The sequence below is a fragment of the Salmo salar genome, chromosome ssa22 (genome assembly GCF_905237065.1).
Source record: "Salmo salar chromosome ssa22, Ssal_v3.1, whole genome shotgun sequence".
NCBI classification, from domain to species: Eukaryota; Metazoa; Chordata; class Actinopteri; order Salmoniformes; family Salmonidae; genus Salmo; species Salmo salar.
The window spans coordinates 16,313,284-16,382,945 of NC_059463.1; the positions used below are offsets into that span (position 1 = coordinate 16,313,284).

General features: G+C 43.2%; 6 protein-coding genes across 16 annotated transcripts in view; 3 read left to right on the forward strand and 3 right to left on the reverse strand.

The window, feature by feature from the left end:
* LOC106582878 (host cell factor 1) overlaps window positions 1-8,316 on the forward strand; it is a 13,863-nt gene extending 5,547 nt beyond the window's left edge. The window contains exons 13-28 of one of the 6 annotated variants that reach the window (XM_014166459.2): window positions 339-446; window positions 553-769; window positions 857-987; window positions 1,369-1,507; window positions 1,642-1,853; window positions 2,010-2,159; window positions 2,250-3,009; window positions 3,097-3,233; window positions 3,466-3,727; window positions 3,880-4,215; window positions 4,319-4,407; window positions 4,519-4,653; window positions 4,735-4,920; window positions 5,072-5,369; window positions 5,494-5,557; window positions 5,692-8,316. In XM_014166459.2, coding sequence (XP_014021934.1) covers window positions 339-446; window positions 553-769; window positions 857-987; window positions 1,369-1,507; window positions 1,642-1,853; window positions 2,010-2,159; window positions 2,250-3,009; window positions 3,097-3,233; window positions 3,466-3,727; window positions 3,880-4,215; window positions 4,319-4,407; window positions 4,519-4,653; window positions 4,735-4,920; window positions 5,072-5,369; window positions 5,494-5,557; window positions 5,692-5,731 — 3,264 coding nt within the window. In that variant the 3' untranslated portion in view covers window positions 5,732-8,316. Of the gene's footprint in view, window positions 1-338; window positions 447-552; window positions 770-856; window positions 988-1,368; window positions 1,508-1,641; window positions 1,854-2,009; window positions 3,010-3,096; window positions 3,234-3,465; window positions 3,728-3,879; window positions 4,216-4,318; window positions 4,408-4,518; window positions 4,654-4,734; window positions 4,921-5,071; window positions 5,370-5,493; window positions 5,558-5,691 lie in introns of all 6 variants that reach the window. The other 5 variants (XM_014166461.2, XM_014166456.2, XM_014166458.2 and 2 more) reach the window with 5 other exon arrangements.
* Window positions 8,317-13,298: 4,982 nt separating this feature from the next.
* On the forward strand, window positions 13,299-19,164 carry LOC106582882 (GATA-binding factor 2). 3 transcript variants are annotated; one of them, XM_045705489.1, is made up of 7 exons: window positions 13,299-13,539; window positions 14,479-14,601; window positions 16,622-16,856; window positions 17,006-17,509; window positions 17,621-17,766; window positions 17,933-18,058; window positions 18,346-19,164. In XM_045705489.1, exons 3-7 carry the CDS (start codon window positions 16,643-16,645, stop codon window positions 18,631-18,633), a joined length of 1,278 nt encoding a protein of 425 aa, XP_045561445.1. In that variant the 5' UTR covers window positions 13,299-13,539; window positions 14,479-14,601; window positions 16,622-16,642; the 3' UTR covers window positions 18,634-19,164. The 3 variants fall into 3 exon arrangements, with proteins under 3 accessions (XP_045561445.1, XP_045561444.1, XP_014021937.1); XM_045705488.1 differs by lacking the exon at window positions 13,299-13,539 and having other exon boundaries at window positions 13,589-14,601; XM_014166462.2 differs by lacking the exons at window positions 13,299-13,539; window positions 14,479-14,601 and having other exon boundaries at window positions 16,355-16,856.
* A 12,444-nt stretch (window positions 19,165-31,608) lies between these two features.
* LOC106582883 (bcl-2-like protein 1) lies at window positions 31,609-35,634 on the reverse strand. Its single transcript, XM_014166465.2, has 3 exons — window positions 35,433-35,634; window positions 32,618-33,287; window positions 31,609-32,381 (listed from the first exon to the last, which is right to left on the reverse strand). Exons 2-3 carry the CDS (start codon window positions 33,131-33,133, stop codon window positions 32,238-32,240), a joined length of 660 nt encoding a protein of 219 aa, XP_014021940.1. The 5' UTR covers window positions 33,134-33,287; window positions 35,433-35,634; the 3' UTR covers window positions 31,609-32,237.
* A 285-nt stretch (window positions 35,635-35,919) lies between these two features.
* Window positions 35,920-42,946, reverse strand: LOC106582884 (activity-dependent neuroprotector homeobox protein). Of its 2 annotated transcripts, none has more exons than XM_014166468.2 (4): window positions 42,562-42,946; window positions 39,323-39,439; window positions 39,020-39,112; window positions 35,920-38,788 (listed from the first exon to the last, which is right to left on the reverse strand). In XM_014166468.2, the coding sequence occupies exons 2-4, from the start codon at window positions 39,428-39,430 to the stop codon at window positions 36,533-36,535; spliced, it is 2,457 nt and encodes an 818-aa protein (XP_014021943.2). In that variant the 5' UTR covers window positions 39,431-39,439; window positions 42,562-42,946; the 3' UTR covers window positions 35,920-36,532. The 2 variants fall into 2 exon arrangements, with proteins under 2 accessions (XP_014021943.2, XP_014021942.2); XM_014166467.2 differs by having other exon boundaries at window positions 42,894-42,916.
* Window positions 42,947-45,243: 2,297 nt separating this feature from the next.
* si:dkeyp-97e7.9 (DEP domain-containing mTOR-interacting protein) lies at window positions 45,244-49,524 on the reverse strand. Of its 3 annotated transcripts, none has more exons than XM_014166470.2 (9): window positions 48,263-49,524; window positions 47,773-47,951; window positions 47,393-47,516; window positions 46,988-47,166; window positions 46,626-46,838; window positions 46,345-46,482; window positions 46,017-46,087; window positions 45,804-45,908; window positions 45,244-45,709 (listed from the first exon to the last, which is right to left on the reverse strand). In XM_014166470.2, exons 1-9 carry the CDS (start codon window positions 48,346-48,348, stop codon window positions 45,584-45,586), a joined length of 1,221 nt encoding a protein of 406 aa, XP_014021945.1. In that variant the 5' UTR covers window positions 48,349-49,524; the 3' UTR covers window positions 45,244-45,583. The 3 variants fall into 3 exon arrangements, with proteins under 3 accessions (XP_014021945.1, XP_014021944.1, XP_014021946.1); XM_014166469.2 differs by having other exon boundaries at window positions 46,345-46,485; XM_014166471.2 differs by lacking the exon at window positions 46,345-46,482.
* A 29-nt stretch (window positions 49,525-49,553) lies between these two features.
* Window positions 49,554-51,623, forward strand: LOC106582887 (transcription factor MafB). Its single transcript, XM_014166473.2, has one exon. It carries the CDS (start codon window positions 49,849-49,851, stop codon window positions 50,839-50,841), a length of 993 nt encoding a protein of 330 aa, XP_014021948.1. The 5' UTR covers window positions 49,554-49,848; the 3' UTR covers window positions 50,842-51,623.
* Window positions 51,624-69,662: the final 18,039 nt, after the last annotated feature.

The window sequence follows — 69,662 nt, forward strand, 5'->3', positions numbered from 1 at the left end:
AGAAATGTCTCTCCTTATACAAGATCCCACTTAAGAATTTGACATGCATGCTGTGAACTGAGAAATAGTTTTACACTTTGGCTAGTTTTTTGTTGTTGTTGTCCGACACCCGTATCAGATGAATCTTATATGGCCTAGGCATGAACCCGTGGTAGAAGATGTGGCTGTGGAAACCTCCAAGATATGGAACAGCTTGAGTTCATAGATCTGCATGACTGTCAGGGTCTGTTAGATTGGCTGTACTCACAGTTCAGTTGTCCACTAGACACTGATCTCCTGACGCCAAATACTGTGACGTTTTCTGGTGACTCATAAATTGAGTCTCTCTCCTATGTCAGCAGATCTCCAACCTTGGCAAGATGATGTCTGTGGTACAAACCAAGCCAGTGCAGACATCAGCTGTTACAGGCCAGGCTTCCACTAACCCTCTCACACAGCTCATACAGGTCAGCTATCTTCATGAGAGCAGGAAAAGGAGGAAGATAAAACTCCATGGACAGGCTCAGTCTGCTTTCAGTTGATCATGTTCATAATCCACTGTGTCTCCCGTAGACTAAGGGTTCTCTCCCTGCCGGCACCATACTGAAGCTGGTGACCTCAGCGGATGGCAAGCCCACCACCATCATCACCACGTCCCAGGCGGGAGGAACAGGGAACAAACCCACCATCCTGAACATCAGCGGCATGTCGCCCACCACAACCAAACAGGGCACCACCATCATCAAGACCATCCCTATGTCTGCTATTATGACCCAGCCTGGAGCCACAGGTCAGAACCCACTGGCTTCATGTTTCAGGGACAATTCAGCACAATACAAGAGGACCATATGCTGACAGTTTGTTTTGTTGCTAACAGTGACCAGCAGCACAGGGAAGACGCCCTATACTATCATCACCACCAAGATGATGACCACTGGCACTCCAGGCAAAATCATCACCACCATGCCCAAGCTTGGCACTGCAACTGGCCAGCAAGGGCTGACACAGGTACCTCACAGAAATGATGACCCTTACAACCTCTTGTAGAATATGCCTATATGATATGTTTATGCATAATATTTATAGGCTATGTGAAACAATTTGAGATGTTTCAGTTTTGACATTGGTGCCTTTTTTTAGCTTTTAAATGTCACATGGCATTTTATATTTAGTTACATTTGATAAATATCATACGGCGAAGTACAGCAGTGTTTGGAGCAGTTGAAATGCATGCATACCTCTGGGGACTATATTTGAATCTTCTCTTCTGATTAGTGCTACTAATACTGTACATTTGGCTGTATCAAATGTCTTGCCCCAGTGGATGAGTGTAATAGTGCCCCCTAGCCTCTCAATTTTATTATTTTACCTCCCCCTTGGTTTTTGTAGGTGGTTTTGAAGGGAGCTCCTGGCCAACCTGGCACCATTCTGCGCACTGTACCCATGGGTGGAGTCCGACTCGTCACCCCGGTCACAATGTCTTCTGTCAAGCCCAATGTAACTACACTGGTCGTCAAGGGAACAACTGGTATGGATAACATTTTCATAATTACAAACAGGTGCTGTCTGTTCAGTTCATAAGTATGCGGTTACATTTCCTTTTTCAAGCATAGTTCCAGCTGTCTCCCCCTTGTTGAGTTAGTGCTTTGTTCGTTCCCCTAGGTGTCACCACCCTGGGGACTGTCACAGGGACAGTCTCCTCCAGTCTGGCAGGGAGCTTTGTAGCCAGTGCCAATGCCTCTCTGGCAACTCCAATCACCACCCTGGGCACCATTGCCACCCTGTCCAGTCAAGTTATCAACCCCACTGCCATCACTGTGTCAGCAGCCCAGACCAGTCTGACCACAGCTACTACCCTTTCCACTTCCACCATGGTAAGCCGACTGTGCTATTCTTAATACAGATATCTAGCTATAGCTCCGATTATGTTCTTGATAATTGGAACATGAACTGTCATGCTGCACAATGTGGAGAGCTTTTTGATTGGGTTTTCTCCGTCATAATCAATACCTGATGTGCTCTCATTGCAGTCGGCAAACCAGCCAACCCAGGTGACTCTCATCACCACCCCCAGCGGGGTTGAGGCCCAGCCAGTGCAGGACTTGCCTGTGTCCTTCCTGGCCTCCCCCACCTCTGAGCAGCCCTCTTCTACTGAGGTTGGCGATGGCACTGTCACCATGGTCTGCTCCAACCCCCCCTGTGAGACCCACGAGACGGGCACCACCAACACCGCAACCACAGCCTCCTCCGATATAGGTGGGGTGCAGAGGGTCTGCTCCAACCCCCCCTGTGAGACCCACGAGACGGGCACCACCAACACCGCAACCACAGCCTCCTCCGATATAGGTGGGGTGCAGAGGGTCTGCTCCAACCCCCCCTGTGAGACCCACGAGACGGGCACCACCAACACCGCAACGACCGCCTCCACCGACATGGGCGGGGCAATGAGGGTGTGTACAAGCCCTCCATCAGAGACCCACGAGACGGGCACCACTAACACCTCAACCATCGCCCACACCATCATGGGGTCTAACCAACTGGGCACTGTCCAGAGTAGCTCATCCTCTCACCCCCCATCTCTGTCCTCTCCCCCTCAGACGACCACCTCTTCTTCCCCCGGAACCGCCACAGGCAAACAGGGACCAGAGAACCTGAGCACCGGCACCACATTCACCCCCACCACGGCATGCTCCAACATGGGCTCAGCCCAGACCGGAACTGTGCAGAGTCCAAAGCCAGCCATGGGCTCTACGGTGTGCTTAAACCCACCCTGCGAGACACATGAAACAGGCACAACCAACACTGCCACTCAGTCCTTGTCCAGCATGGGTAATGGGCAGACTGGCACTGTGCAGAGGGTGTGCTCAAACCCACCCTGCGAGACCCACGAAACTGGGACCACCAACACCCCGTCCCAGGCCAACTCAAACATGGCCGGGAACCAGACTGGCACTGTGCAGAGGGTGTGTTCCAACCCCCCCTGTGAAACCCACGAGACTGGCACCACCAACACGGCAACTACTGCCACAGGTATACTGTTAGAATAGATACTTGTTGTTTTTAATGGGTTTTATTTGAATGTTTAGGGCTATATTTCATGCCATGTGTGTCCTACAGCAGATGGAGCAGACAGTGCCACCAGCAGTACAGAGACTCCTTCCACCACTGCATCAGAAACAACCCCAGCCACCATCCAGAGCAGAGCCATCACTACTGTGACCCAGTCCACACCAGCCCCGGGGCCCTCAGTACCTGTAAAGAAACACCTAACTGAACTAACAATGCTTTGCCAGTCTATACTCTACTGATAGCATAACAATTGTGGAATTGCTAGTGTAAGAGTTTAGTTCAAAATTACTCACTGGCATGGTTAGGCAAATTATCAGCAACTAATGCCCAAAATCAATAGAATGTATGGAAATAATTAATTAATCTTGTCCATTTTGAGAATTTGCACTCATTAATTTTTACCCTTTTTATCTCCAGTCCATTTTGTCGATCACTGAGGGTGCAGCAGGTTCCACAGAAGAGCCCATGCAGACAGACACGGCCACGGAGGGGGGAGAGACGGCTATGGAGACTGGGCTGTCCCCAGAGCTGTCAGAGGGACAGATGGGGACAGGTCTGTCTGCAGAGGAGCTGGCTGTGACCGCAGCTGCGGAGGCAGCGGCGCAGGCTGCTGCCACAGAGGAGGCCCAGGCCCTGGCCATTCAGGCAGTCCTCCAGGCAGCACAGCAGGCAGTCATGAGTAAGTATGGCCCTCAGATTGGCAGTGTATTACCAGGCAATTGTTGGTAGATGATAATGGATTCATCTCAAATTACTTTAAATGTGTGTGAAGACAACCGCTCCCCAACTGCAACAATCTCACAATCAAACTGCGTTCCCCTGCATGCATAGACGAGGGTGATTCTGGCTCGACCGGACAGCAGGCCATCACACTCCCCATCGTCCTGACCCAGCAGGAGTTGGCAGCCTTGGTCCAGCAGCAGCACCAGCTCCAGGAAGCTCAGGCCCAGGCTCAGGCCCAGGCTCAGGCCCAGGCTCAGGCCCAGGCTCAGGCCCAGGCTCAGGCCCAGGCTCAGCAGCAAGGAAACGCCCAGGCCCTACCCACTGAGGGCCTTGCCCCCGCAGACAGCCTCAACGACCCTGCGTCTGAGAGCAACGGGCACCCCGAGATGGCTGCAGCTGTCTCCAGCGCTGTGGCGTCACTGCTGCCGCGCACATCCACTGAGAGTAAGTATTTCTTTAAATTCTCTTTTAGGAGTATAATTCTTTATTCTTACTAATAGTGTTTCTCCGGGTCTTAAATGGACTTCTCCCTCTTGTCCCCTTGCAGCCCTGGCCCCCTCAAGCACATTTGCTGTTGCCAGTCCAGCCAAGCTGCAAGCTGCTGTAGCAGAGGTGGCCAATGGCATTGAGGGTGGGGTGAGTACCCATAATGTCCTGCTTGTATCCTGCCTGTTTGATCAGAATTTGAAAGCATGTTGTGCCATTCAACATTCCTCTAACTTCCTTTTATGTCGCGGTCATATACAGAAGCTAAACCCTCAACCAGCCCCTATCAAGACTCTTGTAAAAAAAGAGAACCAGTGGTTTGATGTTGGCATTGTCAAGGTGACAAACATGGTGGTTACGCACTTCTTCATCCCAGAGGACGATTCTCAAGTAGAGGTAAGCCTCAAAGCTGGATTCATGCCTTTGATGGCTTCGAGATCAGAGTTCAGTGCAGCACTAACGATGTGTGTGTTGTAGGATGACTCGGGTGCCATCCCAGACTATAACCAGATGAAGAAAATGGAGCTGCAACCTGGCACAGCCTACAAGTTCCGTGTCGCTGGCATCAACGCTTGTGGTCGTGGTTCCTTCTCAGAGATATCTGCTTTTAAGACCTGTTTACCAGGCTTCCCTGGAGCACCTTGTGCCATCAAAATCAGCAAGGTAAAACTGCCAACTATTCACGGAACAATTACTGTTTTAGGGCACCCTTGACAAATAATCAGAGGTTGCAGTTTTTCTAGTCTTGATGGAATGTGGATTGTTTTTCTGCTGCTTTTGCGTTAAAACAACGGTTCCATCTTTTCCCTCTCAGAGCCCAGATGGTGCCCACCTCACCTGGGAGCCTCCCTCGGTGACATCAGGGAAGATCATTGAGTACTCTGTGTACCTGGCCATCCAGAGCACCCAGACAGCTGAGCCCAAGGCCTCCACCCCAGCCCAGCTGGCCTTCATGCGGGTGTACTGTGGGCCCAACCCCTCCTGCTTGGTGCAGTCCTCCAGCCTCTCCAATGCCCACATAGACTACACCACCAAGCCCGCCATCATCTTCCGCATAGCTGCGCGCAACGAGAAGGGCTACGGCCCTGCCACACAAGTCAGATGGCTGCAAGGTGGGTAAACTTTCATTTAAATTCTGCTGTTGAGCAAAATGGAGCAGCGTCTCTATAATTACGGTTGTACTTGTTTTTAAGTGTTTAAATATGGTTTCGCTTCAATGGATTTCCCCCTTTTTAGAGTCCAGCAAAGATGGAACCTTGGCAAAACCTGCCCCAAAAAGACCAGTTTCCTCGCCTGATACGTAAGTACCTGGTTCCATCTAATCTAGCCTACATTCCACACACATTATCAACACTAACTGGTTGTGGATGAATATTTCCTCAACAATGGCAAATTACCTTAAATAAATGTTTTGCTTTCTGTCTGCCCCTGCAGTAAGGCTGCTGGTCAAAAGAAGGCAAGAACAGACCAGTGAGATCGCACAGATGACACCCCCCCGCTGTCCTTTTTGACCAGGAAGACTGATCCCTCCATCCTCATCCTGACTTCACCCCATCCTCAAGTTAACCTACATCCAGCCAGCAACATAAACAAAATGGCAGCAGAAACCCTAGATGGAAGTCAATAAGAGATATGGTTCTGTAGGCAAGACCCCTTTTTCTATTTGTCCCACTATTTCTAGAGCAACACAAATTTAAAAAAGCACATTATAGCTTTTACTTCATAACTTTTTTTTCTCTCTCTCTAGCTACTTTTATTATACTTTTTTTTTGGCTACTTTCAGTAGTTGAGTAATTGTAGAGAAACATTTACAGCTTCACAAGCTGTGAGCCAGCCTAAACTTAATGTTATTTTTTTGATGGGGGGGGGGTGTAAAGAGAGACTTCATGAGCTGATGTACAGTTTGAGGATGTGCTGAACAGGAGGCAGTGGTGGTGTTAGTTTAGATGGGAGGAATTATCAAAATGGGAAAACAAACAAAAGAGGTTATTTTTCCCTCAAGGAGAAATGTGCTTAATTTAAGAAATCAATCGATTCAGATATCATACTGGACTCCAGTCTCCTAGTAATCTCATCAGTGTGCTTTTCCCCTGAGATGAGAACTGAGGGCTGATGCTATGAAGAGGACAACGAATCGAATGACGAAGGAAAACATTTGTAGTGAGAGACCGACTTTTCTAGGACTGAAACTTGCAGCATACACACATCTTGCAAAAATCTTCCCCAGAAATTAGCAAGCACTGATGCAGAAGATATTTGTGTAGTTTATTTTTGTATTTTTTTAAGCTTTTCCTTGTCACTGTGCATTTTTAAAACGTCAACTACTTTTTTCGTTTTGTTTACTATTGTTTGTCTCCATTGTTTTCATGTGTTGGTGGGAAGACGGGTGGCAGTGCTGAAGTAGCCACTATATTTTTAAATCCTGGTTCGATCAGTTGTATGTTGTATCAGGGGGTATGAAAAAGAAAGACTTTTGTATTTGTTTTGACTAGGACCCCAGATGTAATAGGACTGAAGGGAATTTGAAACAGACCCAGGGAGAGGAGTGCTTTTACTTTGTTTACTACATCTTTCAATGCTTGTATCACTGTGTGTATGCCAAACATGGAAAATGAATGAAGAAAAATCTGATCAGTTGTCATATTCCTTCCCTCTTTCCCCGCACATTTATTTTAGAACATGTACCCCTAACTGGCGGCCCACGTTTAGCCCCCCCCCCCCCCCAAAAAGAGTATATTTTTGTTGTTGGACATAACACTGTAAAAACATCAGGAAATCAGCTCCAAGTGATTTTTTTTCATTTAGGAAATCTGTTCCTAAGTATTTCCATGCATAATAGAGATGTGATTGTATACACATGTAAGCAAGGTTTGAAATGGTTGTTTTAGTCATATCTGGTTGGGCTTCTTTCGGTCAATTTGCAGTCTACACATTTTTTTTGTAATTATATTCAAGAAAAAATCAGCCTGCGGCTTAATTGAGTTGGTGATCCCTGTGTTAGACAGAAATGATAGTGGTAGATTTTCTTTCCTTATACTGTTAGGGACCACCAAATCCAATTTACATTTTTTTTTAGGCTCTTATTTTAACAACTATAGAGGTGAGGTGTGCAAGTTAATTGTGAAAAGTATACCTTTAAATTGGGATGTCTTGGTGGGAAGGAAGAAGCATAGCCAGAGTTTGGACTCGCTTGTAAATTAGTTCTTCCAGAGCAAGAATAAAATAACATCTTGGCATTTTTATATAATTACCTGTACCAAAATGTTTTTACATGTTGGTCATCTCTCAATTGCCTTTTTGTTTCTTGACTTGTAAAAAAAACTGTCTCCCTGATTCAATTGCTATGACTTGCATTTATTAAACAGATTTGTAAGTTGGAAACACAGCAAGGTTCATTACCGAAACATTTGTCTTCAGGATAAATCACACAGAGTTTTATAAAGAGGGAAATCTTGGAGTGGACATGACTGTATTCAGTAGTTGGTGAAATAAAGAGTTTTCAGAATGGAAATGACCAGAGAAGAAGTGAAGTCAAGGGAGAATGTGTTACCTCTTGAGATTGTAGTACTTGCACCTTGGTTTAATTTCTTCTCTGGGCATCACCTTAGTCTCCAGATTATCCTGATTAATTTCTATATTGAAACCCCTGTTTCATATACATCCATGATTTTGTACGTGTCAGTGTCTGTTGAGCAAAACTAGACATATGCATGCAGCCAGTGTATTTTAGTAGTAATGCCTTAAGTTTGACCATAAGCTGAAGGATCTAAAAAAATATCTAATAAACATTTAATGACTTTGTTCCTTTCCATGTGGTATACAAATGTGTCCTTTTCTTCCACAGTACCTTTACCGGGTCACTATTTTTGCACAGTGCTGAGGTCTTTCAGAACTTTACCTCCCACACTGGGGCAGGTGCTGGTCTTAGCACTGACACTTGTGAGTTTCTTCCGGCTGTTTGCAGGTTATCTGGAATTGTCCTGTATTTTCCAATGTGTGTTTTTTGTACTGTAGGGAGTAATGTATCTTTTAACATCAAAATAAACATGTTAAACATCACATTTCTAGTCATTGTGGGATAGATTGATACACTAGCACTATAATGCACAGTGATTCAAAGTTGGATACATTTTGTATGCCATAGTTTGGATAATAAACTACTGAATAAACACCCGCCTTAGTGGTTGCAGTCATCATCACTTTCACAACCGCAAGCCCCAAAGAGACCTAACGCTGACTCGCTCACCTGTTGTAAAGCTGTCCTGGCTGCATTTGAAAAGGGCTTTGCCACATCAATGTCCCCCGTGGCTCTTTCCTCACAGTACTGTGCACCTACAGTTGAAGTCAGAAGTTTACATACACCTTAGCCAAATACATTTAAACTCAGTTTTTCACAATTCCTGACATGTAATCCAAGTAAAAATTCCATCTTAAGTCAGTTAGGATCACCACTTTATTTTAAGAATGCGAAATGTCAGAATAATAGTAGAGAATTATTTATTTCAGCTTTTATTTCTTTCATCACATTCCCAGTGGGTCAGAAGTTTACATACACTCAATTAGTATTTGGTAACATTGCCTTTAAATTGTTTAATTTGGGTCAAACGTTTTGGGTAGCCTTCCACAAGCTTCCCACAATAAGTTGGGTGAATTTTGGCCCATTCCTCCTGACAGAGCTGGTGTAACTAAGTCTGGTTTGTAGGCCTCCTTGCTCGCACATGCTTTTTCAGTTCTGCTCACACATTTTCTATAGGATTGAGGTCAGGGCTTTGTGATGGCCACTCCAATACCTTGACTTTGTTGTCCTTAAGCCATTTTGCCACAACTTTGGAAGTATGCTTGGGGTCATTGTCCATTTGGAAGACTCATTTGCGACCAAGCTTTAACTTCCTGACTGATGTCTTGAGATGTTGCTTCAATATATCCACATAATTTTCCTCCCTCATGATGCCACCTATTTTGTGAAGTGCACCAGTCCCTCCTGCAGTAAAGCACCCCCACAACATGATGCTGCCACCCCGTCCTTCACGGTTGGATGGTGTTCTTCAGCTTGCAAGCTTCCCACTTTTTCCTCCAAACATAACAATGGTCATTATGGCCAAACTGTTCTATTTTCGTTTCATCAGACCAGAGGACATTTCTCCAAAAAGTACGAGCTTTGTCCCCATCTGCAGTTGCAAACCGTAGTCTGGATTTTTTTATATGGCGGTTTTGGAGCAGTGGCTTCTTCCTTGCTGAGTGGCCTTTCAGGTTATGTCGATATAGGACTCGTTTTACTGTGGATATAGATACCTTTGTACCTGTTTCCTCCAGCATCCTTACAAGGTCCTTTGCTGTGGTCCTGGGATTGATTTGCACTTTTCGCACCAAAGTATGTTCATCTCTTGGAGACAGAAAGCGTCTCCTTCCTGAGCGGTATGACAGCTGCGTGGTCCCACGGTGTTTATACTTGCGTACTATTGTTTGTACAGATGAATGTGGTACCTTCAGGCATTTGGAAATTGCTCCCAAGGATGAACCAGACTTGTGGAGGTCTATAATTTGGTTTTTGAGGTCTTGGCTGATTTCTTTTGATTTTCCCATGATGTCAAGCAAAGAGGCACTGAGTTCAAACGTAGGCCTTGAAATACATCCACAGGTACACCTCTAATTGACTCAAATGATATCAATTAGCCTATCAGAAGCTTCTAAAGCCATGACATCATTTTCTGGAATTTTTGCCGAGCTGTTTAAAGGCACAGTCAACTTAGTGTATGTAAACTTCTGACCCACTGGAATTGTGATACAGTGAATTATAAGTGAAATAATCTGTCTGTAAACAATTGTTGGAAAAATGACTTGTGTCATGTACAAAGTAGATGTCCTAACAGACTTGCCAAAACTATAGTTTGTTTACAAGAAATTTGTGGAGTGGTTGAAAAACGAGTTTTAATGACTCCAACATTGTCAACCTTCTTCAGTGTGTGTGTGTATAATGAAGGCAAATATCTGGTAGGTTAGCCTTGGGTCAGGGCCTCCGCTACTATGTTTTCACCTATCTTGTGTTTTCAGATCAGTGTCGATACAGGAGTGGAGAAAATGAGGAAAAAACACTGAAAATCATGAAGATGTACCCTAATGTTTAGTGACTAACATCACGTTTGTTGCTCAGCTCAGTCTTGTTACGTATCACAATGAATGGAAAGTCAGTCAGGTCACTCTTTTCTCCAAACCTCCAGAGCAGAGAAAGAAGTCTCTGACGTGATGTTAAACATAGTTAGGCAACAGTGAAAGCCCCTATACAGGGGCTTACCCAGAGACTAGAAACTCTCTGCCGCAGCAGTGTCCCAGATCTGAATGAAGGGAGAGACTAATATGAGTCTGGTTATGAGCTGAGAAAAAGACAGTAGCAGCCACTGTCGACAGCTGTTCAATTATTTAATGTGTTGGGACAGATTGGACATAATTAAGATAATAAGTCCCACAAACAAGTACTCACCTGCAGAATGACTGCACTTCCCCCTAGGCTCACATCTTTGGTGAGAAAGTCAGTCCCAATGATTGCTAGGTACATGTTAGTGAAGCAATAATTTACATACTGTATCTGTTCATGAAGAAGGATTTCCCCATCCTGAGCACACAATGAGTTCCCCTTTCATCTAATTTTGGGACTGTGTCATACACAAAATAGTATGACAGTTCACTTTACACAACAGTGATATGGATGCAATTATCATTGATCAATTACATGTATGATATGAACGTTATTTGATACTGTGCTATCACAAACAATACCTTGTAGAATAACTATGAACTTTATAGTAATTTGACACCGTTTTTATTTTTTGCGTCTCAGAAAAAAGGAGGGGATTCCCAAAGAGAAAGTGATCTACCCTTTCCAGGCTCCTTTCCAGAGAAAAGTCGCATTACATTAAGGGGCACATATGGCAACTATAAATAATGACAAACGTACATTGGCCAGCATTGTCTAATATTATTTTTCGGACTTATACAGAATTTCCCGAGGTTTAGGTTTTCCCAATTCCGTCATGAGTTCAGAAGTGTCGTAGCCGATCTGATCTGAAAACAGACTGCGTGCACCTTTTCCCTGTCTTCAATTTACCTGCTATGTTATGTCCCATCAATTTCTGTAAACATATTCAATAATGGCAACAACTTTGGTTAAAGGACTTAAAAAAATCGAATATCTGAGGTAATTATAGATTTATGTTATAGATTTTATCTCACGTTTGTCTTTGGTTCTTATCAGAGGGCAATGCGAAGTAAAACCTATTCCTGGAAGTGCGCACAACCCCAATTCGAAACAATTTTCCTCCTTTTTTGCCCACGTTTATTCAGCTGGTTATTGACTTGAACAATTTGTACTGAAGTTTCTTTCAATGGACGTTACATTTTTTGGGGGAAAATTCCAGAGATTTAAATCTTGCATTCACTGCGGTGCACACAATTCCATCCCAGAGCAGAAAGCTGCTAGAAGCCTGGCGCCTTGGCAAGTGCGTCAGCGACGTCGCCAATTACATGAAAGTGAATGAAGCCAATTAACCGTTGAGTGAAGACGACTTGAAATGAAAGACCCTCAGCCACTGAAACAGTTCCTCCACCAGAGGGTGGTCTGTCATATGATGTTATATATGGGCCTACACAAGGATTTCTGGAATCCTGCTAGAGTTCTATCAGCTCTCACTATTCCAAGGTGTGGTTATTGTCACCATTATCACCATGCCATGATTAATCAAGATTCTATATCATATTACACACTCAAGATTTGATCTACTTTGATAAATACATTCATCATTTGATATCATTATCACAATATCTGTAAAAGAAGGGGCTATCAGAGTATCAAATAGGAAAGATCTTATCTTTTCCAATAGGAAAGATAAAATTAGACAGAAAAGGTATGTTATGGTGTTTCAAGCACTTGCAACAGTATAACAAATATCTGTTGTTCTGATTTTTATATTTAGAATAACAATGACCAATTGGAGAACTACAACAACAAAAAATCTAAGATGGCAGTGACACATTTGAATCACATATTTATGTTATTTTTTGTATTGCAATAAAATATCTTAAAAACAAAGCTCTGTGAATGTGGCTGTTGCTAAGATGTGCCCTTCTCTTCCAGGGCCTGTGTAAGACGCAGATCTTGTATTTATCAGATGAAGCGCTGACATTAGCCTTGCTTAGAGTTCTTTACACACAAATATGTTGGGGTGTGTCAGGGTTTTATGGCAGTTGGGGTGTGGTACCAGCCTATAATTTGTGATTGACCATTATTGAGTAAATATTTCATTAGTAATCATTGAAATGATTTGTGTAATAATCCCAGTTTTTACTGTTATAACAGTGTAGATGCCCTAGACAATTTTTCTCTGACAGCGCACACTTCATGTACACAGAGACACAGCATGTCTGAGAGTTAGCAAGAGAGAAGGGGGGGGGCACAGTAGTCCCGGGTGTATACCAGTGTCTGAGAATGGCTCAGCAGCCTCTGTGTGGTAAAGATAAGACTACTGCATACAAAGAAGACTGTTTCTTGGGAATTGGAGGTTTGACCTCAATGGCCACCCGCTGTGTACCCTGCACCCCCCATCATCATGGTATTACCAATTCTATTATGATAGAATTGCTTAACTGTATAATATAGGTTATACTTTTTCAGTTTCAGATATATTTATGTGTGTGTGTGTGTGTGTGTGTGTGTGTGTGTGTGTGTGTGTGTGTGTGTGTGTGTGTGTGTGTGTGTGTGTGTGTGTGTGTGTGTGTGTGTGTGTGTGTGTTTCACTGCACATGCCAGTGCAAAGACAGAGATGTATATTTGTGTGTGTAAATGTTTTTTTGTTTTTTTGCTCATGCACATGTTTATTATGAGTGGCATGGCTTTGCAGGGTGCTTTTATTCCTCTGTGTTTGCTGGGTGACAGTGTAATTCCTGGCCTCCCCCTTTCATCTTGATAACCTCTTATCAGAGACAAGCAGCTCGCTGACAGAGTGCCACCAGCCACATCCCTCGCCACCGCTCTCCACCACTCTCCTTTCCTCACACAAACCCAGCCTTACACAGTCAGGAGGACCTCATCCTCTCTCTCTCATCTTCATTGTTTCTCACTTTCTTTGAGTGAGCCATAAGGCTGAAAATGATCTCTACGACTTTGGATTTAATGCTTCATTCATCAATCAATACTGCACATTTCCTCAGTATTGTTCGAATTTGAATATTGTGTATTTGAATGCTCTCTTTCACCATTATAGGAACAGGGACTATACAGCAGTTGTTCAGGTAAAGTCTGTTCTACTTCAAAAAGACAGTTACAGGCAGTGAGCTACAGTAGGACGTGTTTCTTGTGCAATTAAAAGGTTGACTTCTCTCTAACTCTCTCCTAATTTCCCTGAAAACTGTAAATGAACAAAGGAGGAGGAAAGTTGGGGATGCTTTGACTACCAAATGACTGTGACAGAGTGAGGCCTGTCTGAAGCCTACCTGTGTCCAGACCATATCTCTCTCCATGATTGCAGCACCTCTCCCGATTTGCATTACTGTCCTCCACTCTAAGCTGTGCTGAACCACAGAGAAATGTATTCTTTGCATTTTTCATTTGCTTTGTTTAAATGCCCGTCTCTCCTTTTTCCATGTGTGTCTGGTCTTATCAGCATTGTATGCATATCCATCAACAGACAGAAACAGTCCCTACTGTAAGCTGGCTGCATGACTCAATAAAGATTGTAATTCAGGAGCAAATACTGAGAAGAGATTCCAAAGCGCAAAAGTCTAATGGAGGCAGTGACATTCTGACTTGGACATCTTACTAGTCTAAGATATTGGTCTAGATATAACTTAAACAAGTCACATTAATACACGCCTGTCATTTTAATACCCGTTAACTCCCCTTTTTTATACAACAGTTCCATCACATAAATCGTATATAAATAATGTTAAAAAGTTCATGTTTACCATTCCTGTCAATAACATAGAGGTAAATAATGATTATAAGGAGTTTCTGGGTATATATTTACTGACAATTTGTAGTTGTGACTGACTATAGTGAGTCTACCCAAGCAGACAAATTAGATGTCTCTTGGTATAGCAGGACCAGGAGGTGTGTCTTTCAAAAGAGTTCTTCCTAACCCCTCCCATCGCTCCCTTTCTAACGTTAACCTCAGTCATTTTTTTCGAGGGGTACAAGACCTCAGTTATTCTTCTGGCGATTTGCCCACACAGACATAGATCCAGACACTGGAACCTCAGAGTGGTGTGTTCTCTCAATCGCTCACCTAGCTGGGTATCCTGTACTGAGGCCATACTCTACTCTCCTTTGACATCCACTCTTCACAAGGACCTCAGGTAGGTGCAGCGTTTCTGTCACATTACAGTGCCACTGTACACTCTTAGAAAAAAGAGTTCTAAAAGGGTTCTTCGGCAGTCCCCATAGGAGAACCCTTTTTGATTCCATGTAGAACCCTTTTGAGTTCCATGTAGAACCACGTGTAGGAAGGGGTTATTCAAATGGTTCTCCTCTGGGGACAGCTGAAGAACCCTTAAAGGTTCTAGATAGCACCTTTTTTTCTAATAGTGTTCACAATATCAGCCTGAATGATAGTGGATGATCACAAGTGTAATGGTGTCTACCTGAAACCTGTGGAAGTTAGCCTTCTGTATTACTCCAGACCATTAGTTGTTTGATTGGCTGCGACCATATGTGAGATAGTAGTGGTGAGTGGCAATGACCTCTTTAGATAATTTTACATTTTGGTAACTACAACTGTAATCCTACAGTTACAGTCAATGAGTAGATGGTTGAATTATTTCTACACAGACAAGTGTATACTTATCAACATGTGTTGTGGAGTAATGGTGCGTGGATGTTCATGGATGTGAATTTATCAAGCATTTTCATTTAATGAATTCACTTTTTAATTAGAAAAATTTTACTTTACAACTTTGACGTCTATTTATTTTTGCCATAATGGATGAGAATAAATTCCATTGCAAAATGACAGTGAAATGTCACTATTTTCCAATTGTGGTTATTAAAGAAATAGTTTTGTTGTTGTTGCAGTGATAGCATTGATTCATTCTGCACTGTTTGTTATTAAGAGAAGTTCTGTGACAGTGGTTTTATATGGTCTGCTGGGTGGTAGTCAGCAGTAATTGTGCGACAACATATTTCTATTAATCAGATGAGATTAGGGTTGGTGTCCCGTCATATCACTGATGCTGGGTATATTTAGTATGACAATAATGTGCTCTATCTGATTTTCTCAGACTCTATCAGACCCTATCAGGCTCCTCTTTCCTCTTATCACAAGTTAATAAAGATATGGGTCAACATTGTCTCTACTACTAACAACATGCACTGTGTGTTCCAGAGCAGACACTACTTCTGTTATTTCCAGAGATGTATCATTTGTTTTGGTTAGAAGCACTCTCTGTTACATTATATAATCAATTAGCCACTACACTGAATGTGATAATGGTGTAGTGGTAAAAAATAAATAGGTGGGCAAACAACTGTGATCGCCGGTCATGGTGAAAAAGGTAACGCTTCCAATACTTTAAATGTATTTTTCTGCAAAAAGTGTGGAAACTGTAGGGGGGTTAACTGTGTTTATTTGCTTTTACCCTCCACTACACAATAAACTCATTTATACTAGGCTTATGCACTTTATATTATGCTAAATTGTCACTGAACTACATCAAATTATCTAGATGCTGAACATCTAGATTATTGCCATCTAATGAACTGTTGTGTTTGCTTTCCTTAGAACTCACATTCTGTTTTGACATTTAACCTTTATTTAACTAGGCAAGTCAGTTAAGAACAAATTCCTATTTACAATGACGGCCTACACCGGCCAAACCCGGACGACGCTGGGCCAATTGTGCGCCGCCCTATGGGACTCCCAATCACGTCCTGTTGTGATACAGCCTGGATTCAAACAAGGGTGTCTGTAGTGACAACTCTAGCACAGAGATGCAGTGCCTTAGACCGCTGCGCCACTTGTGAGCCCTAAATAGGAATTCCTATAAAGGTCATTGGTTGTAAGCAAACGTTTGTTCACTGTTTGTAGTTACAGATAGGTCTATTTATTTTTAGGGTCTACTTTCAGCCACAGTCAAATGAGGATCCTTAAAAGGGAAGTTTGAAAACATGCTGCTGTTGAGTGACCTTCATGTCTTTATGTTACATGTGTTTCTTTAAAATGGCGGCCTCACAAAAAAACTGTATTTGTAAACACTTCACATCAGCCTACTGAGATGCTGGTACTGTCTGGTTGTTGCTATAGCTCCTAATCAGGTTCCAACTAAGATTTCTTCCCTGTGACTCCCTAGGTTTCTCCTAATGTTTTCTGTTGTTTCAGAGTTAGTGGTTATATCTGTAAGCATGGAGGATTCCTCTGAACAGTCTCACTGGGTGTCTCCGGCTCTGCTCAGCTCTGATCCCCTGGCCAGCTTCTCCTCAGAGCCTGGCTTACTACCTCCAGGAGAGGAGGGAGAGCCCTTCTTCTCCAACCCTGAGACTGACTTCACCAGCCTTCCCTCCTACTTCTCCAACCCCAGCCACAGCAGGGCTCCATCAGGCTACAGACAGAGCTCAGGTCAGAAGCGAGGAACATAACATAACTTTAAAACATTTATGTTGACCTTTCATAGTGTAAATTAATATTGAATTTAAAACAATGCACAGTTTCTGTAATCAGGGACTCCCCTGACAACTGTGCCCTTCTACTGTTTCTCTCTTATACAGTTCGCCAGGTGTACTCCTCGCCCTCTCTCCTGAGCAACCTTCAATGGCTGGATGGCCCTGGCAGCCACTCTCTGAGCTCTCCATACAACCCATCATCCTCTACCTGGACCAGCAACCCTTTCACTAAGACTCCTCTGCACCCATACACCCCAACCTCCCTTTATGCCTCCAGCGCCACATCCTCGTTCACCTCCAGAGATGGGTACTCCTCTCCAGGTAGGGATGGCAAGGAGAGTCCCAGGCTTCAGGAGGCCCTGAAGGCTGAGCGCTTGAGTCCTTTGGGTGGAGGTGGTGGAAGCAGTTTTCTGAATCTAACTTCTGCTGCTGGGAGTGTGTGCACACCATCTCCCCACTCCCATTCACACATGCTGGGCCCCTACAGCTCGTACATGACCTCTCCGCAGGACTACACAATGGCAGGCCTCTACTCCTCCCCAGGGGCATGGATGAACCCCTCCTCCTACTCCCCCAAACTACGTAATAAGATGAGACTGTCTCCACCAGGTGAGCATCATGCATCATATCCATGCTATCCCATCTAAGTAATTTTACTCTGTCCTCTGAACGTCCTGTGGGATTCCAGAGAATTATTTGTGTGTCTGTGATTTGTGGCAGAGGCCAGAGAGTGTGTCAACTGTGGAGCCACTGCCACCCCTCTATGGCGTCGTGATGGAACAGGACACTACCTGTGTAACGCCTGTGGGCTTTACCACAAGATGAATGGCCAAAATCGTCCCCTGATCCGACCAAAGAAAAGACTGGTAAGATAATGCATAAGGACCGGATAAGATATGACAATAATCAGTTATAAATTCCATGGTGTTGACATGCCAATCAATTGATCGAAAAACACAATGAATCCAAATAAACATTGGAGCTCATCTTTAATCTACAGAATTGACTTATCTTTCTCTCTCTCTGTTTCAGATTGTCAGCAAGCGGGCCGGGACTCAATGTGCCAACTGTCACACCAGCACCACCACGCTGTGGAGACGGAACGCCAGGGGCGAGCCTGTGTGTAACGCCTGTGGACTCTACTTCAAGCTGCACAACGTGAGTCAATGAACAAGATACATTGACTGTTCTCAATTAGCTAGAGAACTACTATTACCATTTGTAGCTAGCACTTCCTCAGTGATTGAAACGGCAAAACCCCACACAACCCCAAGCTACTGATTCTTAACCCAAGTCATTGAACATAAACTCTACGTTTTAGCCTCAATAGGGAGTTTTTAAAAATGTATTTACCTCCTGTAGTATAGTAGTATCAGGTTAATACTGGAGAAAGAGAATGTACTAATTTATGTATGTGAAATTAAGGCACACTTCTCTTTTGACAGGTCAACAGACCCCTTACTATGAAGAAAGATGGTATCCAAACACGAAACCGTAAAGCGTCCAACAAGAACAAGAAGGGCAAGAAGAGCGCCATGTTGGAGCAATACCCTAACCTTTCACAGGGTCCCCCCCTCGATGACCACGGGGGCCCCTACTCCCTGGGTCCAGGGTCACAGCTCTCCTACAGCCACACCCCTCACTTCCTCTCCCCACCCTCCGGCCTGCACCCGTCTGCCAACCTGTCTTACACCCATCACCCAAACACTGGCATGGTGCCCACACTGGTGTGAAACAGACCTAGGCATATGCAGACCCATAAAGGCAACATACAGCACATACAGTACAGACACAAACTCGCCTACTGAGGAATAGCTTCTTTGTAGCAGTGGATGCCTTGTACATAAATGCATTTATACTTTTTTCCTTCCAATTTTATGTGTGAAGTTGATCTTGTCTTAACACTGGACATAATACTGCACATTTTTACAAGATCAAAAAAGAAAAACCTTTATGGAAGGATTTGATTGTATTTTGTTAAAGGCATATTCCATTTTTATGAAAACTAAAACTTTAAAATTAAAGTTTAAACTTCCCACTGTAATCATTGATACGGGTAACACTGGTATGAACTTGTAGCTGTATTTCGTAAATACGTACCGAATTGTGTGGACTAAAGTTGCCATATCCCTTTTCAAATGTTTATGATTTAGTTGAAGGTGAATGGGGATTAAAATGTGAATTGTTTTGTATTTGCTACATTTCTATATTTGTAATTTCTTACAAGCTCCTCATAAACAATAAAACATGAATGGTAAAATTAAGAAAACTGTTTCTGATTATTTACTATACAAATACCTGGGTTTGAGGCACACGTTTATCATTTTCAATGTGTAAATGGTATTTAAATTTTCTGCACTCTTTCAGGTGCTGTGGTGAGTCACTATAGTGGCATTGTACTTTCACTCACTGAGGTATAATGGTGTCTTTGTCCAGGCTCTGTTGGGAGGTAAGGACTGACAGTGGAATTGTATTGGGAGCACCGGACATGCAAATCCTCAGTTTTCCATTAAGCAGCGGTAAAGTGACAAAACATTCAACTCAAGTGAGAAAGGTGTGCCAGGTTCTACATTTAGATTGATGTGGCATTACCTACCGTTAGGTCAACAAAAATCGACACACAAGCTGGTACACACACACACAACTAAAAATAACTATATGAAGAACTGTAATATTCTACATTTCACGGAGTCGTGGCTGAACAAGGACATGGATAATATACACCTAGCTGGCTTTTCCATGCATCGTCAAGACTGGTCAGCAGCCTCGGGTAAGATGAGGGGGAGGGGTGTGTCTCTTTGTTAAGAAAAGCTGGAGCGTGATCTCTAATGTTAAGGAAGTCTCGAGTGGATGCTAAGCTACAAGACTGTTTTGCTAGCACAGACTGGAATATGTTCCGGGATTCATCCGATTACATTGAGGAGTTTACCACATCAGTTACCGGCTTCATTAATAAGGGCATCGACAACATCGCACGTACATATCCCACCCAGAAGCCATGGATTACCCGCAACATCCGCACTGAGCTAACGGCTAGAGCTGCTGCTTTCATGCGAGACACTAATCCTGAGGCTTATAAGAAATCCTGCAATGACCTCCAACGAGCCATCAAACAGGCAAAGCATAAATACAGGACTAAGATCGAATCCTACTATGCCGGCTCTGATGCTCGTCAGATGTGGCAGGGCTTGCAAACTATCTCGGATTACAAAAGGGAAACCCAGCCGCGAACTGCCCACTGACGAGCCTTCTATGCTCGCTCTGAGGCAAGCAACACTGAACCATGCATGAGAAAGCACCAGTTGTTCCAGACGACTTTGTGATCTCGCTCTCCGTTGCCGATGTGAATAAGACCTTAAAAATTCACAAAGTCGCAGGGACAGATTACCAGGACGCTTACTCAGAACATGCGCTGACCAGCTGGCAAGTGTCTTCACTAACATTTTATAAAACCTACATGTTTCAAGCAGACCACCATAGTCCCTGTGCCCCATAACGCCAAGGTAACCTGTCTAAATGACTATCGCCCCGTAGCACTCACATCTGTTGACATGAAATGCTTTGAAAGGCTGGTCATGGCTCACATCAACACCATCATCCCAGACACCCTGGACCCACCCCAATTCGCATATCGCCCCACAAATCCACAGGTGACGCAAACTTTATTGCACTCCACACTGCCCTCTCCCACATGGACAAGAGGAGCACATATGTGAGAATGCTGTTCATCGACTACAGCTTAGCGTTCAACACTATACTGCCCTCAAAGACCATCACTAATCTCAGGACCCTGGGACTGAACACCTCCCTTTGTAACTCGATACCGGACCCCCTCACGGGCCGCCTCTAGGTTATGAGGGTAGGCAACAACACATCTGCCATGCTGACTCTCAACATGGGGGCCCCTCAGGGGTATGTGCTTAGTCCCCTACTGTTCTCCGTCTTCAACACCATCATTAAGTTTTCTGACGACTTGACAGTGGTAGGCCTGATCCCCGATGACGAAGAGACAGCCTATAGGGAGGTCAGTGACCTGGCAATGTGGTACCAGGGGCTGTAGTGGAGCAGGTTGAGAGCTTCAAGTTCCTCAGTGTCCACATCACTAAGGAATTAACATGGTCCACAAACACCAACATAGTCGTGAAGAAGGCATAACAATGCCTCTTCCCCCACAGGAGGCTGGAAAGATTTGCCTTGGGCCCTCAGATCCTCAAAAGGTTATACAGTTGCACCACTGAGAGCATCTTGACTGGCTGCATCACCACTTGGTATGGCAACTACTTGGCATTTGATTGCAAGACGCTACAGATGGTAGTGCATAAGGCCAAGTACATCACTCCCTGCCATCCAGGACCTCTATACCAGGTGGTGTCATAGGAAGGCCTTAAAAATTGCTAAACACTCCAGCCACCCAAGTCATAGACTCTTCTCTCTGCTACCGCACGGCAAGCTGTACCGATGCACCAACTCTGGAACCAACAGGACCCTGAACAGCTTCTACCCCCATGCCATGAGACTGTTAAATGGTTAACCAAATAGCTACCCGGACTATCTGCATTGACACTTTTTGCACTCTTTTGACTTATCACATAAGTTGCTGATACTGTTTATTATCTATCCTGTTGCCTAGTCATTTTACCCCTACCTATATGTACAGTGCATACAGACCCCTTGACTTTTTCCATTTTATGTTATTTAAAAAAAAAAAATGTATTAAATAGTTTTTTCCCTCATCAATCTACACACAATACCCCATAATGACAAAGCAAAAACAGGTTTTAAGAAATGTTTGCTAATTTATATATATTTTTAAATATGATATTTCAGTTACATAAGTATTCAGACCATTTACTCAGTACTTTGTTGAAGCACTTTTGGCAGCGATTACAGCTTAGAGTCTTCTTGGGTATGAGGCTACAAGCTTGGCACACCTGTATTTTGGGAGTTTCTCCCATTCTTCTCTGCAGATCCTCTTAAGCTCTGTCAGGTTGGATTGGGAGCCGCTGCACAGCTACTTTCAGGTCTCTCTAGAGATATTCGATCGGGTTCAAGTCCAGGCTGGGCCACTCAAGGACATTCAGAGACTTGTCCCGATCCACTCCTGTGTTGTCTTGGCTGTGTGCTTAGGGTCGTTGTACAGTTGGAAGGTGAACCTTCGCCCCAGCCAGAGGTGAACATTTCACCCCAGTCTGGAGTAGGTTTTCATCAAGGATCCCTCTGTACATTGCTCCGTTCATCTTTCCCTCAATCCTGATTAGTCTCCCAGTCCCTGAAAAACATCCCAAAGCATGATGCTGCCACCACCATGCTTCACCGTAGGGATGATGCCAGGTTTCCTCCAGACGTGACGCTAGGGCATTCAGGCCAAAGACTTCAATCTTGGTTTCATCAGACCAGAGAATCTTGTTTCTCATGGTCAGAGTCCTTTAGGTGCCTTTTGGAAAACTCCAAGTAGGCTGTTGTGCCTTTTACTGAGGAGTGTCTTCCGTCTGGCCACTCCACAATAAAAGCCTGATTGGTGGAGAGCTGCAGAGATGGTTCTCCTTCTTGAAGGTTCTCCCATCTCCACAGAATAATTCTGGAGCTCTGTCAGAGTGACCATCGGGTTCTTGGTCACCTCCCTGACCAAGGCCCTTCTCCCCGATTTCTCAGTTTGGCTTGATTGGTGGAGTGCTGACCGAGTCTTGGTGATTCCAAAGTTCTTCCATTTAAGAATGATGTACACTTCCTAAGATCTGTGCCTCGACACAATCCTGTCTCGGAGCTCTACGGATTTTTTTTTGGACCTCATGGCTTGGTTTTTGCTCTGATATGCACTGTCAACTGTGGGACCTTAAATAGACACGTGTGTGCCTTTCCAAATCATGTCCAATCAATTGAATTTACCACAGGGGGACTCCAAGTTGTAAAAACATCTCAAGGATGATCAATGGAAACAGGATGCACCGAGCTCAATTTTGAGTCTCATAGAAAAGGGTCTGAATACTTGTGAAAATAAGGTATTTCTGTTTTTTGTTTTTTAATACATTTTCAAAAAATGTAATGCAAAAAGGTAATGTATAAACAACAATCATAATGTGCTTTGTAATGAATCAGAGACAAATATGATATTAAAGGTTTATATACTGATTAAAATTTGCTTACAGATGTAGCCAAAGGCTAAATCAATATCATGTGCTATGTCGGAAAGATATCAGTTTGTCTCTGTGAATGGTTTGTCCTCTGACAAATCAACTGTAAATTTCGGTGTTCCTCAAGGTTCCGTTTTATGACCACTATTGTTTTCACTATATATTTTACCTCTTGGGGATGTCATTCGAAAACATAATGTTAAATTTCACTGCTATGCGGATGACACACATCTGTACATTTCAATGAAACATGGTGAAGTCCCAAAATTGCCCTCGCTAGAAGCCTGTGTTTCAGACATAAGGAAGTGGATGGCTGCAAACTTTCTACTTTTAAACTCGGACAAAACAGAGATGCTTGTTCTAGGTCCCAAGAAACAAAGAGATCTTCTGTTGAATCTGACAATTAATCTTGATGGTTGTACGGTCATCTCAAATAAAACTGTGAAGGACCTCGGCGTTACTCTGGACCCTGATCTCTCTTTTGAAGAACATATCAAGACTGTTTCAAGGACAGCTTTTTTCCATTACGTAACATTGCAAAAATCTGAAACTTTCTGTCCAAAAATGATGCAGAAAAATTAATCCATGCTTTTGTTACTTCTAGGTTGGACAACTACAATGCTCTACTTTCTGGCTACCTGGATAAAGCACTAAATAAACTTCAGTTAGTGCTAAATACGGCTGCTAGAATCCTGACTAGAACCCAAAAATTTGATCATACACTGCTCAAAAAAATAAAGGGAACACTTAAACAACACAATGTAACTCCAAGTCAATCACACTTCTGTGAAATCAAACTGTCCACTTAGGAAGCAACACTGATTGACAATACATTTCACATGCTGTTGTGCAAATGGAATAGACAACAGGTGGAAATTATAGGCAATTAGCAAGACACCCCCAATAAAGGAGTGGTTCTGCAGGTGGTGACCACAAACCACTTCTCAGTTCCTATGCTTCCTGGCTGATGTTTTGGTCACTTTTGAATGCTGGCGGTGCTTTCACTCTAGTGGTAGCATGAGACGGAGTCTACAACCCACACAAGTGGCTCAGGTAGTGCAGCTCATCCAGGATGGCACATCAATGTGAGCTGTGGCAAGAAGGTTTGCTGTGTCTGTCAGCGTAGTGTCCAGAGCATGGAGGCGCTACCAGGAGACAGGCCAGTACATCAGGAGACGTGGAGGAGGCCGTAGGAGGGCAACAACCCAGCAGCAGGACCGCTACCTCCGCCTTTGTGCAAGGAGGAGCAGGAGAAGCACTGCCAGAGCCCTGCAAAATGACCTCCAGCAGGCCACAAAGTGCATGTGTCTGCTCAAACGGTTAGAAACAGACTCCATGAGGGTGGTTTTAGGGCCCAACGTCCACAGGTGGGGGTTGTGCTTACAGCCCAACACCGTGCAGGACGTGTGGCATTTGCCAGAGAACACCAAGATTGGCAAATTCGCCACTGGCTCTTCACAGATGAAAGCAGGTTCACACTGAGCACATGTGACCGACGTGACAGAGTCTGGAGACGCCGTGGAGAACGTTCTGCTGCCTGCAACATCCTCCAGCATGACCGATTTGGCGGTGGGTCAGTCATGGTGTGGGGTGGCATTTCTTTGGGGGGCCGCACAGCCCTCCATGTGCTCGCCAGAGGTAGCCTGACTGCCATTAGGTACCGAGATGAGATCCTCAGACACCTTGTGAGACCACATGCTGGTGCGGTTGGCCCTGGGTTCCTCCTAATGCAAGACAATACTAGACCTCATGTGGCTGGAGTGTGTCAGCAGTTCCTGCAAGAGGAAGGCATTGATGCTATGGACTGGCCCGCCCGTTCCCCAGACCTGAATCCAATTGAGCACATCTGGGACATCATGTCTTGCTCCATCCACCAACGCCACGTTGCACCACAGACTGTCCGGGAGTTGGCGGATGCTTTAGTCCAGGTCTGGGAGGAGATCCCTCAGGAGACCATCCTCCACCTCATCAGGAGCATGCCCAGGCGTTGTAGGGAGGTCATACAGGCACGTGGAGGCCACACACACTACTGAGCCTCATTTTGACTTGTTTTAAGGACATTACATCAAAGTTGGATTAGCCTGTAGTGTGGTTTTCCACTTTAATTTTGAGTGTGACTCCAAATCCAGACCTCCATGGGTTGATAAATTGGATTTCCATTGATTATTTTTGTGTGATTTTGTTGTCAGCACATTCAACTATGTAAAGAAAAAAGTATTTAATAAGATTATTTCATTCATTCAGATCTAGGATGTGTTATTTTAGTGTTCCCTTTATTTTTTTGAGCAGTGTATTACTTCAGTGCTAGCCTCCCTACACTGGCTTCCTGTTAAGACAAGGGCTGATTTCAAGGTTTTACTGCTAACCTACAAAGGATTACATGGTCTTTCTCCTACCTATCTTTCCGATTTGGTCCTGCCGTACATACCTACACGTACGCTACGATCACAAGACGCAGTTCTCCTAACTGTCCCTAGAATTTCTAAGCAAACAGCTGGAGGCAGGGCTTTCTCCAATAGAGCTCAATTTTTATGGAATGGTCTGCCTACCCATGTGAGAGACGCAGACTCGGTCTCAACCTTTAAGTCTTTACTGAAGACTCATCTCTTCAGTAGGTCCTATGATTGAGTGTAGTCTGGCCCAGGAGTGTGAAGGTGAATGGAAAGGCTCTGGAGCAACGAACCGCCCTTGCTGTCTCTGCCTGGCCGGTTCCCATCTCTCCACTGAGATTCTCTGCCTCTAACCCTATTACAGGAGCTGAGTCACTGGCTTACTGGTGTTCTTCCATGCAGTCCCTAGGAGGGGTGCATCACTTGAGTGGGTTGAGTCACTGGCGTGGTCTTCCTGTCTGGGTTGGCGCCCCCCCCTTGGGTTGTGCCGTGGCGGAGATCTTTGTGGGCTATACTCAGCCTTGTCTCAGGATGGTAAGTTGGTGGTGGAAGTGATCCCTCTAGTGGTGTGGGGGCTGTGCTTTGGCAAAGTGGGTGGGGTTATATCCTGCCTGTTTGGCCCTGTCTGGGGGTATCATCGGATGGGGCCACAGTGTCTTCTGACCCCTCCTATCTCAGCCTCCAGTATTTATGCTGCAGTAGTTTATGTGTCGGGGGGCTAGGGTCAGTCTGTTATATCTGGAGTATTTCTCCTGTCTTATCCGGTGTCCTATGTGAATTTAAGTATGCTCTCTCGAATTCTCTCTTTCTTTCTTTGTCTCTCTCGGAGGACCTGAGCCCTAGGACCATGCCTCAGGACTACCTAGCATGATGACTCCTTGCTGTCCCCAGTCCACCTGGCCGTGCTGCAGCTCCAGTTTCAACTGTTCTGCCTGCGGCTATGGAACCCTGACCTGTTCCCCGGACGTGCTACCTGTCCCAGACCTGCTGTTTTCAACTCTCTAGAGACAGCAGGAGCGGTAGAGATACTCTCAATGATTGGCTATGAAAAGCCAACTGACATTTACTCTTGAGGTGCTGACTTGTTGCACCCTCGACAACTACTGTGATTATTATTATTTGACCATGCTGGTCATTTATGAACATTTGAACATCTTGGCCATGTTCTGTTATAATCTCCACCCGGCACAGCCAGAAGAGGACTGGCCACCCCTCATAGCCTGGTTCCTCTCTAGGTTTCTTCCTAGGTTTTGGCCTTTCTAGGGAGTTTTTCCTAGCCACCGTGCTTCTACACCTGCATTACTTGCTGTTTGGGGTTTTAGGCTGGGTTTCTGTACAGCACTTTGAGATATCAGCTGATGTAAGAAGGGCTATATAAATACATTTGATTTGATTTGCTAATCTCTAACTGTAAGTCGCTCTGGATAAAAGTGTCTGCTAAATGACTCAAATGTAAAACCTTTTTTTTTGTAACATAGCTGAACTAGACTAAATTATACATATTGGTATTGACAAGTATAGCCCAATATAATGTAGAAGTTGTGACCTCGAAAGTGTATTTTTCAGTCCGTGGTGGGGATTAGGGTTGGGGTTGTTCAGTACAGTGGCTGTCTGACTACTGATAACTTATCACTGAAGCCACACACTGTAAACCACCCACCTGCTGCCAAAAGCCACTCATACACACTCCCCCCGCAGTTACTCACTCAGAGGCTCTGCAGAGCACACAGGTACTAAGCCCAATGCCCATGCATGCTTAGGCCTGATCTAACAATAAACAGACTAATCAATCTAAACAGACCAATCAATTGAACAATAAAGATTATTGCAGTAATAATGATCTAATGATAATATAAAGTTAATAAATGGTAGTATGATAACAGTCACTTTTAAATCAAAAAAACGAAATCAAGCTATTCATGAGGCATGACCATAAAGAAGGCTACAGTTGTGTGCACCTCTCTGCATAGAAGTTTTCTTACTTCAGTATTACTGTATATTTCTTGCACTTCACACTACATGTCATACTTTCAACCTACACAAGCTGTGGACACAAATCCACACAAATAGATTCAAGGGACCAGATCTAGATGTAAACATTCATTTGCATAGTTGTGTCTTTATTCATGCAACATTCTGTTTCAGCCTTGTCAGCACACCACCCTGTTGCAAGAGGAACCAGTGAACATCTGGACATGCCACCTAGGCTCAAGCTTACATCCACTTTCATTATGAGAGGGGTCATAATCATCTTTAGCCTGCTTTTACATATCCAAAAAATGAACTTCATACAGTATGACTTCCAGGACTCTCTGATGTCCAGGGCTCTCTAACCATAGTGTCAAGATCATGTATAGCAGCGTTGGGCTCAATGCAGAATTGAATTGAGAATGCCTTCATAAATTCTAATTAAATGATTGAATTTGAATTAAAGTAGTCAACAGGATACAGAATTGCAATTTTAATTTGAATTAAAGGAAATATAATTGAATTCAGTGAAATTAAATTGAATTCAAATGCCTCTTCTAGGTGTAGTCTATACAAATAAACATATTGTACATAAAACATCAAACATGTCGTTATATACAGCACCAGTCAAAAGTTTGGACACGCCTACACATTCAAGGGTTTTTCTTAAATCTCACTATTTTCTAGAATAATGTAGAATAATACTGAAGACATCAAAACTATTAAATAACATATGTGGAATGTAGTATGCAAAAAAGTGTTAAACAAATCAAAATATAATTTATATTTGAGATTCTTCAAAGTAGCCACCCTTTGCATGTAACGTCTGCTTCCAACTCACACTCTCAAGCACTTAGATCCCCTGAACGCAGCTCACTTCCAGCTCACCTTCCAGCTCACACTCTCAAACACATAGATCCCCTGAACGCAGCTCACTCTCCAGATCCCAATCACCTGAATTCTGATCACCTGTTCACACACCTGTATGACATTATCACACACTATTTAGTTCAGTATTTTGCACCCCATCATTGTGAGGTATTGTTTGTTTTGTTACACACTTCTATTTGGAGCGCTGGGTTTCCTGTAAGTTATCCTCCTGTGTATGATAGTTATTGCCTCATCTCCCGGACAACGTTACTTGCCTTTTCCCTGCCTATACTGTTCCCTTGTTGGACCCCCTGTGTATGACCTTCTGTCTGCCATTGGACCCAGCTACCTGCCTCCTCCAGTGGTCCTTTACAATAAACACCTGCTGTGCCCTGCGCTTGAAACCAGCTCTCTGTCTCCCATCGTGTTCATTACATTGCCTTGATGACAGCTTGGCACACTCTTGGCATTCTCTCAACCAGCTTCATGAAGTAGTCACCTGGGATGCATTTCAATTAACAGGTGTACCTTGAATTTCTTTCCTTCTTAATGCGTTTGAACCAATCATTTGTGTTGTGACGAGGTAGGGGTGGTATACAGAAGATAGCCCTATTAGGTAAAATACCAAGTCCATATTATGGCAAGAACAGCTCAAATAAGCAAAGAGAAATGACAGTCCATCATTACTTTAAGACATGAAGGTCAGTCTATCTGTAAAATTTTCAATAACTTTGAAAGTTTCTTCAAGTGCAGCTGCAAAAACCATCAAGCACTATGATAAAACTGGCTTTCATGAGGCCTGCCACAGGAAAGGAAGACCCAGGGTTACCTATGCTGCAGAGGATAAGTTCATTAGAGTTAACTGCCTCAAATTGCAGCCCAAATAAATGCTTCAGAGTTCAAGTAACAGACACATCTCAACATCAACTGTTCAGAGGAGACTGCGTGAATCAGGCCTTCGTGGTCGAATTGCTGCAAAGAAACCACAAGAATAGGACACCAATAAAAAAAATAGACTTGCTTGGGCCAAGAAACACGAGCAATGAACATTAGACCGGTGGAAATCTGTCCTTTGGTCTGATGAGTCCGAACTTGGGATTTTTGGTTCCATCCGCCATGTCTTTGTGAGACGCAGAGTAGATGAACGGATAATCTCTGCATGTATGGTTCCCAATGTGAAGCATGGAGGAGGAGGTGTGATGGTGTGCTTTGCTGGTGAATCTGTGATTTATTTAGAAATTAAGGCACACTTAACCAGCATGGCTACCACAGCATTCTGCAGCGATATGCCATCCCATCTGGTTTGCACTTAGTGGGACTATCGTTTGTTTTTCAACAGGACAACCCAACCCACCTCCAGGCTGTGTAGTGGCTATTTGTCCAAGAAGGAGGAGAGTGATAGAGTGCTACATCAGATGACCTGGCCTCCACAATCCCCTGACCTTAACCCAAATGAGATGGTTAGGGATGAGTTTGAGTGAAGGTAAAGCAGCCAACAAGTACTCAGCATATGTGGGAACTCCTTCAAGACTTTTGGAAAAGCATTCCAGGTGAAGCCGGTTGAGAGAATGCTAAGCGTGTGCAAGGTGTCATCAAGGCAAAGGGGGGCTACTTTGAAGAATCTCAAATATAAAATATATTTTGATTTAACACTTTTTTGGTTACTGATTCCATGTTATTTCATAGTTTTGATGTTTTCACTATTATTCCACAATGTAGAAAATAGTAAAAATATAGAAAAACCCTTAATGAGTAGGGTGTCCAAACTTTTTACTGGTACTGTATATGCATATAGTATATGCATATAAAATATTGTTGAAACAATAGATTTTCAGGACAAACTCTTAATGAATGATCAAGGAAATAAAAACCTATATGTGACTATTCTTAGTTATTATAATTCATAAATCACATTTTGTTCAATATGGGAAAAATACATTTCCCAGAATGCATTAGTTTCACCCTCAGGTTGACCCTGAGGACTTAAACAATAAGCCAAACAAATGAAAGCGTTGGTGGAAATATAATGGTCCATTCTAAGCACTAAGGTTTAAAAGAGTATATCAACATTGTTTCCAGAGAAAAGTGATATGTTCTTTGGTGTATGGAAGTGTGACCTGTCAGATTCAATGAAACTCTCATGGCTATGACTGAATTTCTTTGAACTTCACTGAATTAAATTCTTCCTGTTACTAAAACTCAAATTGTACATCCTGTGGGGTGTGACTAATTAAATTCAAATTTCAACTTATGAGTTCAATGGGAGTCAATTCCAAAATTCTGAATTGAGGCCAAGCCTGATGTATAGAGAAGAGGCCTTTATTTCCCATAAATATCAGTCATTATATACAGTATATTCCCTACACATGTTCTCTATAATAATATAGTTTTGAAGACAAAACTCTGCTTCGGGCTAATTCCGCTCACAGTTTTGTGAGCTTTCAAAAAGAAGCAAGATGCAGAGGTAGGGAATATGACATGAGAATATGACGAGTAAGAGTTAGATTCTCTGAGAAGCTGGTGAGTTTCCATCATTTATTTCCTTAACTGGCTTTATCCGCTGGTGTGGCTAGCTATGGTTTGCGGAAAAGGCAACAAATGACAGGGAGAGATTAGCAACCACAGGCTCGGTCCAGCCTGCTCGATATAGTCCTTCCATATCTGTCATGTCTATTCCATTCAGACTTTCAGCCTTCTTCTTTGAGAAGTCATCTCTTCGTGTGTTTTGAATATCGTAGGCGCCAATGAATAGATCCAGTAGCATGTTATTATCTGGAAATACCTACAAGTTTATCAATCTATGTGATTCTTCTTCAGAGTAATACATCAAACTATTCTGTATGTGCTCTTGAATAAAAATGTATGAAATAAAAATTCAAAAAAGAAAATCAACTACATTGTGTAGGATGAGAACAGGAAATATACATTATTTACAACTACATACTATAGATTCAAATATGAAATTCAAAGGGATTACAATGGCTTCTTTTAATTGTGCAAGGGTGCAGGACTATGATTCCAAGCCAAGTTGGATGTTTCACTGCCATCAGTGTTGTAAGCCATTTCCAAACTCTACTAGCAAAGAGCTTCGAGAGACAATGTGACATTAGCAGTATATTAGAGATACAGTTTTCAGATCAACACTCTCTGGGAAACAGGACAAGGTATTCCTGATATGTTGCAGAGTTGAGGCTGAAAAATAGTCACTCCAGAAAGTGTATTTGTTGAGCACATGCACCCCCTAATGGCATATGAGAATGCAGCGTGGCCAATCTGAATGTATTACTTACTCTGTGTTCTCACTCTCTGTGTTGTACTATTGTCAGTGAATCACATCAAACAAAAACACTTAAAACATTAATATGTTTTATTATTTAGTGCATGCCTGAAACTTCAGCACAGCAAGGAAGGAACGGAACACTTAAAAAAAAAAGTCAAATGAAAACAGGTTTAGTTTAACTTCTTGGAGCAAACTAAATAAAAACAATATTTTAGAATCTTCAATATTATCGGTCAAATGTCCATTTGGAAAGAATGTCTGTAGTTGGTCCTAAGGTATACAGGGTAACACACAAACAATCTATCACACAAGCTGTATTTTTCCCATTCACTCTTAGCTTATCAGGTCCATTTAAAGCATCTCTAGTCTTGAATGCAACACCCTTTAAAAATGTAAAGAAAATAAAATAAAACCAATAATATGAAAAATATCATAAAATGCTATTATACGTATCACTTTTAAAATGTAAAAAGAAGGGCGCAGGACAGGAGACGTGAGTAGTAAAACAGCTCACCAAGCTACATATTGATTGCCCAAAAACTGCAATAGCCAGGGCTACTAATCAGGTTTCTGTCAGTGCACAAGCAGACTGGGCTTATGTAAACAAACTATTAGTTCTATTTTCATTGATTTTGCGTTTATATGTGCTGGGTTTATATGTGCTGGGGGTAATGTAGATGTAGCTCATATTCCACCACTCACTGGCATTTCTTCATGATGAGAGTGCCGACCAGTACTCCTGAAAGCAGCATCACCCCAACTAGCAGCCATTTTCTTAAGCTCTCCTGGGACCGTCGGACGTCTGCAGCTGCATCTCTGCCGAAGATCTCCGCAAAACGGTCCTTTCAGGGAACAGAGAAAGGAAGATAAATACAGTGAACTGTGTTAGCAACCCATCAGTGTACCCCAATACCCCTCTGTAGCTTCTCCTTTTAGGGTAGTCGATCATAGTATCCTCAGTATGGGTGCAGAAAACGAGGCACACACACACACCATAGTGTTGACAATGAGAATGTATTACTAAATTCCATAACAAGGATATAGAATGTGTGGATGTATAGTATCAGCTCTAACCTACCCATCCTCCTTGGCTCTGGATCCAGGGCTGGATATGATTGTCCAGGTAGGTGGCCATCCAGTCTGCGATGCGCGTCACCAGGTGGCTCATATCCTTCTCAACACACTCAACGCACAGGGCCCCGCCGAAAGCAAACAGGCCCACCACGCGACCCCAGTTGACCCCATCCCTGAACACTTCGTCCATCACGCTCTCAAAGCTGTGGTAGGCTGTGGCAGGGGTGATGTGGAGCTGGGAGGAGAGGTCACTGAAGGCGCGGGTGTAACGCAGCTCAAACTCATCCACTGAGTCCCGTAGTGCTGCTTTCACTGCCTCAATTCCCCCCTGTGGAGAGGAAGGCTTACCCAAATTGCTTCTGCCGTTCCTGTTGTTTCCCAAAGACCCATTTGCAATGGCTTCATCACCCTCAGTCCGCCCACTTGCACCCTCCAGCACCAACTGACAACATGGATAATTTCTCTGGGACAGTTTATAGCTTATAAAAAACACCACCAGTTCCCTGTTACTGTAAGACATATTTTCCACCTTCTATGCACCCTCTTTATCCATTGACTCTACACTATTTGGATTCGCAGGGCTCTCCTGCCATACCTAACACTGCAACTGGGATGTCTGGAATGAAGGCTTGCCGTCTGGCAGTATCCTCTGGGCTGCAACAAGTAATCACACCCTGGAAGAAAAAAAAACACACGCACACACAAATTCTCAGATGCAGAACACATGAAAACACTGTGGATTCTATTGGTCATTGTCATTAAGAATGAAACTCTCTGCCCCAGCAGCATCACAATCACCTAGAAATAATGTAATTCAATTTTATGATGTACTACTCCTTACAGCAACCAATATAGAAAGTCTTGCTAAATCCAGGTCTGTTGGGTAAGGTAGAAGAAAAAAAAACATGCATCTCCAAATAAGCCGCTGACACACATATGAAACTATTTACGGAATTAATACCATTGATGTCAGGTAGCAAGCTAGCTGTCTTTGCTAAATAAATGCAGTGGAGGCTCCTCAGAGGAAGAAGGGGAAGACCAGCCTCCTCAGTGTTTTTCCAAAAAATCTAAGTCTACATTTTTTTTATAAAACTATACTAAATATATTTACATGTCACCAAATAGTTGAATAAAACACACTGTTTCGCAATGAAGGCCTACAGTAGCCTCAAACACACTCTGTAGGGTAGCACCATGGTGTACACAGAGGACAGCTAGTTTCCATCATGCTCTGGCTACACTGACTTCAATACAAACGCTAGGAGGCTCGTGGTTCTCACCCCCTTCCATAGACTTACACAGTAATTATGAGACCTTCCGGAGGACGTCCTCCAACCTATTAGAGCTCTTGCAGCATGACCTGACATGTTGTCCAACCAATCAAAGAATAAGATAATTAATCTAATACTGAAAGCATAAGCTACAGCTAGCTAGCACTGCAGTGCATGACATGTGGTGAGTAGTTGACTCAAATAGAGAGAAAGACAGTAGTTTAAAAGTTACATTAATTTCTTCAAAACTGAATGAGAAGCAAATGCAGCTAGATAGCATCCCTCTGTTTTAGTAGGCTAAACTATGTTAGCTAGCTGTGTCTATCCAACACTAGAACTCTTCCAAGTCAAGGTAAACTTTTGGTTTAGTTTATTTATTGCTACCGGGCCCACTGGTGTAACTGCTAGCTAAACTGCTTCCTGACTGTACACTCACTGTACTGCATGATTGTAGCTGGTTTACTAACACGTTAGTTCTATTAGCTATGTTGACTATGACATTCGCTAATATGGTGACAACAATGCAGGCTGTGTGTAGCAGTTACCAGTTATGATAGGAAGGTTTGGCTTGGAAAAGTTTTTTTCGCCTGGTCACAGGCAGCTGATGTGCACTGAAGTCCACACGTGAAGAGAAAATGTGAGAGGAGGATGTGGCTGCTATTAAAGTGAACTGTGTTTGATCAGAGGTGTATTAATATAGCCGATTTTGTTGAAAAACGTTTCTTAAACGGCTGCAAACGGAACAAAACGGGAATAAACATCACTGCATTTGTCGAATAGAAACTCTCGTTTGCAACTGGACTAATGATTACACCCTAGATCAACTAGATGTAGGCACGTGTGCAAGACGGTATTTAACGTGTCACTGTCACCTTGATTACTCACATTTTTCTCTCAACCTGTGCACCTACGTTGTAAACTTTCATTCATAGGCTAGGTTGTAGCAACCTCATGATGGGTATAGGGAAAATTCGAGTATCACGTAGTAGCCGAAACCTATCGATGTTACATTGAGCTGGGTGAAAGGAATACGAATGGCAGTCGTCCAATATGCTGTAATAGTAATAAGGCCATACTTATTTTAAAACGGCACCGACCGCCACAGATCTAAAGCGTTTAATTTCCACCAAACAATGCGCTTTCTTCGCTAGATAAAATGAAACGGCTAATATAGCTATTGTTTACATTATGGCACGTTTGACAAGAGTGCATAACCTAGCTACTAGTAACAAATTGTCAAAATGTGTTTGCTTTCCTGCTGCGCAATAGCCATATAAATGGATTTCACAGCTCAAAAACAAACGTATTGAGATCAAGTTAATATCACCTGGAGTAAAAGTGACAACCAAGCAATAATTTCTCAATACGGTATGCATAAAATAAGTAAATGTATGTAGATAAATTATACGTATCAAATTAGCATCGTTGCTAGCAAGCTACAAATGACAGCTTCATATATTGCTTAGCTACACACTGTACAAGCTTCCGATCTCCATAGTAATCTTTTCTAACCCAATCATTAAAAATACCATGGTCTGTCATACTTACAATTGCAACTAAGACTGAAGTACCTTTCAAGGGAGAGGTATCGATTTTTTCAAAGGTGGATTCCTTTTTGTGCATAAAAGCATATAGAATATCGACATATTTGCAGCAGTGAAAAGGCCAATAATGCACGTTGGCCATTGGCCAGTTGTCTCAAGTAGATCGGATGTTCCGCCTTTTCACAAAATTAACAACCAATCAGACTAGGCACAACGGAAGTTGAGACCTGTGTTCAAAATGTCACAGGGCAGATATTCCGTGTTCTGATATTTATGTCAATGTATTCCCTCAGATTTTGTACAAATATTTCTTTATAAATAATTTACTTACCCTTTCACTGAGGGTCTATTACTCCGAGTTGACCTTTTCAATTTCCAAACATTTAAAGAAAATGTAACAAACATTTGTACTTTAATAAATGAATTGTGCAATGGAATATATTTGCATAACAGAGGGGCACAATGACATGATACTAGTGTTGGTCAAATGAGAAGGTTAATTGCAAACAGCTTTATTAAACAAAAGTGAACATAGGCATACATGTTACCCTGCTATCTCTAAAATGTAAATGACAATAATACATCATATGGGTGGACAATCCATATGCCTATATGAAGAGTGAACATTTTTTATTACACTTAAAACTGTGAGATTAGTCTGAATGTATGCATAATCTAATGTAGGCCTACTAAATATGTACAATGTTACAGCCAATATTAGTTACAGACGCCATACATTTTATTTTGCACCATTGTTTAGCTCACTTCAGCAAACCTTTATCTGGAGCCAGAAGTTAAGTTTGTTTCTATACTTGTGTAGTTCCTAATTCATAAGTCATTGTTCTTTACTTAAACTGCGCATCCCATTGACTTTATGAAGTCTTCATTTGTCCTGTCAGTTTCTCATACCATCCCGGACTTTCCAATAACCGAATAATTGTAGTGTGCAATGATTACCTGCACCAAACCCCCGTTATACTTTGTGTACCGCAGGTCTTTTAGACTGCTCTCATTTTGATGTCTCATGTTATCAAACCAAGGCACCTTCTCTCTTGAAGGCCCATCAATGCTTGGAGTTCTCTCTTCTGGCAGGTTTGATTTCTCTTAAGATGTGACATCTACAGATTTGTGTGTGTCAACATCCCCATTCTTAACAGAACAGTCCTCTTGTTCTGACTCACTATCAGACGAGTCAATTGATATGGGTTCTGTCACTTCTGTGTAAGTACTTAGTTTGAGGGTACAGTTAATTGTCTCGCATCGTTTGCTTTGGTCTGCGTTAAGTGTCGGCCTAGACTTAAAGGCTTTCTCCACTGAGGTGATAGGGAGCTTGGTTTTCTCCTCAAAGTCCATGTCATGCTTCAGTACCTTGAGTGCCTGCATGTCAAAGCCAAGTAGCACTTTCAATTTCCTGGTCTCACAGTCCCTCTCACATGACCTCCTTCGGTGAGCGAAGTGACTGGCAATGTCAGACTTCCAGAGCCACAGGCTTGCAGACAGCTTCTCTTCTTCCCGTGAGGTTAGATAGGGGCGACGATTGAAATAGGCTGAGAGGAAGGCTTTTCGTGCCTCATAGGTCTTGTGCTCATAGCTTCTGGGGTCCAACACTAGATCCACAGCCTCCCCTGGCTTGTCCATGGGGTAATATCCAACATCATTGTTAATCTTCATCCTCTTGGAGTCAGACATGGTTTGGGTGGGTAGCTGACGCTTTAAGAACCCTGCACCAGAAGAGTTGAGTGTTAAGGCAGACTTTGGTCCCGGGCCCTTCTGGGCCCTGCCCACAGCTCGGCACTGCACAAGATGCAGAGTGATCGTGGAGGCCACCATGTTGCTGGTGTAGACACCCAAACAGTGGATGCACTTGTACGTCAACTTCTTCTCCACAGGGTGCATCGTCTGAAGCACTTGGTGTCGTTCCCTCAGATGCTGTGCCAATGCATCAGAGATGGAACCCTTGAGGATGGTGAAACACAGTGGGCATAGTGTCTTGCCAACCTCATTGCTGCCAGATACAGTGGCTTGACTTCTGGCAAGCATGTCATTCTTTCTTTCTGGCATCTTTGAAGGCAGACCCTTCACTGGAGCATGGAAGCTGTTCTGAGCATGGGAAGCCATAGACTGCTCCTGGGCAGCTACAGGTTCCTTCATGTTATAGGTTATAACAATAAGCTGTATGATCTTGTTCTTAGCCTGCCCAATTGTGAGGTCAAAGGTAAGCGGGGAGGCAGCTGGAGGACCAACAAAGTCATCTGGGTGAGCCTGACCCACATGATCCAGCATTTTCTCCACATTATTGAAGCTGGCATGACACTGTGGGCAGGTGAGCCCATGGATCAGCATGTGGTTAAGCAACGTGTCACTTGGCAGATAACGGTTGCAAAGCAAACACTTACTGGTGAAGTTGTGGATCTTCATGATGAACTTCGCAATTGCCCATACCTTCTTAGCCTTGTGTGCCTTCTCAAAATGAGCACTGTACAGGTTTTCAGGGAAGAGCTCATTGCAGACCGTGCATATCTTCCACTTCTGTGTTTGGGATGTAAGACTAGCGTTAGCACCAGAAACCTGCTTTCCTGAGGGTGACGTTAAGTTATTGGATAAGGAGGCTCTGCCTTCTCCCAACCCACTATGGCCAGGAATGGTCAAACGCTGGCCAGCAATAGAGGACTGACTGGTCATATTCTTCAGTCCAGAAGGCCCCTGCTTTTGATGGGCCCCCACCATATGGCTAACCTGTTCAGACGTCAGAGTACGACCCCCAGTCACCACAGAACCCTTCTGGGTCATACCATAGCTTTGGGGTCTAGACACTACAACATTAGCATGTCCAATCATGGTTGTCACCTGAGAGCCAATGCGCTCATGATATTCAATGACATGCTGCACTAACGCCTCATAGCTACGGGTGGAGAACTGACAGCGCTTACAGAGGATGTTGTTACCATTGACAGCATTGGCTCCATTTTTGACTGATGTTTCTGAGACCATGGCAACATAGGGTGAGACCACATGCTGGAAGTGCTCCCTGTAGATGTGCCTTCGCACAACATTGTACAGAGGGTCCCGGTAGGTACACTTCTTGCAATAGTACATTGCCCTCTCCACCTTGTTATTTGCGCCCACAGCAGCCCCCTGGTAGGCGCCCAGACCCTGACGCACTGCACTGGATATGTGGAAGACCTTGACATGCGTTTCCATAGTCTTCTTGCTTGCAGTGAAGGTGCAGTAAGGGCAGTTGAGCAGGATGCGGCTCTCAAAGTTGTTCCTGTGGACATTTCGAAAGTGGTTCTTGTAGCCTGAGTAGTACTTGGAAGAGAAATGGCACTCTGTGCAGCAGAAAGGCTTTGACCGGTACTCCTGTAAGACACAAATAACCAGGAGAGTTTAAGAATGGGACACTGCACCAAAAAATTGTTAATTGTTTTACTTTGTTATTACATTTTGAAAATGTTAATGAGTGCTCCTTCATCCAAAACTCGTTTTATTTATGATTGTGACAAACAAAGAAGCACTATAATCATTACAAGCCCCAAAATAAGTGGTAATTGAATAACCAATCTTTTAAATTGACTAGTGCGAGTGATTTACCTGTGTTTTGGAGAATGACGGATCCCATGAACAAAGTTCCAGGCAGACAGTATTCTTCACATAGTTCTCATCTGGGCAAAATTCTTTGAGGTCCTATGTGAGAGGGAAGAGAATTTTGATCAGAAATCACAGAACTGTATGCTGGATCTTGTCAAATTGGAATATATGCCTATTCATTTCTACCACCACAATGTTTGAGACCACAAGTGACTACAACATTATGAAACTCACAGAAGTCAGACAGACTTCAACCAAAACCTTAGTGATAGGTAAAAGCTATGAAAAATAAACATTTAAGCTCACCTCCGCTTGCTCCTTGCAGTACTCCAGTCCAATGTCACTAAGTGCCTTCTTCACCTGTTTCCTTGCTCTTCGTATGCTAGTGAGGTTGTTCACAGGGAGTTGATACATCTTTCCAGTCTGCAAAAAGAATAAATCAGGGAGAATTCTATTAGTACTCATGTCAAACCTATATGGCCTACATCGTTACAGTTGATGGTTAGCTAGCTAGCGAATTTTAGCCATATTCGCAACAGACATGACATCAGTCAAAACAAGATATGGTATCAAGAATAAGATACAAATAGCTGAAATGAGCTACCTACGTTTCCCTGCATGGCAGCTTCTTGTCATTGTTGCTAGCTATCTGGCCACCCAGAATCACAACACAGACTTTTGCCACATTGAATAGCGCGCATCGTTTGTGACGTTGGCAGCTAACCAATCTATAACAATTTTCTTATTCATTTATGAACATGATTTTTTGTGTGATTTGGCACATTTTTCTCTAAATTGTTGAACATAATAGACTCCAGTCTACGAGCATATCAAAGTTGCAGAGTGGGATCTCAGCTGGTTAAAAATTCTAAGTTATGGCACACATAGTAGGCAATGCAAGTTTTAGATTGGTTAGTCTAACGAGTTATCTAAACTTGTAGTAATCATGGGCGAATACCAACCAGGCACGCACAGCACGTGCCCATGGGCTCTGACCTCCAGGGGGCACCCATTGATTTTGATAGTCACTCTCTCTCAAATATCATTAACATAGCATAAGTCATGGAAAAATGTGTAGTCCCTTGACATTTGACCTGGAAGGGGGGGGGGGTCGTAGAGCAAAACAGAGAACACCATTGTGAGAGTCTCCCCTTTCCATAGAGTGGTCAAAAAAAGTGTAGGCCAAACCATTCGTACGCTACAGACATTTTTGTGAGAAGAAGCTTGGCCACCTTCGACTGGATACCTGCTTCTATAAACCAACGAGGAGATGGGAGAGGCAGGACTTGCAGTGCGATCTGCGTCAGATATAAAACTGACATCTATTTTAGCCCTTGGCAACGCAGATGCTCGTTGGCGCACGCGAGCAGTGTGGATGCAATAATTTAATAATATAGATTTCTAAATGTATTTTGCAACACTCGCTGTGTAGTCAGCTTGTTGAGGATTAAAACTGCAGAAAGGTCTCTCTGTCCCATGGCAAAATTAGTAGAATTGCTTGAAATGTGTTACAAAATGTAAAAATTATCCACCCCATGGCAAAATGTGTAGAATTGCTGGAAATGAACGTTAAAATGTAACTTTCTGTCTCCGCTGTCAAGAGGGGACCACCTTCTTTTTTTTAGGGCCCATTTCGGGCACCCAAAAAGCTAATTTTTACAGATTAAACATGGAGTTTTTAAAACCTCTTAGATATAAGGTCCCCTTTTTAGCCTGTGAAATCTGAAACCACTTGAAGCAAGCTGGGATGTCCCTCCTACCATTTAATTTGCTTTTCAACTCCTGGCTGAATCCTACATCACCAACCAAGCATATGCCTGATATCCTTACATCGTAGCGCAGCAGGAGAGTGTGGTTTCATCGTGGTAGCACATTCAGAAATCAATTTATAGCCATTACTCTAAAATAATTCATACATGTTAAACAAACAAAAAAAACACTGTCATAGACAGACAAGATTAATATGAGATGAAAGTCGAGTTCCTAAAGCGTTCTGGAAGACAAGTTAGAGCTCTTTGAATCGTTCACAGCTATCGGGGGAAGACCTTTAGAAAATATGCACATTTTGTTTAACACTAAACATACAAATATGCATTTTACAGTTATAAGGAAGGTGAAATCTTTTTAGTCATTTTAGAATATTTGAATATGCATTATTTAGAAAGCATCCCGTGTGGCTCAGTTGGTAGAGCATGGTGTTTGCAACGCCAGGGTTGTGGGTTCGACTCCCACGGGGGAACAGTACGGAGAAAAAAAATGTATGAAATGTATGCATTTACTACTGTAAGTTGCTCTGGATAAGAGCGTCTGCTAAATGTAAATACAAGTCATTTCAAGCCTTATTCATACAGTTTTGTTGAATAGGAATTAAATATATAATATTTTCATCATATTTGTACTGGGTACTTGAGCTTCTGTCCTCAAAAGTGACTACACCTCAGTAAATGTATAACTATTTTTTACCAGAAAGGTGAGATTTTAACCTTTTGAGTATGCAGCATTACTAGTTATTGTTTATGGCCCTCATGATAAAGAATTGCTTTTGGGGATATTGTAGTGGACATTTCGATTACATTTAGTTACCTTTAACTGGTTTAAAGGAGGTCTGGGTAAGGTCAAAATGTCCTAAACATACCAACTAATTATTTCGCAATTAAGCTTTTAGATCCAATGTCAAATATATGTCAACAATCGTTCCTCCAAAAAGGACCATTCTATGGATTACATTTCGTGAAAATCCTAAAAATATATATTTTTTGATGTCCATGTTTCGTATAAAATCACTGATGCCTTAGCTATGAAGTTAGTTATGATTCTTTGCAGATGAAAATCATAGCTAAATCACAAGCCGAATGGGTGGCACAGAAGTGATGGGACTTAAGTTCTGGCACAACATGATATATTTTCAACAGATCTTTTGGCCTAGCTAGCTAGGTTGTGATGTCGTGACTACAGCAAGCTAAACGTGGTAATAATGGTAGCGTTCAGTCAAAGATTTTGAGACGACTATCTAGCAAACGGTAAATTAGCTAGCTAACTTGGCTTAGTTGTGCCTTTAAGTTAGGCGTTTGAACTTACGGTACCAAAACTAGCTACTTAGGTACATTGTTAACAGTAAAGCTAGCGACTATTTCCAAATGTCAGTGCCCTGAAAAGTCTGGGTAGTATATAGCTAACGTTAGCTATTGTTACCGTGAAAGGGCATCGTTTTTAGCAAGCATAGAAGCCCGCTAACTACCGCGCGTTAGCGAACTAAGCTAACGTTAGATCTGATGTTGGTAAGCTTGCTAACCACAACGTTGGTTATTTACGTTGTTAAATATAAGAAAATACACAATGGATGCTAGTTACTATTTAACTTACTTGCTAGCTGATGTCTGGGGTTAAGCTTAGTATAAAGCGAGCTGGCTAGCATGCAGTAGTTAGCCAACCAGTTAGCTAGCGTAGCCATGCATGTTTGTCAGCTAGTTAACGACAGTTGCCTCACATAACGTAGCTAGCTAATTATAAAACAAATGTTGCGCCTTTCCTCCAACCAGTCTTACCTGGTATGTCTCCGAACCCAACCACAAAAAATCTAGGAGCCCAAATCTGGTTTACTGAGATAGTATGCTAGTTTACAAGTAACGTTTGTTCGATAGCTGGCCAACGATTGAATCCAACTCAATGATGCAGTTGTTGTTCGTCCTCGCCAAGCCGGTGTTGCTGCTTAGCTAGCTAGCCGAATCTCTGTGCCATCTGCAATGTTAGATTAATTTCTAACAGGCAAAATATTTGTGATACATGCTAGTGCATATTAGATAAGATACATTGAACTGTTACAATACACTCTGATAATCTTCAATCAATCCTTCTCTCCTGAATGTTCCCAACTAACCATCCAACCAAATCAACAATACAATCCAAAATGGCGAGGAGAAAAAGACGGAAGTGAATGTTTGTGGATGAGAAGTTTTTAATTTACGATTTTTTTCTGAGATACGTGCTTTCTTTAGCACTGAGTATGTAATTGTTTCAAAAGTCACAACAATGATTCTTGCGTATATAATTAAGGAAAGTTTCATTACAAGTATGTTTTACTTGAAATGGACCCACCCACATAATCCAGGATATGTGGGCCCATGGAATACTACTGCCTTTTTATATATACAGAACAAAAATATAAACTCAACATATAAGGAAATCAGTCAATTGAAATTAATCCATTAGGCCCCAATCTAAGGATTTCACATGACTGGGAATACAGATATGCATCTGTTGGTCACAGACGTATAAAAAAAAAAAGGTAGGGGCGACGCTTGGATCAGAAAACCAGTCAGTATCTGGTGTGACCACCATTTGCCTCATGCAGTGCGACACATCTCCTTTGCATGGAGTTGATCTGGCTGTTGATTGTGGCCTGTGGAATGTTGTCCCACTCCTCTTCAATGGCTGTGCGAAGTTGCTGGATATTGTTGTGAACTGGAACACGCTGTCATACACGTTGATCCAGAGCATCCACATCAAATCAAAATGTATTGGTCACATACACATGGTTAGCAGATGTTAATGCGAGTGTAGCGAAATGCTTGTGCTTCTAGTTCCGACAGTGCAGTAATATCTAACAAGTAATCTAACAATTCCCCAACAACTACCTAATACACAACTAACTAATACCTCTAAAGAGGTGAATGAGAATATGTACATATAAATATATGGATGAGCGATGGCCGAGCTGTCCTTGATGATCTTTTTGGCCTTCCTGTGACATCTGGTGCTGTAGGTGTCATGGAGGGCAGGTAGTTTGCCCCCGGTGATGTGTTGTGTAGACCGCACTACCCTCTGGAGAGGGTGGTGCAGTTGCCGTACCAGGCGGTGATACAGCCCGACAGGATGCTCTCGATTGTGCATCTGTAAAAGTTTGTCAGGGTTTTGGGTGACAAGCCAAATTTCTTCAGTCTCCTGAGGGTAAAGAGGCGCTGTTGCTCCTTCTTCACCACACTGTGTGGGTGGACCATTTCAGTTTGTCTGTGATGTGTACGCCGAAGAAATTGAAACTTTCCACCTTCTCCACTGCTGTCCCTTCGATGTAAATAGGGGGGTGCTCATTCTGCTGTTTCCTTTGTTTTGTTGATGTTGAGTGAGAAGTTGTTTTCCTGACACCACACTCCAAGTGCCCTCACCTCCTCCCTGTAGGCTGTCTCGTCGTTGTTGGTAATCAAGCCAACTACTGTTGTGTCATCTGCAAACTTGATGATTGAGTCACCTCATGTTTCAAATCAAATCAAACTTTATTTGTCACAAGTGCCGAATACAACAAGTGTAGACCTTACCGTGAAATACTTACTTACAAACCCTCACCCACGACTAGAGCCCCTGTATATAGCCAGGTTATTGTTATTTTATTGAGTTACTTTTTATTATTTTCTACTTTAGTTTATTTGCTAAATATTTTCTTAACTCTTTCTTGAACTGCACTGTTGGTTAAGGGCTTGTAAGTAAGTATTTCACGGTAAGGTCTACACTTGTTGTATTCGGCGCTTGTGACAAAGTTTGATTTGATTTGAAACATGAGGTGATGGCGGCAGATGAATGGCACGACAATGGGCCTCAGGATCTTGTCATGATCCTCTGTGCATTCAAATTGCCATCGATAAAATGCAGTTGTATTTGTTGTCCGTAGCATATGCCTGCCCATACCAAAACCGCATCAGACCATGGGGCACTCTGTTTCCAACATTGACATCAGCAAACGGCTCGCCCACAAGACGCCATACACATGGTCTGTGGATTTGAGGCCAGTTGGACGTCCTGCCAAATTCTCTAAATAACGTTGTTGGAGGCTTATGGTAGAGAAATTAACATTCAATTGCACATTTTAGTTTGGCCTTTTATTGTCCCCAGCACAAGGTGCACCTGTGTAATGATCATGCTGTTGAATCAGTTTCTTGATATGCCACACCTGTCAGGTGGATGGATTATATTGGCAAAGGAGAAATGCTCACTAACAGGGATGTAAAAAAAATTGAGAGAAAGAAGCTTTTTGTGCATATGGAACATTTCTGGGATCTTTTGTTTCAGCTCATATAGCCTCGTTTATATTTTTCTTCAGTATAGTTTTGGCAGGCACTGCCAATTTCTCTCTAGGCTAGCTACTGTAGCTACATCATGAATAGACTTAATAATATTTAACAGGCTGAATCTACAACTCAGCTATCTACAGCCATGGATGCTCAACAACAAAGCCATGCACTGGGATAATTTTTATTTCAAGACTAAGAAATTGGAAGTAGTTTACAGATATTTTTGTAGGCTACAAGGGCGGAGTTCAGACAGGCATCCCAATTCTCATCTTTTTAAGTAATTGATCATTTGACGAATCAGATCTGCGCTGAAAAAGCTCTGATGTGAAAAGATATGTTTTTACTGGTCAAAAGACCAATTAGTGGATAAGATCATCATTGGGCTGCCTGTCTAAATGCAGCCAAAGATACCACAACTTTCCCATTTGGCACACAGCACACAATAGTGGAGTTAGTTCAGGAGATTTTGGAGGCTGATTTTGGAAGATTTTGAAGGGACTTCAAGTCACCCCAGTGGTTCCATGACCTCCAACACAACAGTGCGAGGTCCGGTCATCACCAACCTGGTGACCTGGAGGTAATCCAGGTGGAGAACGCTCCGCCCATTCACCTGGCACACAAACTGACGCACCTAGGCATAGAAGTAGAAGTACAGGAGAATGTCATGATAAACACATATTCATATATTACTGTGTGTAACTATTTTTTCTATGTGTTTGTGTTACCTTAACCCCTGCAGCAGCAGCAGGGCTTCCAGGATCAACTGCCTGGACGTAAACTGGAGCCACACCTCTAATCACAAAGCCCCAGCCCACTGCATCTCCCATCACCTGAGATGCAAAACACTGGTATGAGGGGGCTAAATACATATTTACTTCCCCAATAGAGACTAGACTAGAAAGAGGAAGGACATACAGTATATTGGCCTTATAGCTCACCGTCAACACTCTCTTGATGAAGGGTGCACCTGGGGACAGTAGCTCCTCACATGTTACATTCCTCTTAAGCACTGTCAAAACCAATGTAGAGTTTTCATTTAGGTGTTTAAATACATGATTTTATCAATAGCATTGCTATTGGGAGACTTGGCAGGTCAAAAAAAGTAGGCGCTCTTGCTCAATATAACTATTTTTAAATGTTGTTATACTTTTCGGTTAAAACATTATGTTTTGCCCTTAATCAGAAACTAACTGCTTAGAGAGACTACATCTGTGTAAGCCTGAACAATACTAATTATGTCAAAAAAGAACAGAGGGACGATCTGACCTGATTTTGGATTGCATCTCACCACTGGGGCAGAGGAGAGTGTGGCAGGGGGTAAATATCCACTAGCATGTAGCTGCAGAGAGTTCAAAATGGCCTGATGCACATTGGGTATCATCTTCAATGGTTTAGTGGGCTGCACTGCTATGAGAGGTCAGACATAAATGCATGCATGTATGCATAAACAGCTCATCCACTGTGTCACAACAGTATAGGCAACCTTGGAAGAAATGTGCATATGAAGTCTTTTAGAGCTCTTGCTTTGTTTTTATGTTTGCATTTACCAGATTGAAACCCACTGTGTTCCTCTTGTGGGGGGATCTTGGGCAGGACAAAGGGGCTGTCGGCATGGTTGTCCTCCAGTACATGCACTGATGCACCTTCCTTTTTGTCCCGCTCAGTTTCATTCAAGAGCTCAGACAGGTGGCGCCGGCGGCGAAAATTGATGCAGAACTGATACAGTAATCTACTGTCAAAGAAGTCGTACTTCTTTGACACTAATGGGAATTGGGAAGAGGAGAGAGGAAAAGTATCGTACTAATTTTCTGATAGAAGTAATTTGAGTAGGCGATCAACTGTGAGAGGCTATGGAAACAGTATTACCTCCAATGTTATCAGCCAAAGGTTAAAAGGTAACATAACTCACCATGCTGAATGATGCCATGCTCTAGCAAAGCACGGCAGAACTCCAAACCCTGGCGCCTGCTCTCTGTCTCTCCATTCTGTAACAACCAGTCCATCAACTGGCAGCCAGGGATGGAGTGCTGGTATGCAACACCCTGCTCCTCCCTTAGTTGCAGAATAGAGTCTCTGCCAGTTATTAGACTGCAAAACACAGACACACAAATCAGGTCACATTCATTTGGCACTCCAGAGACAGAATGAATGGAACAATTACACACAAACTTGTGTATACAGTTGGTAAAGTTTCAAGTTTCAGTCCATAATCACCATAACTAGCACATACTGAGAACATAATACAGATGATGTGGATAGGTTTGACCTCAGCAAGGACACTTGTTCCTACCAGATAGAGATAAGTAGTTCTTACTGCTCATACAATCGTTGTCCTCGGATGAAGACCTTCACCTCGGTGTTAAATGGAAATGTGCCATCATCCTTACGGAAACGGTACAGCAATTTTGCATCCTTGAATATAGAGTGCTTGTCACAAACTAAAGAGATCAGAGTGGAAGAGAGACAAAGGAAACGTCCTGAGAGTGTCTTCACATTGCCCTACTTTATGGTTCAGCATTTTGGATCTCCCATATCAATTATCAATGTTAGTATCTTGGCAAAGCTCTTATGCTCTTGTGAGAAACTGCATTATAGGAGTTGGATATGCACTTTGTCCTGTGTCAGGGCTATAAGCTCTTGGAAAAGCTACTATGCATTTTATATCCCCTGAGGAATGTTATTGTGGTGCCCTACCATGGTGTACAATGTCATGGTCCATCAATTGTTGCATGAGGCAGACCGCTGTGGCCCGATCGGGAGCTTCCTTGTTGCTGATCAACCAGTCTGTAAGCTCTTGGGCCACAATGCAGTTGGGGTAAGTGCGCAGATGGTACCGTCGATCCTTGATCAGTTTGCCATCATGCAGCCTCAACCTTGCAGTGAGGTAAAATGTTGAATAAAAGCAGCTATAACTACTATAAGTAGATAAGGGTGCATTAAGAAATAAATTCAAACATGAATTGAATCAGTTTCAGTTGACATTTCTATATGATATATTGTATCTCTTATAATTAAATGTTTACATTAAATTGGAAGGTCAGCTGAAGGAAATATGCAAACTACTATATCTGGAAGGAGCTTGTCGGATTTCCACACAGTACGTTTCAACAGGTAGCATAGCCATAAAGAAAGCCCAATCTCTCTCTTCTCTCTCTCTCGTTCTCTCTCACTTTCTCTCTCATACCTCAGTTGTTCTCCAGCAATCATAACTTTAGTCTTGTGCAGTCTGGCCATTGATTTTCTGTTTATGCTGCTTCTCATTTTCTCCATGTTCCTTTACTGTCACTGGTCTGAAAAAAACTACTAATTTCATTAGAAGCCTGTATGTTTACCAAATAACCAGTGCCCAGCAGCACCCTCTGACCATGTTGGATAGATGTTATGTATAAACACACACACACACACACAAACAGAGGGAGAGAAGGCTACAAGAAAGTACAATATGTGATGTGCTGAGAAAATCACAAGCCACCATTATCATACTTACCTGGTATAGGCTACTGTGTAAAAAAGCCAACATTCACAGTTTGTTTTAATTAAAAAAGAACAGGATAGTTATCAGACAACTAGTTTTCATTCACAGTTCAGTATACACCGAGGGGCAAGAATGTAGTTTTACCTCATATCACCTCAAGGGGTCAGCATAGATCCATAAATATGACATTTGGCTGCCCACTCTCAGGAGAAACCCCATAGAAATACAGTTATTTACAATTAGCCCATTTCTAGCTCTATGATCAACCCTTTGTGCTTTTCATATAATGTAAGGAGAAATCAAATAATAACACATGCAAGTGGAATATAAACATTTATTTTCAATGGGCTACTCATGGATTAGAGATAGGATAGGCTATTTGTTTATTATGTGTGGTGGTGGATTATTCAAAAAGCACAACAGCTCTATTAGAATTCTTAATTGTCTTTTTGCAGAATGAACTTCCCCTTAAATATAAGCACCGTTATCCAAATATAACTGTGACTTTAAAACCGTGATGCTTTTATGTTATTTATATGGAAAGTCATATGGTCATTTAGGGCGACTAAATGTTCATTTACTAGCCCTATTGACTACAATATATATATCCCTGGACATATAGCCTACAGAATGAACATAGCCTATTTAGTCCTCAGATGCTTTGCATTCCAGCATCAGTTCCTAAATGGTCTTTAAAAATAAACACTTTTAATACATCAATTGGCGAGGGAAAGTGTGAAAGAAAGAGAAACGTATGCACAAATTAAATAAAGAAGTAGGCCACAGTAGCCTAGAAAGCGTGTACAATATGTCTGCAGGTCTATGTAAAAAAATGTGGGCTACATTCTACATTCAACCTCTGCTGGATTGTCAAAACACATACATCAGCTATTATGCAAATTGCCCTTCTCGCCGTCTTTTTATTGGAGAGGAGCATGGAGGTGCAGTCTATACCGTGTGACATCATGCAACGGTTCTTTATGAAGAAAGTGCGCTCGCAAGCATAAACCAGTAGCGCTACACACATGCAGAGAGCTCTTGGCCCCGCCGTGGACTCTGAGCACTTTTCTTCTGTCCGATTAATAGGCTACTGTATGTGTTTCTAAACTTTTGAGTGAAGAGGACGGGTTTCTTTCCATTTTTTCGCACGTGTATTTTCACTGTAGATTTCATTTGACGGACTTACTGATTGTATAAAACGTCTTACCGACAGTGAAATTGTTGCAAAAGACTGCATGAGAGAATTGAGTTTTGTGACCCTTGGATGTGGCCAAGATAAATAGATCCATAAAGTAATGACCGCCGAATCGCAAACAAACCTGGGTCTGCCGAAAAACCCTTTGGGTTATGTCAGTGCGTTCGACTTGATGAAGTTCGATGTGAAGAAAGAGACAATGCAGGGGATCGACCGCTCATTCTTTGGGCCGTGCAGCGAGCTCCAGAGACCGGACTCAGTCTCCTCCACCCCGGTCAGCACCCCTTGCAGTTCGGTGCCCTCATCACCGAGTTATAATCCGGGTGAGCAGAGGAACCCTGATGATGATCTTTACTGGACGCCCAGCAGTGGAGGTTATTCTCAGCAAATGTATCCCAACACTTTTGGCCTGACACCTGAGGACGCAGTGGAGGCCCTCATCGGTACCACAGTCCACGGGCACCAACCCCCTCTACACGGTCACCAACAGGCTCTCCAATCAGATTTCGAAGGGTACGGGGCGGCACATAACCTCAACGGTCATGCCCAGCAGTACCCAGGACTTAACCGTCAACCCGACGCCCTCTCGGGTCCCCCAGATATGCAAGATATGCACTGCCAAAATCAATATAACCACAACAAGCACGACCTCGACTACTCGGCTCCGCACTCACCCGACTCGCAGCAAAGTGCGCACCACCTCCATCAGCAGAATCGCCACGACAGACGACTCAACGTGGAGAGCGGCTTCTCCGACGACCAGCTGGTGTCTATGTCAGTGAGGGAGCTCAATCGGCACTTGAGGGGTCTGACCAAGGACGACGTGATGCGTCTGAAGCAGAAGCGCCGAACCCTGAAAAACCGCGGTTATGCACAATCCTGCCGCTACAAACGTGTTCAGCTGAAACACGTTCTGGAGCATGAGAAGACCAGCCTCGTCACACAGGTGGAGCAGTTAAAGAACGAGCTCAACCGGCTGGCACGCGAGAGGGACGCATATAAACTCAAATGCGAGAAATTGACTGGGTCTAATGGTTACCATGAAACTGGGTCTACCAGTGACAATCCTTCCTCGCCCGAGTATTTTATGTGAGTTTATTCTTTGTAACAGCCACAAAATCTATTTTACTGATTTTTTTTATTGATATGCTTATTTGTTTTAACAATATTAATGATTTCATACTAGTTCTTGATGCAAACCTATCATCTAATTCAGCTTTTAAAATTATTACGATAATAAGTCAGATTTGTAATATGAATCTATAACCAATCATGCATGCTGGACATGTATGGTACTGTCTATTTAGTAGGCCTAAACTTGGCTGTTGTAGGCTACTTTGCCACACACATCTTCATGAACATACTTGAAATAGTTCCTCTTACTTTTGTTAAATTGAATAACCAGTCTGATTTATGAAATTACATTACATATGAGAATCATAATATTAATTTTGGCTTCATGTAGGCTACCTCTCAATTTTGTCTTACATTGATTCATCCATCAAAACACTTGGAAGTGGTCGTACTTATTTGTGTTCAGATCTTCAGTCAAGTGCTTTTCTGTGATAATTCTATTCTAACAAATATAATGAATACATGGTTGATGATGATGATGTCTATCTCCATGTGCTGGACATCCTTTTACTCACATTGCATTTTGAGGACCTGGTTCTGCTGGCTAGATGTGGCTTAAAATTGTGTTGTTTTTCTTTCACAGACATTTTTGTTAATTGTACAAGAAAAAGAGCTAGATTTAGAAAAAAATATTATTGATGCATTATTGCCTGCAAATGACCATCATTTTTTTTTGTTCCCTATCCAGCTGTGTTGAAATCATTTGTCATCTGCTTTAGATCAATAAAGCCATTAATACTTCTTTGTGTTAGTCTGTTGAGTAATTGTTCGATCCACTTATAAACATTTTCCTGGCTCACTTATGTATTCTTTCATCGATTACATGAATAGATCATGGAAGCCAGTGGCTTTAGAATTCCGTGATATTTTCTTTCTCCAGAATATATATTTTTTTTATAGAGACAAAGGTTTGCTTTTTGTGGCCATATTGTTTTAACACTTAGCAGTATGATTATTATTTTACTCATCTCTGTATAAAGGAGAAGTGTAGTGCGACAGGCAGACAAAATGTAAAGGAACGCAAGTCATCTTGCTCACTTTTAATTAGGCTTATTGATGTGGAAAGAAGGACAGTTATTACAACAAGAAGGAGCTCCATAAAACACCAAATCCAAAGCTGTGACAAATGTGTTTTATAAAAAAAGGTTATTGAGTGATTGATTGATTAAAACAAATGTCTCTCCATTTACACTCCTTTCTTTCACGATACAATAACGTCTAGGATTCATTCCATCTGAGAAAACAAGTGTGAACTTTGCACCTGGAGTGAACGCATTGTATATCAGGCTCCAAGAAAGCTGTGGAAGCCTTTTTAAATGTCTGGTCTGTGCATATACTAAATCACGCAAACAGCTCATGATGCCTAATACAGCATTTATGATAACTAAGACGCACTCCTTCAACATCTTACTCATTCACCTGTGTGCAATAAAGAGCAGTGAAAGTCCCCAATGTACATTATAACCTTCCAGGTTATTGGGACTGTGATTTAACAGCAACAAGTTTATTGGCTATATAGTGAAAATATAAAATTGTATTTATTTATGTTTTACACACAGTCAACTGACTTGATAGAAAAAATTATAATACAAAAGTTAGGCCTAATAATAAACACTCTTGCATACAATGCACTAATTTGGCTTGTGACATGAAAGTGGAGTGTCTCTTTTTTCTGTCTGCTGACCTTTGACCTTCATTGATGGTTGCTTCCTGAGGGACCACTGGATGTGAAGACACTGAAGACTCACTGGCTGGGGCTGTGTGGTGGAGATAATGTCCGTTTCACACAGGATATGTGGTATATTACTCGTAACGTGTATATGACCCACTTTCAAACAGCCTCTTATTTACCACTTTCTTGCAGGTATAAATACCCCTTTTATACATAACAGTGGGTAACTGGCCAAATGGGAGGGGTGGGGGGAGTTGTTAAACCATGGTGGCTGTTTGCAGTTCAAATTAGGGAGGTGTTAAACAATGGAAGTGTTAATGAATTTACAGTGGTTTCGGAAAGTATTCAGACCCCTTGACTTTTTCAACAACAAAAAAATACGTTACAGCCTTATTCTACTTTTTTTTTTTAAATGATCAGCAATCTACACACAATACCGCATAATGACAAAGCGAAAACAGGTTTTTAGAATCTTTTGCAAATGTATAAATATTCACATAAATATTCAGACCCTTTGCTAGGAGACTGTAAATTGAGCTCAGGTGCATCCTGTTTGCATTGATCATCCTTGATATGTTTCTACAACTTGATTGGAGTCCACCTGTGGTAAATTCAATTGATTGGACATGATTTGGAAAGGCACACAGCTGTCTATATAAGGTCCCACAGTTGACAGTTCATGTCAGAGCAAAAACCAAGCCATGAGGTCGAAAGAATTGTCCGTAGAGCATTGAGACTGGATTGTGTCGAAGCACAGATCTGGGGAAGGTTACCAAAACAATTCTGCAGCATTTTAATATTTTTTATTTCATCTTTATTTAACCAGGTAGGCCAGTTGAGAACAAGTTCTCATTTACAACTGCGACCTGGCCAAGATAAAGCAAAGCAGTGTGACAAAAAACAACACAGAGTTACACATAGGATAAACAAAAGTACAGTCAATAACATAATAGAAAAATCTATATACATTGTGTGCAAATGGAGTAAGGAGGTAAAGCAATAAATAGGCCATAGCAGCGAAATAATTGCAATTTAGCAAATTAACACTGAGGTGATAGATGTGCAGATGATGATGTGCAAGTAGAAATACTGGTGTGCAAAAGAGCAAAAAAGTAAATAAAAACAATATGGTGATGAGGTAGGTAGTTGGGTGGGCTATTTACAGATGGGCTATGTACAGCTGCAGCGATCGGTAAGCTGCTCAGATAGCTGATGCTTAAAGTTAGTGAGGGAGATATAAGTCTCCAACTAGAGCGATTTTTGCAATTCGTTCCAGTCATTGGCAGCAGAAAACTGGAAGAAAAGGCGGCCAAAGTGGGTGTTGGCTTTGAGGATGACCAGTGAGATATACCTGCTGGAGCGCATGCTACGTGTGGGTGTTGTTATGGTGACCAGTGAGCTGAGATGAGGTGGAGCTTTACCTAGCGAAGATGACCTGGAGCCAGTGGGTCTGGCGACGAATATGTAGCGAGGGCCAGCCTACGAGTGCATATAGGTCGCAGTGGTGGGTGGTATATGGGGCTTTGGTGACAAAACGATGGCACTGTGATAGATTGCATCCAGTTTGCTGAGTAGAGTGTTGGAGGCTATTTTGTAAATGACATCGCCGAAGTCAAGGATCGGTAGGATAGTCAGTTTTACGAGGGCATGTTTGGCAGCGTGAGTGAAGGAGGCTTTATTGCGAAATAAGAAGCCGATTCTAGATTTCATTTTGGATTGGAGATGCTTAATATGAGTCTGGAAGGAGAGTTTACAGTCTAGCCAGACACCTAAGTATTTGTAGATGTCCACATATTCTATGTCAGAACCGTCCAGAGTAGTGATCCTAGTCGGGCGGGCGGGCGGGTGCGGGCAGCGATCGGTTGAAGAGCATGCATTTAGTTTTACTAGCGTTTAAGAGCAGTTGGAGGCCATGGAAGGAGTGTTGTATGGCATTGAAGCTCGTTTGGAGTTTTGTTAACACAGTGTCCAAAGAAGGGCCAGATGTATACAGAATGGTGTCGTCTGTGTAGAGGTGGATCAAGGAAACACCTGCAGCAAGAGCGAAATCATTGATATATATAGAGAAAAGAGTCGGCCCGAGAATTGAACCCTGTGGCACCCCCATAGAGACCGCCAGAGGTCCAGACAACAGGCCCTCCGATTTGACACACTGAACTCTATCTGAGAAGTAGTTGGTGAACCAGGCGAGGCAGTCATTTGAGACACCAAGGCTGTTGAGTCTGCCGATAAGAATACGGTGATTGACAGAGTCGAAAGCCTTGGCCAGGTCGATGAAGACGGCTGCACAGTACTTTCTTTTATCGATGGCGGTTATGATATTGTTTAGTACCTTGAGCGTGGCTGAGGTGCACCCGTGACCAGCTCTGAAACCGGATTGCACAGCAGAGAAGGTACGGTGGGATTCAAAATGGTCAGTGATCTGTTTGTTAACTTGGCTTTCGAAGACTTTAGAAAGGCAGGGCAGGATGGATATAGGTCTGTAACAGTTTGGGTCGAGAGTGTCTCCCCCTTTGAAGAGGGGGATGACCGTGGCAGATTTCCAGTCTTTAGGAATCTCGGACGATACGAAAGAGGTTGAACAGACTAGTAATAGGTGTTGCAACAATGGCAGCGGATAATTTTAGAAAATGAGGGTCCAGATTGTCTAGCCCAGCTGATTTGTACGGGTCAACATTTTGCAGCTCTTTCAGAACATCTGCTATCTGGATTTGGGTGAAGGAGAAGCTGGGGAGGCTTGGGCAAGTAGCTGTGGGGGGTGCGGAGCTGTTGGCCGGGGTTGGGGTAGCCAGGAGGAAAGCATGGCCAGCCGTAGAGAAATGCTTATTGAAATTCTCGATTATTGTGGATTTATCGGTGGTGACAGTGTTTCCTAGCCTCAGTGCAGTGGGCAAATGGGAGGAGGTGCTCTTATTCTCCATGAACTTTACAGTGTCCCAGAACTTTTTGGAGTTAGAGCTACAGGAATGCAAATCTCTGTTTGAAAAAGCTAGCCTTTGCACCATGTTTTGCGGTGATACGCACGGTGTCTCCAGTGCGCGTTCACAGCCCAATGCGTCCTGTGCCAGCGCCCTGCACTTGCCAGGCTAAGGTGAGCATCCAGCCAGGACGGATTGTGCCAGCTCTACGCTCCAGACCTCCAGTGCGCCTTCCCAGTCCTGTGCCTGCTCCCCGCACTCTCCCTGAAGTGCGTGTGCCCAGTCAGGTATGTCCTGTGCCTGCTCCCTGCACTTGTCCTGAAGTGTGTGTCACCAGTTTGGCGCCACCTGTGCCAGTTCCACGCACTAGGCCTCCAGTGCGCCTGCCCAGTCAGGTACGTCCTGTGCCTGCTCCTCGCACTCTCCCTGAAGTGTGTGTCACCAGTCTGGCACTACCTGTTCAAGCTCCACGCACCAGGCCTCCAGTGCGCCTTCCCAGTTCAGAGCTTCCGGTGACAGTTCCCAGTCCAGCGCTTCCGGCGACAGTTCCCAGTCCAGCGCTTCCGGCGACAGTTCCCAGTCCAGCGCTTCCGGCGACAGTTCCCAGTCCAGAGCTTCCGGCGACAGTTCCCAGTCCAGAGCTTCCGGCGACGTTTCACAGTCCGGAACCTCCTGAGACGGCCTACGGTCCGGAACCTTCTGAGACGGCCTACGGTCCGGAACCTTCTGAGACGGCCTACAGTCTGGAACCTTCTGAGACGGCCTACAGTCCGGAACCTCCTGAGATGGCCCAAGGTCCGGAACCTCCAGAGATGATCCACGGCCCGAAGCCTCCAGTGACGATCCACGGCCCGAAGCCTCCAGCGACGATCCACGGCCCGGAGCCTGCAGCGACAGTCGGCGGTCCGGAGCCTCCAGTGACGGTCGGCGGTCCGGAGCCTCCAGCAACGGTCGGCGGTCCGGAGCCTCCAGCGGGGGTTCCCAGTCCGGAACCTTCTGCGGCGATCTACGGTCCGGAGTCCCTGGTGAAGATCTACAGTCCGGAACCTCCTGAGACGCTCCACGGTCCGGAACCTTCAGCTCCATGGCTGGAGCCTTCCCCTGCGCCGATGCCCAGTCTGAGCATGGCGTCCAGTCCAGCTCAAAGGCCAGAGTCTTCTTCTGCATTGGTGCCCAGTCCGGGCACAGCGTTCAGTCTGGGTCCATGGCTGGATCCGGGGGATGAGCAGGTTCTTCGTCCCGCACCTGAGACGCCTCCGATGCTGGAGGATCCGCGGGATGAGAAGGTTCTTCGTCCTGCACCAGAGCCGCCACCAACACTAACCCACTGTCACGTCCTGACCATAGAGAGCTCTTATTTTCTATGGTAGAGTAGGTCAGGGCGTGACTGGGGGGGTTTATCTAGTTTATTTATTTCTATGTTGGGTTCTAGTTTATTTTTTCTATGTTGTTTTTTGTATGATTCCCAATTAGAGGTCATCGTTGTCTCTAATTGGAGATCATATTTAAGTAGTTGTTTATCCCACCTGTGTTTGTGGGATATTATTTTGAGTTAGTGCATGTTTATTCTTTATTGTTTTTGTATTTTGGCTAAGTTTCACATATTAATAAAGATGTGGAACGATACTCACCCTGCGCCTTGGTCCTTCTCTACACACATTTACATTTACATTTAAGTCATTTAGCAGACGCTCTTATCCAGAGCGACTTACAAACGAGACAAGTGTACTGTTATATGACTGCTTAATCACACATTATATACACATTTGTACAACATGGTTGGTGTGACTGCACATTGATTATAATGTTGTTGTTTTTTACATCCATTACATTTGCAAACAAACTTAAATTGATTGTATTAAACCTTCCCTCAATGTTGATCACACTAGTTTTATTGTAAATCTCTGAAATTGGGCAAGTTGCAAATATATTTAATATTTGTAAGTACTACGTAACAATGTGTACCCATTCTGTACCAGCCAATGTATTTAACATTTATCCTAAATAGGCTTGTATCATTTTTGCTAAACTTTGTAATAAAAAGTGTGTAGTTGTTTTTGGTAAGATATTTACATTTACTCACTGAGGGCTGTTTAGTAAATACAATAAAATAGCATCCAAGAGAGAGATTTTCAATAGATTGAACGTTGAACAAAAGTGTTGCCTCAGTGTTCTTTTTTCCTTTAATTTTTTTTCTCAAGAGTTCAGATGAGCAGGTGTTATACTAATGGCTTTAACCTTTAACCTGGCTGACTGTTTCTCCTCCACTCATACAGTATATGACCTCACAGTGTTGACCTTACCCTCTGTGCAGTGTGTGAACTGCCTCAGAAACAGAGCACAGGTGCAAAAGCACTTTCCCACTGAAAACAGTAGGCAGATTCCCGGAAGGTCATTCCACTGCCCAGGGTGAGGATCAAGTGGTCTGTTTGTAGTGTCTTCTGCTTGCCGTCACCAATGTGTTACACAGGAGCAGGAAGATGTGAATCAGGCATGGACCCACTCCCAAGATCTGAATACGTAGCAATCCTTTGATTTCCATCTATTTACTGTAATAACCAGTGCAATTACAGTGGATTTGTGTGTGTGTGTGTGTGTGTGTGTGTATGCATGTGTGCTTGCATATCTGCCTGCATGTGACAGTCACTGTGTTTAGTATGAAGTAGATTGTTGAAAGAGAGGAGACAGCGGTTTGTGCTCCTGTAACACAGCTTGCAGGACACCATTCTAAAAGCCATTAGCCAGCTCTTTTTCATTGCATGTGATAGGCTAGTGTGCCTGATGTGGGAGCCCAGCACTTCCCCCTCCTCGCTCGCTGCCACCAACACCCCCACCACACACCCACCGCCTCAGGCTGATTACTGAGTCAGCAGGATGAAAGGTGTCTGCTTCTCTGTGGCGTCAGCGAGAGAGAGAGTTGAAGAGAGACGGAGAGAATGGTGGATAGAGAAAATAGACGAGAGATGGAGAGAAGGAGATAAATGGTTTACAAACACAATATATGGATGGAAAGAACTAAAGAAACAGAGATATATTGAGAGAAAGAGTGGTTGAGGGAGGAAAATATAAAGAGAGGAGGAGAGCAAGCATCATCAGCCACCTCCTTTCAAATTCACAAACAGTTGACCTTCAATGATACCAGCAGGTCATCACAGTAGAGTAGACCATTTTAAAGTGTCATCGTCAGTTATTACTGCTGGTTTAGTTAAATTTGTAATGTAATACATCTAAAGGGACTGATTCACTTCAAATTCTATTGCTCAATAAAAATGTGTAAACAAAGGTGACAACATGATTTTAGGGTACTGTTCTTGTTTGTAGTGACGGTGATTGTGTGATGGGGGATGGGGCAGGCAAATGGAGTCCTGCTCTTGGAGCTTTGTGCTGATTTGCCGAGGCCTGGCTGCTCCACAGACAGTGGGCACAGACATAGGAATGTCAGGGATGTGCGCCATTGTGTGGGGAGAGGCAGTGTCACCAATGAACACAGCCAGGGCGTCAGTAAGAGAGGGGTGCGGGGCAAAAGGGGCCTTTTCTACTCAAACTTCAAGCCAATCCACCATCCTCACAGTCATACCCATCCTTAACAGAAGTAGGATCTTAATTTGTAGTGTATTTGGGGTTTAAAAAGGCTTCTGAAGTTTGTAATTTCTACATTGAAATTTCAGACTTGATTTCCCCTTACAAAAAATGTATTAACCCCTACAAAAATGTCCATTAAATATAATCCACATAAAATAATTCACATTTCCTGATGCTGCAGGATTATTTTCCTGCTGTAGCAAACTGGATCAAATTAAGATCCTACATCAGTAGCTAACCCCATACAACAGCAAGGCCAAGGGTATAATATTTGTCACAGCAAATGCCTCTCCTGCCAACAGTTACAGTAAAAGTATGATTTTTCATAATTCACCTGCTTGCTGAGGATATTTCCATGATAATACCATCCACTGACCAGACATTTGACATCTACAGCAGCAGGACATTACCAGTCAGAGCCAGTTATTTCCAACTTAACTATTGTTATTGTGCAATGGATGACCTGTCTATCTGTGGCTTCACGTGAACAGCACAGCAAAGAGTGGAATAGAGGATGGGATGGGGGGGCTTCCTCTTTCACTTCCTATATGAGGGTCCAGTCAAGTGACTCTTTGAGAGAGTGGGTTGTGTGGTGCAGGAAAATGCAGCTCGGGCAGCGGTGGTTTCCGCTCAGGATGTCCAGTCCTGTCTGTGCAGAGTTGTGCCAGTCTGAATCATGCACACACACAAACATGTTCACAAACATGCACATTAGGATCATTATTGAAAGTACTGTATGAATCCTAAACGCATTAGTCAAGTCTCTCAAGTCATAAGTGACACTGTTTTGTCTTGTGTTTCTATCTAATCCCTTGGGCCTACAATAAAATGCACGTCTTCAAGCCAAGATGGCCACATCTTGAAGGGTTGTATTGTAATTATGATGGCACTACCGTAAATTACCCAGTTTATCACATGACAGCTTCAGCAGGCTTCAGCAGAGGAGACTCGTGATCCAGATTAATGTGTAGCTCCAGTGCTATAATAAAGGTGGCAAGCTATCTGGTTTGATGTAATAGAGCACCAGGAGACAGTCCTGTCTTCTGCGTGTTTACAGGCGTGAGTCACTGAGGATCTGATAAGGATCCCCCCTGATAAAGCAGCAGTCATGTTTCTCTGAGTACTTCTGAGAGGGATGAGACAATTACTGACCCTGGACTTTGGAGACAGAGCAAAGGTAACGCTCTGCATATAGTAGTTCACAGTTTAAAGGCCCTCAACAACTGTGACAAGAATTCAATGGAGTTTATGTATATTATTTGAATATTAGCTCAAAATCTAGACATGAGCACAATGTAACGGTTAAATCAATTGTACAATTCAGAGACCTAAAATCACCTAGTGTCCAATTCCCACCCTTGTTCTTCTGAAGCTCCTGACAGTTCTTACAGTAAACAGTTCTTTCTCTTTTTTCTTTTCATTGTGGTGACATAGCAGTTTATTGGCAGAGAGGGGAACATGGAAGTTAATTCATGTAGTGCTTAATAAACAGAGTGCAGCAGCAGTAAGCTGGAGGTCAAAGATTGAAACTGGTCATGTGAGAAAGACAACAGGGAAAAGAGAGAGAGAGAGTAGAGTTGAAGGAGAGAAGAGAAACGAGCAGGAGTTCCTCTCTCCTTCACTCTCATTTCCCTGCTAGGATTTCCTGCTCTGTTTTATGGGGGTCACACAGCTGGCAGGCGCCCTCCTGTTTCAGTCCGTAACGATGACAGGCGTCCATTAGTGCCCCGTAGAAACATGAGCCACGGAGGTTAACTCAGGCTCTTCCCCCCTGACTGCCTCTTCCCTTTTCACAGCCTCTGGCCCTTGGCACTGGTTCAGTATTTGGATGGCAAGGGCAGAGTTGGAGCTCTCAGTAATGTTAGCAAAGCAGTGACGATTAAGGGTCATTCCCCATTCAGACGCCAGTCTGCACCCTGTTGAGTTCAACACAAACCGCAAAGCTAGTCTCAAACTGTGTGGCTGTATGCACTGCTGTTTAGTATTTGAAGTAATGAGACTTGCATCCTGAAGTCACTGAGGAGTTTGGTTATTGGTAAATAGGATGTTGTTGTAAAGCTAAAGAGCTGTTTCCTCATGGTTCAATAATAAAGCAGGACTCTGATTAAGATTAGGATGACGTGACAGTGAGAATGAATAAGAAGGTAGAGTGTCGCAACAAATGTTAGTGTGTGTGCCTTGTGTATGTACATGTGTGACTGCCTGGTATATGTACGTGTTTGTCTGCCTGGCATATGTATGTGTGTGCATGCTCGCGCCGGTGCATGTCTGTTAGTGTGTTTGGAAAAGGGATAAATCCTTCTCTGCTCCTGGGGTTGGCTATCCTGGATGCTGGGTTACATTTCTTGTGTGTGAGTTGTTTATCCTAAATGTTACATTCACATATACGGTACATGAACACTAAGAAGCCTAGTCACAGGCGTCATTTGATTTGTATGACCAACCCCAGATTTAGGGAGGACTTCCTTTAAAGAGAAGATTGTGCAATTTACTTGATCACCATCTGCTATTCCTTGGAAGAAACAAAGGTGATATATATTTACTGTAAAATTACTCCTCTTACGATAAAGAGTGGATAAGAGTGAAAATAGAAGACAGTTAGCCCTTCTGAAAACACAATTATCCCTCTGCCCCATAAGGTAATTTAGTGAGTTACTATCCGTATCATTAACATGAGTATGGTCTTGCTATACGTCAGATAAAGATCTTTTGGCAGTCGGGTTCTAAGATATACTAACTGGGAGTCGGGTGTGTCCTTCCAAGACATATGTGTCATACATCTCCCTCCATTTTTTATCAGAAGTTTGTGTTTCTCAGAAAAGCTAAAAAGACCTCAAGGCCACTCCTCCCTCTGGTTTCTTCTCGACATCTTTCTGCTTCCTCTTTTTCTTCTTCCTACAGTCATAACAGCTGAAAGGGTTGCTTTTCCCTTCACACACCCATTCTTTGATTCCAGACCCAGTTTTCTCACCATTGTTAAAGCCTGGCTAAAGCAACTAAAGCAACCAAAGATACAAACTCTGTGCTGTAGTCTAGCTGCATGGAGGAGGGCTTTCAATGACACAGCATAGAGCCTGAGAGTTCTACTTAACTAAGCCATCCTTTATACAGTACACTCAAGTACAGTGCATTCGGAAAGTATTCAGACCCCTTGACTTTTTCCACATTTTGGTACGTTACAGTCTTGTCCCCCCTCCCCCCTCTCATTCATCAACGCACAATACCCCATAATGACAAAACAAAAACAGATTGAGAAATTTTAGCAAATTCATTAAAAATAAAAATCTGAAATATTGCACTTACATAAGTATTCAGACCCTTTACTCAGTACTTTGTTGAAACACCTTTTGGCAGAGATAACAGTCTCGAGTCTTCTTTGGTATGAGGCTACAAGCTTGGCGCATCTGTATTTAGGGAGTTTCCAAATTCTTCTCTGCAGATCCTCTCAAGCTCTGTCAGGCTGGATGGGGAGTGTCGCTGCACAGCTATTTTCAGGTCTTTCTAGAGATGTTCGATCGGGTTCAAGTCCAGGCTCTGGCTGGGCCACTCAAGGACATTCAGAGACTAGTCCCGAAGCCACTCCTGCATTGTCTTGGTTGAGTGCTTAGGGTCGTTGTCCTGTTGGAAGGTGAACCTTTTCCCCAGTCTGAGGTCCTGAGCGTTCTGGAGCAGGTTTTCATCAAGGATCTCTCTGTACTTTGCTCTGTTCATCTTTCCCTCGATCCTGACTAGTCTCCCAGAACTTACCATTGAGAAACATCCCACAGCATGATGCTGCCACCACCATGCTTCACCGTAGGAATGGTAATTGGCCAGGTAATGAGCGGTGCCTGGTTTCCATCAAATCAAATCAAAGTTTGTCACGTGCGCCGAATACAACAGTGAAATGCTTACTTACAGGCTCTAACCAATAGTGCAAAAAAGGTATTAGGTGAACAATGGGTAGGTAAATAAATAAAACAACAGTAAACAGACAGGCGAGGCTATAAAAGTAGCGAGGCTACATACAGACACCAGTTAGTCGGGCTGATTGAGGTAGTATGTACATGTAGATATGGTTAAAGTGACTATGCATATATGATGAACAGAGAGTAGCAGTAGCATAAAAAAGGGGGTTGGCAGGTGGTGGGTGGGACACAATGCAGATAGCCCGGTTAGCCAATGTGCGGGAGCACTGGTTGGTCAGCCCAATTGAGGTAGTATGTACATGAATATATAGTTAAAGTGACTATGCATATATGATAAAAAGAGAGTAGCAGCAGCGTAAAAAAAGAGGGGTTCAGGGGCACACAATGCAAATAGTCCGGGTAGCCATTTGATTACCTGCTCAGGAGTCTTATGGCTTGGGGGTAAAAACTGTTGAGAAGCCTTTTTGTCCTAGACTTGGCACTCCGGTACCGCTTACAATGCGCTAGTAGAGAGAACAGTCTATGACTGGGGTGGCTGGGGTCTTTGACAATTTTTAGGGCCTGGATGGCAGGTAGCTTAGCTCCAGTGATGTACTGGGCCGTACGCAGTACCCTCTGTAGTGCCTTGCGGTCAGAGGCCGAGCAATTGCCGTACCAGGCAGTGATGCAACCAGTCAGGATGCTCTCGATGTTGCAGCTGTAGAACCTTTTGAGGATCTCAGGACCCATGCCAAATCTTTTTAGTTTCCTGAGGGGAATAGGCTTTGTCGTGCCCTCTTCACAACTGTCTTGGTGTGTTTGGACCATTCTAGTTTGTTGGTGATGTGGACACCAAGGAATTTGAAGCTCTCAACCTGCTCCACCACAGCCCCGTCGATGAGAATGGGGGCGTGCTTGGTCCTCCTTTTCCTGTAGTCCACAATCATCTCCTTAGTCTTGGTTACGTCGAGGGATAAGTTGTTATTCTGGCACCACCCGGCCAGGTCTCTGACCTCCTCCCTATAGGCTGTCTCGTCGTTGTCGGTGATCAGGCCTACCACTGTTGTGTCGTCTGCAAACTTAATGACGGTGTTGGAGTCGTGCCTGACCATGCAGTTGTGGGTGAACAGGGAGTACAGGAGGGGACTGAGCACGCACCCCTGGGGAGCTCCAGTGTTGAGGATCAGCATGGCAGATGTGTTGCTACCTACCCTCACCACCTGGGGGCGGCCCGTCAGGAAGTCCAGGATCCAGTTGCAGAGGGAGGTGTTTAGTCCCAGGATCCTTAGCTCAGTGATGAGCTTTGAGGGTACTATGGTGTTGAACGCTGAGCTGTAGTCAATGTATAGCATTCTCACCTAAGTGTTTATTTTGTCCAGGTGGGAAAGGGCACTGTGGAGTGTAATAGAGATTGCATCATCTGTGGATCTGTTTGGGCGGTATGCAAATTGGAGTGGGTCTAGAGTTTCTGGGATAATGGTGTTGATGTGAGCCATTACCAACCTTTCAAAGCACTTCATGGCTACGGACGTGAGTGCTACGGGTCTGTAGTCATTTAGACAGGTTGCCTTTGTGTTCTTGGGCACAGGGAATATGGTGGTCTGCTTGAAACGTTGGTAATACAGACTCAATCAGGGACATGTTGAAAATGTCAGTGAAGACACCTGCCAGTTGGTCAGCACATGCCTGGAGCACACGTCCTGGTAATCCGTCTGGCCCCGCAGCTTTGTGTATGTTGACCTGTTTAAAGGCCTTACTCACGTCGGGTACAGAGAGCGTGTTCACACAGTCGTCCGGAACAGCTAATGCTCTCATGCATGCCTCAGTGTTGCTTGCCTCGAAGCGAGCATAGAAGTGATTTAGCTCGTCTGGTAGACTCGTGTCACTGGGCAGCTCGCGGCTGTGCTTCCCTTTGTAGTCTGTAATAGTTTGCAAGCCCTGCCACATAAGACGAGCGTCGGAGCCGGTGTAGAATGATTCAATCTTAGCCCTGTATTGACGCTTTGCCTGTTTGATGGATTTCTTGTATGCTTCCGGATTAGAGTCCCGCACCTTGAAAGCGGCAGCTCTACCCTTTAGCTCAGAGCGACTGTTGCCTGTAATCCATGGCTTCTGGTTGGGGTATGTACGTACAGTCACTGTGGGGACGATGTCCTCGATGCACTTATTGATAAAGCCAGTGACTGATGTGGTGTACTCCTCAATGCCATCGGAAGAATCCCGGAACATGTTCCAGTCTGTGATAGCAAAACAGTCCTGTAGTTTAGCATCTGCTTCATCTGACCACTTTTTTATAGACTGAGTCACTGGTGCTTCCTGCTTTAATTTTTGCTTGTATGCAGGAATCAGGAGGGTAGAGTTGTGGTCGGATTTACCAAATGGAGGGCAAGGGAGAGCTTTGTACCCGTCTCTGTGTGTGAAGTACAGGTGATCTAGAATTTTTTTCCCTCTGGTTGCACATGTTGATAGAAATTAGGTAGAACTGATTTAAGTTTCCCTGCATTAAAGTTTCCGGCCACTAGGAGCGCCGCCTCTGGGTGAGTGGTTTCCTGTTTGCTTATTTCCTTACACAGCCGACTGAGTGCGGTCTTAGTGCCAGCATCTGTCTGTGGTGGTAAATAAACAGCCATAAAAAGTATAGCTGAAAACTCTCTAGGCAAGTAGTGTGGCCTGCAATTTACCGGAGTGTGCTGTTCTATCTTGCCGGTGCAGCGTGTTTCCCGCTAGCTGAATATCCATGCCGTCATTCATCCATGACTCCGTGAAACATAGGATATTACAGTTTTTGATGTCCCGTTGGTAGGATATTTGTGATCGTACCTCGTCTAGGTTATTGTCCAATGATTGTACGTTGGCGAGTAGTATTGATGGTAACGGCAGCTTTCCCACCCGCCTTTTCCGGGTCCTGACCAGGCATCCGGCTCTTTGTCCTCTGTACCTGCGTTGCTTCCTCTTGCAAATAACGGGACTGTTGGCCCTGTTGGGCGTTTGGAGAATGTCTTGTGCGTCTTGCTTGTTGAAGAAAAAATCTTCGTCTAATCCGAGGTGAGTGATCGCTGTCCTGATATCCAGAAGCTCTTTTTTGCCGTAAGATATGGTTGCAGAAACATTATGTACAAAATAAGTTACAAATAACGCAAAAACCCCACATAATAGCACATTTGGTTGGGCGCCTGTAAAACTGCTGCCATTTCTTCCGGCGCCATCAGACGTGACACTTGGAATTCAGGCCAAAGAGTTCAATATTGGTGCTTCCAAACTTCTTCCATTTAAGAATGATGGAGGCCACTGTGTTCTTGGGGACCTTCAATGCTGCAGAAATGTTTTGGTACCCTTCCCTTGATCTGTATCTCGACACAATCCCGTCTCGGAACTCTACAGACAATTCCTTCAACCTCATGGATTGTTTTTTGAGCTGACATGCACTGTCAACTGTGGGACCTTATGTAGACAGGTGTGTGCCTCTCCAAATCATGGCCAATCAATTGAATTTACCACAGGTGGACTCCAATCAAGTTGTAGAAACATCTCAAGGATGTTCCTCCACATAAAACACCCGTTCTGCCAGTCACATTCTGTTAAAGGTCCCCAAAGCACACACATCCCTGGGTCGCTCGTCTTTTCAGTTCGCTGCAGCTAACGACTGGAACGAGCTGCAACAAACACTCAAACTGGACAGTTTTATCTCAATCTCTTTATTCAAAGACTCAATCATGGACACTCTTACTGACAGTTGTGGCTGCTTTGCGTGATGTATTGTTGTCTCTACCTTCTTGCCCTTTGTGCTGTTGTCTGTGCCCAGAAATGTTTGTACCATGTTTTGTGCTGCTACCATGTTGTATTACTACCATGTTGTTGTCATGTTGTGTTGCTACCATGCTGTGTTGTTGTCTTAGGTCTCTCTTTATGTAGTGTTGTCTCTCTTGTCGGGATGTGTGTTTTGTCCTATATTTATTTTTTATTTTCTTATTTTTAATCCCAGCCCCCATCCCCGCAGGAGGCCTTTTGCCTTTTTGTAGGCCGTCATTGTAAATAAGAATTTGTTCTTAACTGACTCGCCTAGTTAAACCAAGGTTAAATAAAAATGAATAAAAAATAAAAGATCAGTGGAAACGGGATGCACCTGATCTCAATTTCGAGTCTCATAGCAAAGGGTCTGAATACTTGTGAAAATAAAGTATTTCTGTATTTGCAAAAATTTCTAAAAACCTGTTTTCGCTTTGTCATTATGGGATATTGTGTGTAGATTGATGAAGAAAAAATATATTTAAGCAATTTTATAATAAGGCTGCAACGTAACAAAATGTGGAAAAAGTGAAGGGGTCTGAATATTTCCCGAATGCGCTGTATTTGTTTTCTCATTTGTGGTTGAGATACAGGAAGTACTTTGTTCTGGGATTTTAAAAACAGAAAGAAGAAAAAACCGAAGCAGTATTTTCCCACAGTAGGAAACAAATGAGAACATTAAAAGTTGAATGACCATGTTCTTTCTAAGTGGTAAAGAGATTTTTGCAGTGTCTAACCTGAAATATACAGAAGGGAAACATAATATCATTAAACACTATGCATCCTCTATCATCTGTCATTCTTTTTTTTTTATCTCCACTGTCCACTTTTCTTTTCGTATGCTATCTTACTTAATAGCATGCACATACACAAGACACACAGTCTCATACGTGTTAATATGAATATGTTGACATGGCAAAGGACATGCTAGAAGATAGAAGGGAGAGTGAGGTCTGTCTAAGTGGATACAATGCCCACATGTGGCTGAGCAGTGAGCCTACATCCCTAACAGACAACATGTTGTGTAACTGTGTATCAGGGGTTTACAGACCCCTGACATGTGACCCCACACCCTTTGACCTTAACCTATCCCTGTCAGGTGTTCCGGAACACTCAAGAGGGCTCCATTGTTGTGGGAATTTCCCAACTGTCTTGTCTCCCGTATACTCACTTAACCTGACACACGCAAACGATGTCCAAGAATTCAGCTACAGAGAGATATAGCACTATTACCAAATCAGCACGTGAAAGAATGTTTCAAAGAATGAACAAAAGGCTTCATCAAGAAATTGCTTTATCAAAGAAATGTAATGTTTGTCTCCCTAACTTAATTAGGAATGTCAAGTTTCTGTTGAGAGTTCCCAGCTAGCACATAACGTTCTGAGAACCACATGTTTCCAGTGGCGTGTATTCATGCATGCCAAGGGAATCCAGGCTTCCCCAAAATAAAAAATAAAAAAGACAAAAACATACAAAATATTTATCTTTCGACTTTCTGTGTTTCATAAATTTCCTTCAATACGCAACAGGCTAAATGTATCTCACCGGAGAAATCATGCAAACAAATGAAACAGTGCCCCTCTGTCTCAGTATGTGTAGCCTGTCCATCTGATTCTATCTGGTCAAAAATAGTATGACATTGTTGTCTACCGTAGGACATTGAATGCAAGGGAAGCCAGCGAGCATTTGGCCTCTCTTGATAAAAAATATAAAAATAATAGCCAATCAGCGTTGAGCTGAACTGATTGAGCTCAGCTGTGAATGGTCCTAGCGCATCAAAAAAAGTGTCAAGGGAAGCCACTTATGATTTGGCTTCACACCAATAACATTACATCAGAAACCAAACGTCATTGACAGCAAAAAGTGTGAGTTGTTGCATCTCGTGGTGTCGTTGTCATCCGGTGGCTAGCTAGCTAGCTAAAATTGTCCCTTTCCAAATTAGCCATGGATGGAGATAGGGATTTGGACTTGTGGTTACTTAATTATCTCTACTGTATAATCTTACATTCATACATTGTACCCTTGGCCTGAGAGGATGGAAGTTTAACATGTAGCTAGATGTAGTAGGCTAATGTTAACCAGTTGGCCTGGCGCATTGTTGCCCACAAAAGCAAGCAAGCATTTTAGCCAGGTAGCCTAGGCCAACAAAAACTAAAAGCTGGTACTGTATGACAGAGTCCTAGGCCGTTTAGGCAATATGAAAGAGGAAGATGGCAATGGCATTTCTCTACAAGTAGGGTGAGTCAACATGTTCTTTCTACTTGCACAAACGCACACACAGAAATCAGTAGGCTACCAGTTCTTCTGTGGGTACAGCACTGTGCAAAAGTTTTAGGCAGGTGTGAAAAAATGCTGTAAAGTAAGAATGCTTTCAAAAATAGACATGTTAATAGATTATATTTATCAATTAACTAAATGCAAAGTGAGTGAACAGAAGAAATATCTACATCAAATCCATATTTGGTGTGACCACCCTTTGCCGTCAAAACAACATAAATTCCTGTAGGTACACTTGCACAAATTCAGAGATTTTGTAGGCATATAGTCAGGTGTATGATTAAACAATTATACCAAACAGGTGCTAATGATCATCAATTCAATATGTAGGTGAAACACAATCATTAACTGAAACAGAAACAGCTGTGTAGGAGGAATATAACTGGGTGAGGAACAGCCAAACTCAGCTAACAAGGTGAGGTTGCTGAAGACAGTTTACTGTCAAAAGTCATACACCATGGCAAGACTGAGCACAGCAACAAGACACAAGGTAGTTATACTGCATCAGCAGCAAGGTCTCTCCCAGGCAGAAATTACAAGGCAGACAGGGGTTTCCAGATGTGCTGTCCAAGCTCTTTTGAAGAAGTACAAAGAAACGGGCAACGTTGAGGACCGTAGACACAGTGGTCGGCCAAGGAAACTTACTGCAGCAGATGAA

What these genes read in the sequence shown, in the direction of transcription:
- LOC106582882 (XM_014166462.2), top strand. Translation starts at nt 16,601, where the DNA reads ATGTTTTCTGTTGTTTCAGAGTTAGTGGTTATATCTGTAAGCATGGAG. An exon ending in AGGCTACAGACAGAGCTCAG is followed by an intron (nt 16,857 to 17,005) that starts GTCAGAAGCGAG and finishes TCTCTTATACAG; the next exon opens with TTCGCCAGGTGTACTCCTCG. An exon ending in TCTACTTCAAGCTGCACAAC is followed by an intron (nt 18,059 to 18,345) that starts GTGAGTCAATGA and finishes CTCTTTTGACAG; the next exon opens with GTCAACAGACCCCTTACTAT.
- LOC106582883 (XM_014166465.2), bottom strand. Translation starts at nt 33,133, where the DNA reads ATGTCTTACAGTAACAGGGAACTGGTGGTGTTTTTTATAAGCTATAAA. An exon ending in TCCAGAGCCAAGGAGGATGG is followed by an intron (nt 32,382 to 32,617) that starts GTAGGTTAGAGC and finishes GTTCCCTGAAAG; the next exon opens with GACCGTTTTGCGGAGATCTT.
- LOC106582884 (XM_014166467.2), bottom strand. An exon ending in ACTGCAAGGAGCAAGCGGAG is followed by an intron (nt 39,113 to 39,322) that starts GTGAGCTTAAAT and finishes CCTCTCACATAG; the next exon opens with GACCTCAAAGAATTTTGCCC. An exon ending in CGTCATTCTCCAAAACACAG is followed by an intron (nt 38,789 to 39,019) that starts GTAAATCACTCG and finishes TGTGTCTTACAG; the next exon opens with GAGTACCGGTCAAAGCCTTT.
- si:dkeyp-97e7.9 (XM_014166469.2), bottom strand. Translation starts at nt 48,348, where the DNA reads ATGGAGAAAATGAGAAGCAGCATAAACAGAAAATCAATGGCCAGACTG. An exon ending in CCATGACATTGTACACCATG is followed by an intron (nt 47,517 to 47,772) that starts GTAGGGCACCAC and finishes TGATCTCTTTAG; the next exon opens with TTTGTGACAAGCACTCTATA. An exon ending in GCATGGCATCATTCAGCATG is followed by an intron (nt 46,839 to 46,987) that starts GTGAGTTATGTT and finishes AATTCCCATTAG; the next exon opens with TGTCAAAGAAGTACGACTTC.
- LOC106582887 (XM_014166473.2), top strand. Translation starts at nt 49,849, where the DNA reads ATGACCGCCGAATCGCAAACAAACCTGGGTCTGCCGAAAAACCCTTTG.